We start from the raw sequence: 70,833 nt of genomic DNA, 5'->3' as shown, positions 1-70,833 counted from the left end.
CTGGATAAACAAGCAGGATACCGGACAGAGTCAAAACACAAGTCTTGCAAGTGCAGAGGTTCGTTGACGAACTGACAAGGAGTGAATGAGAGCACTGAGTTTAAATAGAAAGGAAGCCAATGAGGCAAATAGCCGAAGCTGGTGCCAAACGGGCGGGGCCAAGTGAGGGCAATGGGCAACTGTGACAAGGTCATGTGTGGTTCGCGTGTCAGGTATGGCTCTTTTCATGAGTACATCTGGCTCAGGGATCTAGTATAGGCTGTAATATCTGTATATTTCCAGTTTTGGCACATGCAACGTCGAAACAATACCGTTCCCTCAAGGTTCAGTCCAGAATATAAGGGCCAACGTTTCAACTACAGTTTATAACTAACAGTTTTCGCTGCACGTGTCAATGAAATCCTGTATACGGACGCTCATTTAACAAAGTATGTTCACTGTTTATGATGAAAACCTACAGAACAGACAAAACACCTGAAACGCCAGCCAAGCACCCAGAGTAATTTGAGAGGTAGGAGTGGGCGGATCTCTGCACACATAGTGCACTCGTTTGGAGTATTTTGTGACATTCTTCCAAAAGATCTCTGCTCGCACTTTATTTTGAAATAATTATTTAGACAAAAATGATGGTCAGAGTGAGCCCCAACGATCTTAAGTAACAGCGGGAAAGAGACAAGCGTGAATGTGAATATCTGGTACTGATTCTGTGTCTTATTTTAAGGTAGTATTGGTACTCATAAAAGAAGGTGGTACAGGTAGTGTCTGCCCTCCAGTGGCCATTTTACAAACTGGAACTACAAATTTGAATTTTTCCATTTGTTTTTAGCATTTACAATTGTATTTTCACCCCAACTAAAGGATTTCTGCTGAATTACTTAACTATTTATGTACCTCCTTGCATTATTGGCAAATTTACAGCAGTCTATTGTTCTTTGAGCTCTAATGGAGGCTGAACCGATAAGTGAAGGGACCATAGCACGTCATGGCTCATGTAGGCGGCAAAGACATGATCGTTTGAGTTCGGAAGATTTTTAAACCCCTGACCTCAATGTCATTAAAGAGATTTGAAGTGAAGAACAGCAAATAGCGTATCCCTTTTGGGTTGCCATTTTTGACCTCGCAATACTTGAGTCTAGGCCTTTTGTCCCACTGCCCTGCTCACACTCTAGACACGTTGTGTAAACAGTCACATTAGTTGTGTAAATACTGACTTCTCTTCTACGCTGCTACTAACGATAACGTACACCAGTAATATGAAACAATGTACAAGTTTTTTAAGTTTTGGATTTATCTAAATTTTAAAGGTGAATTAGGGTTTTCATAAGATTTCTAATAATGGGATTATTATTGATGTTCGATACGACAATTTTTCAGAAGGATACAGATATTTTAAGGCCTCAGCACTCAACGAGCTTGATCCTTGATCAAATTCTAGAAAACAGTTTGCCTTTGTTTTTGACCGAATTTCAGCTTTCAAACGGCCAAGCCAAGAGACCGTTCGGGCAAGTCTTGTGCCTCGCGGGTCTCGAGTCTTCGGACCAACGACCAGTGCCTGAGGAAATGGGCATTGCTTTGCGTACTTTTTGGGTTCTTAAAAGTCTTCATTTTCTCTCCCAAGATGCAATCTGAGAAAGGCAAAAGCAGCAACTCTATAAAAAAGAAATATAAGAAGAAAATAAAGAAGCATGTTAGAATAAGCAAATATTTAAAGGAGCCCAAGCCCAAGCCCAAAGTGCGAAAGAACAATAGTGCAATGAAAAGCATATCAAAATATATTTTTGGACTACTTGTGATAATGCTGGACTACTTGTGATTCCAAGAGCCAAGAAGAAATCCGCAGCCTTAAGAGTGTTTCTTAATCGGGCCCCGGTGTTGTGGAATGCTTTGCCTTTTAAATTAGATCTGTATCCTCAGTGGAAGTGTTTACATCAAGACAATCATATTTTCTATATCTTTTGATTGAGGTCAACCTCATACTATTGGTTTTTTTCCGTCCTTTCCTGCTGCCAGGCTGGTGACTTAGCAAGGGAGAAGAACGACGTTGCACAAGGCATGCATTCGGAGTCAGCAGACCAGCACCTGGACCAGCTGCATGTCATAATCTAGAGCAGGGGTCTCCAAGTGGCGCCTGCGGGCACCAGGGTACCCCTTAAGGGGGATGTTAGTCCTTCTTTTAAGAGACCTGTATACGTCTGTGAGAGGGTAGCATGTCAAAGCGGAAGTGACCGAGATGAGAGGATTTCTTGATAATGTTGTTGGCTGTCCTCCAGACAGAGAGCAGCTGATTTTCTGGGCTGTGTTGACGAGTCAAGGACAAGTACTATTTGGATTTTTTTTCTATTTTACATTTATAAATCAGTTTTATATACAGCTTCAGGGCTAAATAATTGGTTAGATATTTGTTTATTGGGGGAAAACTGGACTTTGCATATAGGCTTGAACAGAGTAATGAGTTTAACATTATTTTTTTATGGAAAAATAAATCAACTCAGACTGCTAACCTGAAACATATTAGTTTTAAAATAGAAGAGAATATACCTTTATTGTCATTGTTACAAAATGGGTTGAACATATTATGGCAACAAAATTGGACGTGGCACTCCAGAGTCACATTTAACAGTAAGGATAAAAGAAAACAATGAAGATAAAGGAACAAAGAAAATAAAGTTATAATCCACACAATATAAAGGAACAAAGAAGATAAAGGTTATAATTTACACAATATATACACAAGAAATGTGGGCATGTAGGATGTTATGTACAGTTTTAGAATTGTATTAGTGCAATATGCGGTAGTGCAAAAATCGTGCAAATTGAGCATAGGCATGAATACAATTTTACATCTGTATGAGTGTTTGCAAGAGTTTTAGTTTTTTGTGCGGTGTGTGTTAAGGGTGGTAATGTCTCCGGGGAAGAAACTGTCTCTGAGTCTGTTTGTTTTTGTTTTGTGTGACCTGTAGCGTCTGCCGGAAGGCAGCAGGTCAAAGAGGTGGTGGCCGGGGTGGGAAAAGTCCTTGATGATGTTTTCTGCTCTGCTGAGGTAACGAGAGCAGGCGATGTCCTCCAGACTGGGTAGAGAGCAACCAACGATTCTCTGGGCTGTGTTGATGACCCTCTGAAGTGTTTTCCTGTCTGCTGCCGTGCACCAAGCATGCCACACCGTAATGCAGTATGTCAGAATGCTATCCACTGTGGCTTTGTAAAAGGACACCAGCAGCTGCTGTTTCAGATGATTTTTCCTGAGCACTCTCAGGAAATGGAGTAGCTGCTAGGCCTTCCCTACCACCGCTCTGGTGTTTGCAGACCAGGAGAGGTCATCGGAGATGTGCACACCCTGGAATTTGAAAGAGTGGACTCTCGATACACAGTCCCCTTTTATAATGAGTGGTGCTGGTTCCTGCCTTTCCTCCTGAAGTCCAGTATGAGTTCTTTTGTTTTTGGGGTGTTCAGTAGGAGGTGGTTTTTCGAAAGCCACGTTGTCAGTGACTCCACCTCATCCCTGTACGCCGCCTCGTCCCCTTCAGAGATGAGCCCGACCAAGGTAGTATCATCGGCATACTTAACAATTGTGTTTGTGAGGTGGGTCGGTGAGCAGTCGGAGGTGTACAGGGTAAAAAGCAGGGGGCTCAGTACACATCCTTGGGGGGAGCCAGTGCTCAGTGTTATGGCGGGAGAGACGTGGTTGCAGAGTTTCACGGACTGTGGGGGGTTTGAAAGGAGGCCCCTTATCCAGTGGCAGATGGAGGAAGAGAGTCCTAGGTGAGAGAGTTTCTCTACCAGGATCTCTGGGATAATGGTATTGAAGGCTGAGCTGAAGTCCAGAAAGAGCATTCTGACGTAGCTCCCCCGGTGGTACAGGTGTCTCATATCAGTTTTCTATACAGCTTCAGGACTAAATAATTGGTTAGATATTTGTTTATTGGGGGGAAAACGGGACTTGCATATAGGCTTGAACAGAGTAATGGGTTTAACATTATTTTTTTATGGAAAAATAAATTCAGCCCTCAACTTAGACTGCTAACCTGAAACCTTTACAAACTGAGGCACCATTGTATTTTCAAGTTTTGCTAATTTTAGGCCTTTATATCAAACTGGAAGCCCTTCAAATGAATCCGTTCTCAAAAGAGTACCGTGTCGGTTTCCAAAAGGTCTGCGAGTCTTTCAGTAATGTGTGAAGTTTGTGTAAATTGTCAGCCAGTCAGGCAGGTCAGGGTGATCCACAAAGGTTGAATCATAGCCTCTAGCTGCGAATGTGAGTGCAAATGGTTGTTTGTCTATTAGTACCATGTGATTTAGCACAGACGATCCCTCACTGTACAAATTGTGTTTTCGCTTACTCAGTTGGATATTTTGACAGTTGAGATGCCCTTCTGTGCGGAAAGTCATTTATTGCATCGGCATTGTTTTGTTTTAATACGTTGAAAAGATTGTAGGCATTAAACGTTTTTTTGAGAATGTATTTAACGTGTTTGTATCCAGTTTAAGAGGTGGTAAACCCAATAATAATTTCTGAAAATATGTTTGATGGACTGGAAGCACGGCGCTTGGGTGGTTAGCGTGCTGCCCCAGGGTGTGGAGGTTCAAGGTTCAAGTCCAGCTGCCACAGCCTACCCGTGTGGAGTTTGCATGTTCTCCCTGTGCCTGCGTGGGTTTCTTCCAGGCACTCCGATTTGGGATAGGCTCCAGCGCCCCTGTGACCCTACTGAGGATAAGCGGTGCAGATAATGGATGGATGTTTTATGGACATCCGCTAGTCTTAATATCACATTTGGTTTTATATATAATATTACAAGGCTAAAACAAAAATCCTCTTTTTAATTAGTGGTGGGCAATACTGGGAATTTTTGTATCGATCTGATCCAAGTAAATACATGATCGTATCAATTGATACCAATCTGATTGCAATACCTTTTGCTTGGATTTGAAATGATCATTGAATAATTGAACCCATCCCCCTTGACTTACGATTAAGCGCAAATTTTTTACGCACCAAGAATTTTTTATTTTTTAATAAATAACTACAATGCTAAGTTATACAGTACAAAAACAAATACAATAAATAATCCAATTTCAACTGTTTTAGAAGAAAAGTCAATAGTCATACAAAAACAGTAATGTAACAAAAATATGAATACTGTACAAAAATGTCAACAATTCACCTCAAATATTTTCCATTGCGCAACATTTTGAAAATAAAGTTAGTAATATAAAATACAAATACAATTTCAATTGGATCAGCATTTGGCATTTTGCTCCGGGGAAGAAGCCCATTGGCTTTGTAGTCATAGTGACAACCGGTTAAAAGTTTTTCGTTCAGGAAAAGTAACATGTTTACATTTCTGATTTTTGCCCTCTGTATGGTGAGCTTTTTGTGTGTTTGCATAAATTTGTGGTGTGCCACAGTAACAGACTGTTATGTTATCACGCTGCACTTTTTGTTTGCCTCTGTCATTTTTAGCTTCTGGTCGGGATAGGGGGGGTCGGTCTAGCAGCATTTTCACTGTCCCGTGACACTCCTCTCTGTCTGGCAGGCAGAATGCAGCAGGCCAGCCTATCAGTCACTTACACAGTTATAGAGTGTAGCAGAAGGTGCTGGGAGAGAGATATTGAGATGGAGTGCACTATCTGTGTAGGGAAGCTTTAAGGAAATTGGTGGAGGAGCAAAGGATCGATACCAGATCAGTATTAACAATCCGATCCAAGTGCTTGCTTAGTATCGATGATATCGATATTCCGGGCGATCCGCCCACCCCTAGTTTAAGTCTATTTATAGGGACGGCCATATCAAGAATGCTGTCGAGAGAAGTCAGCTTCAATCAACGACCAATCAAGGTTTTCCGACTTTTTAAAGCAGAGCCATGATATGTCATTAGCTGAAGCCTGATGATACGTGAAGTCATCTTCACTGGACAACATTCTAAAAATGGTGCCGCACAGAGATTAACACAAAATGCCTTGTATAGATTAGTAGAGGCCCATACAACGAAATATTGATCGTAAATCCTTAGGGTTGACCAAACTAGAAGCAGCAATTGACATCTGTGCAAACGCTGTGGACGTTCATCAAGCATAAAAAAAAGTCAGTTCTGCAATAATAATAAAAGAATGACAGTTGTGTAACACGATTCTGTCTTCGTGATCAATCAACTATGAATACTTCATTAGATGGAGGCTGCAGATATAAACACATACGACAGGCTTCATTTATTAGCTGGGAGATAAAATTGCTCCACCTGACACATTGAATAACAACCTAGCATGCAAAGTTAACTGTCGTGCGTGTGATGGTTGACCCCTAGCGGACAGCTACAAAACTTGATTCATGCTTGCATACTGGTTCTCATCTCATTAGCTGTACCGCTTATCCTCATTAGGGTCGCGGGGGGGCTGGAGCCCATCCCAGCCATTTCCGGGCAGTGGGCAGGGGACACCCTGAAGTGGTTGCCAGCCAATCGCAGGGCACACAGGGACAGACAACTCATTCGCTCATTCACACCTAGGGACAATTTGGACCGGCCAATTCACTTGAAATGCATGTTTTTTTGGGAATGTGGGAGGAAACCGGAGTGCCCGGAGGAAACCCACTCAAGCACGGGGAGAACATACAAACTCCGCACAGGAAGTTTGGAGCTGGATTTGAACCCACGACAGGTTCCCATGACATGAACTGTGCCACACAAGCGCTAACTGTGCCGTGCTGCCCTAACGTTTAGATTTTAAACTGTAAAGTGTCATTTGGATTAATCTCAAGCAGGGGCAGTGTTGGGATTAACGCGTTACATAAGAATGTGATCCTGGGATGCAACTATTATTCTCTGTAACGTTTTATTAATAGAATTTTGTATCGACTGTCTTTACGACATGTTGCAAATATTCCACTCTGCTACTCTTAAAATTCAGAGCCCAATTTACAGTGTCTGGTTGCTGAGTCATTCTGCACCATTCACATTGTTACATTTGTGCTTTCATATTTAAGAATTTAACCAATCACATTTTAGCCATTTGTTGTTGCTAGGATCAGAAATCTACCCGGAGGCCTCCACAAAAAATCCTGAAGGCATGTACCGTGAAATCAGTCTTCAAGAAAGCTGTTTCTTTTCTCTAGGTGCTGCTTCCAGTTGCGTTTTCATAATTAGAAATTTAACCAATCTCATTTAATTCATATTTTCTCACCAGGGTCAGACATCTACTTGGAGGCCTTTACAATCATTTCTGCGGGCCCTGTAGCATGAAATAATTGTTGGTAAAACTGTTGCCTTAACCTATTGGATTTCAAGTTGGCATCACAGAGGCCTACTCGTAGGCATATGGAAACATCAGGGTTTTCTTAAAATATGATTGGCTAAGGGGCGGTAATCCACCAAAGTGATCATGCCAACGTCTGTTAAACTTGAAGAGACTGAGCTGCTAAAGACAAATATAGTGTTGTGTTTATTTGATCGTGAAAGGTCAGAAAGGTCAGAAAACTCAGAAGCGAGCAAGCCTTATGCAAGCAGGAAAAGGTTTCGTTCGCCACTTTCAGCCTAGAGGTAAGATATTAAGCCCAAGCTGACCAGATCTGAATTTAAGGCCGGTCGGACCTAAAATGTCAATTGTTATGTTCGGGTCAGGCTGAACTTCTACTTCCCCACCTTTTTTTCCACTCCTCATTGTTCTTCTTTGTTTCTGTTTTTACAGGCTCGTTTAACTTAGCTTTTCTTACAAATGGCAGACAGCCTTTTGCGTAATGAAGTTTTCTTCCCACTAGAAGGCGCTACCTAATACACAATGTCCCTTTAATAAGTGTTTTTCCTTAATGCCCCAATATGCAATACTTGACAAGTAGATGTCACTCTGTTGTCTGATACAGGCAAGGTTCACTGATACACGGCAGGGCATAGCAGCAGGATGCCAGAAGAACATGGTGCCAATCTAAGGGACTCCATGGTAAAAAGAAATACAAATTTCTCGACCTTTTTTATGCATATAAAAATTAACATTGGTATGATATTTTTGCCTTGTATTCAAATCACTATTTTGTTTTTTTACTGGATTAAAGTTTTTTTTTGTACACGGGGCACTAAATATTATACACTGCCCCCTTAACAAAGCGCCACTCCGTGCACACTCGTTTCGAGGTGTGCTGCTCCCATCTTGTGGTGATACTTACAATTATCTTATTGGCTGCTCCATGCCTGACGTCATAACCGCGTACAAGGAAATGAAGCAAAACAACTTCTATTGAAGACTTCCTGGACACTTACCGGTTTTTATATTTTGCTATTAACGTTTTTTTTTCCTACCACACATATTTTTTAATGTTGGTTATACATTTACTGAATAGATCAGAAGCGTGTACGGTTAATTTATCTTATTTTATTACAGCGCAGAAATGAGTGACTCACCTGTAAACCCGAAGGTTTTATTTGGAGCTGCTTCCAGTTTTGCCTGTTCGGGACTGTTCTATCATTTATACAAAGAGAAAAAAAGGGATTTGATTAAACTGAAGGTATGTGTGCCTTAAAACCTATTTTTTTTAAAAAGTCTATATTGTAGCGAGCAGAGACGGGAGTCGTAGGCGGAGTGTCAAACAAAGGTGCCAACGAAAGCTGCTTTAATGACATTTAAACTTGCAATGACAAAACAAACACGAGAGTGACTCGAGCCGGCCGAATTAAGAGTCCCCCTAGGAACTCGCTAACTAAACAATGGCTCCGTGGGTGAATTATGTAAAACCCACTACAATGTATTTATTTATTCATTTTAGGAGATACCAGTATTCCGACCAGATTCTCATTTGGCCTCAGTGCTGAAATCAGCTCCCCACAGACAGCTCCAATATGTCGCAATAGAAGGTATATTTATTTTTTGTATTCTACTTCTATACCTGTAACAAACTTTTATGTCCAAGGACGAGTTGAGGCAGATGGTAAACCTCTTCTCAGCCAATTTGTCCCAAGGTGCTATGGCGTAATTCAGAAGATAAAAGTCATGGAAAACGTAGTATACTGGAACACTCTTTCAAAAACATGGTAGGTTATTTACTTAGACATATGTCACTTCCACATTGTTTGATAACAACGGCATCAATTACCTCTAGGTGTCCTAGAACAACAAACCGGAAAGAAACCAACAACTCTGTGCCGTTTTCTCTCATTTGTCCCGACTCCTACATCTCCGACTTCCACGTGCAGGTGCAAGACATCTCTGAGGCTTCTGGTGTTTTCCTGGAGAGGATTTACCACAGAGAAAGACTGGCCGAAGGGGATTTGGTGAACATGGTCTTTCAGGGTATTAGCGGGGAGCGAGCTGTGTCGAAGGAAGAGAGTGAGGAGATACTTCGTGTGGGGAGCAGACTTACTGTGTTTGGCCAAGTTTCTCTGGAGGGGGATCACGGGAGGCTGCAAGCCCCAAAAGATGGCAGACAGTACCTCCTGATTCCCACTGACTATAAGAGCTTAATTGAGCGACACGAGCAATCAGCCAGCATGTGGAAGATGCTGACTGCACTTACTGGCATCGTCGGTGCATCGCTACTCGCTGGTGTGATATACGATGCGATGGGAAAAGATAATCGATCAAAATAGCATTGATAGACCAACAGGGCCAGCAAGGCCTTCTCTGCTGCCTAGAAATGTCTGAATCACTTGATGTTAGTTATACTTTGTCTAAGAATACTTATTAAAACATTTAAATTTGTCCATTAGATTCCTTTCATTGCTGCTTCCAGGTGTGTGTTTTCAAATGTAAGCATTCAACCAATCACATTTCAGCCAATGTTTGTTCAGAAATTTACCTGGATGCCTTCACTATAATAATAATTATAATAATTTCCTTTGTATTGTCATTCTTTGTAACAATGTACACAGAACGAAATGTCGATACACCTGACCCGTTGTAGCGAGTCGATGCAGCCGCAGCCAACAGAGAGCGCCGCCATTATACCAATTTTGTATGTCTCGGCCGAGGCTCGAACCAGCGACCTCCCAGTCTCAAAGCGGGCACACTACCATCTAGGCTACTGAGCTGGTAGCCTAGATGGTAGTGTGCCCGCTTTGAGATAAAATGAACTGAAATTATCTGCATTTATGCTGCGCTTTTCAAGTCAAGACTTCTCAAAGCGCATTACAATGTGCTTCACATTTCCCAATAGCAGTCGTGCAGCCATGTAAGGCGCTAACCTGCTTATTGGGGGCATTAGGGGTTCAGTGTCTTACCCAAGGACACTTTGACATGTAACACGGAGGAGCCGGGATTCGAACTGCGATCTCTTGATCCCAAGATGAGCGCTCTACCTTCTGAGCCACTGCCGCCCCACTATCAATTCTGTAGCATAGAACAACAAACTATGATTGGCTATATATTTAAATGGTAAATGGTCTGCATTTATATAGCACTTTCCAAATCAATTAAGACATCCCAAAGCGCTTTATAATGTGACACACACACACACACACACACAAATAGGGAGTCAGCCATGCAAGGCGCCTACCTGCTTATTGGGGGCATTAGGGATTCATTGTCTTGCCCAAGGATACTTCGACATTTAACATGGAGATGCTATAGGTGTTGAACCTGCGGCCTTGTGATCCCAAGATCAGCGCTCTACCTTTATTGTCATTATACAACAGTCGCCCCCTCTGTCAAGGGGGGCGTGTGAGACCTTTTTGCTGTCCAAGGATAAAGTGTAATTGCAAACCCACTACATTAGGGGTTAATAGCACTCACATTGCCGCTTGTGGCGAATACGCTTTGTTTCCAGTGAGCTTTAGCGCTCTGCACAGAGTGGCAGGTGTTGAAACTAAGTGTAGAAGACCCTCAAGTTACACAATTGAAACAATATCAAACAGGGATGAGAAAATAGGCTAACAGAAGCGGGGATGAAGACTCTTCTAGAAGCCAAGAAGAAATGTAACGGAGCGTGACAACGGACAAGGAAAATATCTGTGTGCTTACTGCGTCTGAAAATGTTGGCAGTGGAGAGCATTGATCCAAATAAATAAAGCAGTCACAAAGACTTTAGCCTTAAATCATGCTGATAAGCCCCTTGAGTGTTTTTTTTTTGTGCTGAACAATTGCGTATATTTGGCAAGAATGGATGTGATGTGTCCTATTTTTATACAGTATTGTAGTGCAGTGGTTAGCACATTTGCCGAACAGGCCAATGATCCCCGGTTCAAGACTGATTCTAAACATGTGTCGGCCTGGAAGGGGATGGGCGCCACCAGGCTGTACTTGCCCAAGACACACTGCGGAAAATGGTGCCTCTACGACCCTAGTAGTAAAGGGACTCGACCAACCAACGGTTTAACATGGTCAAAGATGTTTATAATTTGAGAATTTGTATTTTATTTTTGAATTTCAGAAGCACTTTATATATTTTTAGTTACAGTTAGTAAGGATAGGGATAGATGTGAATGGCGAAGGATGGTTAAGAATGTCTGATATTGACGCATATGATGCGGAGGGGGCAAACCTTTGTAAGCTGCCGGGCTTCTTTGCTGATGAAGGGTTGCATGACACAGCAGCTCAGCCCTTGTTGTACTGTGGGCTTAATGTTCAGTGTAAGGTTTTTTAAAAATTTCATCCATTAATTTATTCAATAAATCTCCCTTACTACCTCATGAGAAGATAATTAGAATATAAAAAATAAAAATAGTCTGCTGCCACCTACTGATAAGGATGGATGTCACTGTTAGTCAGCTGATGACAGGAAGAAAGCTTAGATACTCTACAATGGCATGCTTTTTTTTTTTTTTTTTTTTTTGCAAAGATAAAATTGGGTGATTCCCAGTGGCACACAAGACAAGGTCTCATGGCACACTGGTTTGAATGATTCCTCAATGAAAAAGGGACTACACAAAGGCAAATTTCTTTGCCGGGTTTTTACTTTTCTTGTCATATTCTATACAGAAAATGAAATTCATGATTAAATTATGTTTAACTATCAGTTCAGGAATCACTTAATAGCATTAAAATGGTATCAAACATCGTTAAGTGGGTTGCATTTCATGATCCATACACTTTTCAAAAACTTGATTTCTATTAGCGGAACAAGTAAATGACTCCACTTGTGGTCAAGTGATCCCAAGATCCACCTCCCTTCACAATAATTCATATACTAGCGTACACACGTATGAGGATGTCGGTTGTAAAGCTGCTATACAGGTCATGTCTTCAAGTTTGCCTCAACCGTTAAAAATGATTCATTATTCTTCGTCTTCCTCTGACGACTCCTCAGCCTCCTTCAGCCACTGGATGAACTTTTGAAGCTGTAGGAACAGTCAAGAAAAAGCAAAGTTGCATGTTTCAAATCAGGGGTGTTAAAAATATGACTTGTGGGCAGGTTCAGGTCAGCCTACAGATGTAATCCGGCCCGCAAGACAACACTGAGAGCAGTACGAGAAAAAAAAATGAGGAGCATTACGTCAAAAAGTGATCCGCAGTTGAAAGTGCTGACACTAAACCACTAGACCACCAGTGATATGGATGGCAGCCATAAAGGCTTTTGATTTATCTTATTGTTCACACTATTTCCACTTACTGTGCCAGAAACGAATGTTAGAGAATGGCAAAAACGGAAAGTCGTCTGAAAGATCCGAACGCAAAATTCGATCCATCACCAGATACACGAAATAGTTTTTTACCTGTTCATGCTTTTGCACGTACATTTACATCTTTCAACATGACGTTCTGTCTTCTCTATTCTATACCATTCGCTTCTGGAACCATGAGTAAATATAGCATGATAAGGAGACGAAATCGGATGCCTTTTAATGTTTCATCTGAATTACTAGTGATCAGTTTTCAGCTAACTCACGCCACAACTTGGGTTGTATTCCTGCTGCATACAATGTTTTGCGATTTTTGTCAATAACTGATTAATCATAGCACTAATACAGTATATACCATAAGTGTATAGACTGTAAATAGAAGGAGGCCAAGAGGAAGGCCGCGATTGACGTGGATGGATGGTGTTATGAGCACTGCAGGAAAGAGGTCTAAATATAGTGGAAGCTAGAGCTCTTGTTGGTGATAGGAATGAGTTGAGAGGTGTTATGAAAGGATAGTGGGATGTTTGGACGCGTTCTAAGGGATGGGCAGGGCACCTGTATGATGCAGCAGGGGTAAACCAGTGAAAGCTTTTGGGCCCTGCTGTTGAACAGAAGAGTGTGTTGTGTCACCAGGACCTGGGTGACATGGCCACTTTCTAGTGTCCCGTTTCATCTGGAGGGGCGAAAGCATGACCAACTTGGGTTGTTTGGGCGTTTGGGTTGGCCATGGTAAAAAATGTTGTGTTTTTTGCTACGTTATTTGTCATTTATTTTGTTTTGGTGTGTGTTTGTCTTGCTGTCGGTCACCCCTTCAAGGGATATGACCAGGGTAGATAGACAGATAGTATAGAATGTGAAACTGTTATACACAAAAACTACAGCAGCTCTTATTGTAGTTTTTATCCAATGTGCCTTATAGTCTAGTGCACCTTGCATATGAAAAATAAATCACAAAATAGTATTTTTTGAGGGTGTGCCTTATAGTGCAGCAAATACAGTACTATAGCTCCCCTCCTTGTTGAAATTGAGCAAGAACATGCACAATGTTCCACCTGTTTGAAGCCAAGCGCAGTAAATATGACGTGGTCACCTACCCCTTGATTCTTCCGGAGCTGTCTGCTTTCGTCAGACGTGACGTTGTGTGAAAACCAGCGTAAAATCGTCTCTTCCTCCAGGATCTCCAGTTGGTACATGGTCATGAGAATCTGCAACAATGGAAATTTGGCATCTCAGATGTAAGCCGATGACGCCCTTGTTACGAAAATACACCCCGCCCAAATTTCACACCACCCACACGCCTGTTCAAGATACAGACACTGTGGATTCAGAGTATTTCATTAATGGTGTGTTTGATGAAATCGGACCCATTTTGGTTTCTTAATAAGAACTTATAATAAAAGATCCATCAAATGCCCCGCCTTGAGGTTCGCTGATGTCACAGGGTCGCTTTTAAAAGCAGGCAGCAAGCAGCTAGCTCTTTTTCCAGGGACCCAGGACCACAAAGTACCCATGCGCCCCACAACCTCAAAACGACTCAAGACGCTCATGCGACGTGCATGAAAGAAGTCTCAAAGAAAAAATCCTGTCCCACGTGCCTCGCTCCCTTGACCGAAGCAACCCGAGGCAACTACATTTCCTTCTCTCTCCAAATGAGAGCGCCAGCGGACGACCAAATCCACTAGGTTTCTTTCCTGGTAGTTCAAATTACTTGAAACAACCAAAAAAACAAATTTGGTCTGACACTTCAATCTGCTGATTACTTTCACAAGCTATTTTCACTCTCCACAATATATGCCCCACTTTTTCAAATACTCCAGAAAAACTCTCATTATATTTTTATCTTGTCAAAATGTTTTGTTTATTGACTTTAGTTTGAAAACATTTAGTTGTGAGTTTTTTTTAAGTTCGAATTAGTAATTCATCGTCAAATTAATGAACTGCGAATGAATAAATACTGTAGATGTGAAGCTCCTTCAACAACTTTTAGGAGACTGATCGTTAATAAAACTTGGTTTGGAGGCAAGGTTGGTTGGCAATCGTTGCCAAACTCATTGAACCGTTTTCTGGTTTTTGAATTTTTCCTTCCCCGCATGAGGGTTTTAGATCAGGGGATGGTGTAATGATGGTCTGTGGCCTAGAATAGTCAGCAGCCCTTTGAGACTCCTTGTGATCAAGGGCTATACAAATAAACATGACTTGACTTGACTAATATTTTTGTTGACCTTTGGCGTCCTCTTCTGGGTAATCTGAGGTAACTGCAATTGGTACTCATCTTAAAATGTTTTACTTCTAAAGACAAGATAAAAACGCTATACTGATTAATGCCAACTTTGTGTAACTTGGTCATGCAAGTGATCCTTGCCTTGCACATGGCAGGCCAGTGACTGGCATGGTCCAGAAAGTGCTCCTCAAAGGCAGACAAGCAGTCTAGTTGGTCTTGCGATCTCTTCGCGTAATTTTTAAACACAGGTGCCCATTTCTCAAAAAGCTGACAGAAGAGAAAAACACATTATTTCATGAGGTTTGCAGTAACAATTTATCACAAAAAGGGAGGAGCCTTAATTCTGTGCGTCTAACCGGCAGCAGGCCAGCGACATATTGAGAGGCTGTGAGTTGGGGGTCATGATCCTGGAACGGCAGATCCAGCAGCACTCCGGTAAGAATCTGCATGACTTCCTTTAGAGTGATGTTGTAAGCATACCTGAAACACATGGAAGGCTGAGTCACACTTGTTGGCGGGTGAATACTTTGACTGGAATTGACCGCTTACTTGAGCGAGTTGATCTCAAGCACGAGATGGTCGCAGTTGATGTTCTCCTCCAAGCCTCTTTGCAGTGTGCCCAGAACCTCCTTCTGAAACACTGGAGGGGGGTTTACATACATCCAGTTGAGGTGTAATAGGAACACTCTGTAATGTTTGACGACCAAATGTCACTGTATTTTGTAGTGCAACCTAAGGAAGAACACAGACTACTGAGGTTACCATTTTGTCTCAGGAACTGTGGGTAGGATTTGTCTGATGAGCTATAATTGATTGCCTTTTCCTATGTTATCTACCTCTCAAGTGATCTACTGCAGTGGTCGGCAACCTTTTCTGTACCACAGCCACATTTAATGTCTGGCAATATTCACTAACATTAGTAATAACAATAATATTGAAAACAAGAATTATAAGCCTGAATTCACTATGTTATTAGACCACTAGGGATATAGATGACACGAGAAAAGGCATTCGATTTGATCTCATAATCAAAATATTTTTACTCACAGTACCACGTTGTCTCGCCTTTTTACAATGAAGGCTCTAATGGTTGAACAATCGTTATGCAAAGTTGTATTGCTTGGTTTTCCACCCATATTAGTTTTTTTATGAGTCACATCATTACTTTGATGATTACATGATTCATTTAATTGTTATAAATCATATTTATCCACACATTTTCATGAAGTATTTACTTGCTGGATATATAATTTTACATCAGTGTACTCTCTCACCAATGGACAGCCCTTTGAGACTCTTTGTGATTAGGGGCTATACAAATAAACATGACTTGACTTTTGGCCAGAACATAATGGAGCATTATGGGAAAGAGTTCAGTCAAAACATTAATGTACAACTGGCAATGTGAATAAGTGTAATGAGATAAAACCAACTACCTTTTGATTTGACATTTACATCCCATTGTAGCTAGGATTTGGTGCTCTCACAATTACTATCTGTGTTTAATTCCTGCTGCATCCATTGCTGGGCAAACGTAGGCTGAGATATTTCAGCCTACAAACGTAGGCTGAGATATTTGACAACTGATACATTATTGCTTAAATACAGTGATATACACCGTAAAACTTTGGTGTAACGTGCACATGAACTTAGATTTATTCTTTGGCTTTGTTCTTACTTCAATCACTGGTCTACTGGTAAGGATTTGGCACTCTCATCACTGCAATCCGGGTTCGATTCCTCTTGCATCCAATGTCTTGCAAAATGGTGTCAGCAATATTTTCCGACTGATTGCTTAGAGTACGGTAATATACTACTGTAAAACCTCTTGTATAACACGCACCCAAACTTTGAGTTCCTCAACCAAAGAAGTGCTTGTTAGACGGTATAAGCAAAAAGTGAGTGACTTTTGTTTCTTTCTATGCGGCCCCTACCAAAGTGCTGGTACGCGGCCGAGTGGTTGCCGAACACTTGTCTACAGCACGTCCCGACTCATTTCTTGGCCTTCGCTTTTTTTTTTGTCAGAGCCAAACACACCTCTCCAAGCTAAGGCTCTTTGAGCGATTGGTCCAAGTCACTTGTTTTACTGCAGTATGTGAATCCGCAAATACTGCTAAAATTTCAAGGACGATTTTATTACCATAATGAACCCAGGAAAAGTGGAGCTACTGGTTTTCATCTTGCTGTCCTTTAGTGTGCTCCTAAATGACGTTATTGAGGTTTTGAATAACAACTTGGCTTACCTTTGGCATCATCCATCTCGGGTGATGGAATCACCAGATCGTCGGGACCATCAGGCTCACTGTCATCGCTCTCACTCTCAAGATCAGCGTTTAACGTCAAACCTATTTGAGACAGTGACGTCATTTCATGCACCTGAAAGATGCCTACCGTATTTATTCTTGTATAGAGCGCACCTCTCATTTTTTTTTCGAAATGGTAATAAAAAATGTATTTTTCACTTTTTCTTAGTTGAAACAGGATTGGACATTGGTCACAGCAGTGAGCGCAATGAATTCTAACCACTGGACCACCAGTGGAACGTATAACATACGGAAAGGCAGTAGATTTGATCTTATTTACACACTATTTTCCGTCACGGTACCAGGAAAAAATGTTAATTTTGTTAAGCGTTTTACATGTTACTAGGACAATAGATTCTATTCTATTTGATTCTAAGCATTGTAACATTTTAACATGTGAAAATGCACAATGGAATTAATAATCGTCTCGGGTACAGTGAATTAGGATAGTGTGGTAATGAGATAAAACCTTATGTACGTCATCTAGATCACTGGTGGTCCAGTGAATAGAGGTCAGAGCTCTTACCACCGCGACCTGGGTTTGAATCCCGACTACTAATGTTTTGCGATACAACAACAGTGTACGCGCACTCAAACTTTGACTTCTTTTTTAGATTTAAAAAACGTGAGTTATAAAGTAAACCAAGAAAAGAACTTCCTTGTGAGCCTACCCCAGAGACAATGCGACATCTCTTCATCGTCTGTCTCGTCCGCACTGCTGGTTTTCCAGACGTAGCCTTTACCTTCTGTCCCGACCTCGGCGGGGTTAAATGCTGAAAATGAGTCAAATTATACCTTACTTCTATGAGAGTGGGAGTTTTATCTTTTTAAAAAGGACAAACCTTTCTGCTTGATTTTGTCCTTGCGCTGCCCCACCGTGTCATCGTCGCTGAGGAATTCATCGTCGTCTTCTTCTTCATCTGCTGGATAATGCATGGACACCACTGTGCCCTCGGGCACACATATGTTAGGTCCAATTACTACCTAAAAGAAATACATTACCATCAACATTATAATGTTACTAGGTTGACAACAATGTAATTTCAAAACGTTTTCTTAATACTATTGTTACGATGCACTAACAACATAGGCCAGTCTCCAAGAATTACGCTGTTGTTAGGTTTAAGTCCCCAACATTTTTAATAAAACGCTCTGAAATAAAAGAAGACATAGAGAATCGGTCATTGAGAATTGGTTATTTTATTTTTATCATTATAATGAGAGCGGCGGAGACCGGGCTGTTACAAATCTCCTCCTCACTCTGAAGAAATCTCCAAACCCTCCCTTCTAATTATTAAGGTTCTTGGTGAAAAACAACTTGAGTTATGGCATGCACAGGTCAGGGTGCACCCACTGGAATGTGAAACAGACTGAACAAAAAACAACTCATGGCCTTGAAGAACAGCTTACGGCTGAAAACTATACAAAAAGGGCTGAGAACACTTATAACATATTAATGTCAACTGTAGGATAAATATATGTATATAATTCCAACAGCTGTAAATATTTTTGCCCGTTTGTCCTGGCATTATTTTTCTTGTATTTTACGGTGTACTACCGCATTTATGCAACGGTTGATCAAACAGAGGTCACGGCAGTGAGAGCTTGCTGAATGCTGGCCACTATACCACCAGTGATATAGAGAATACAAGAAAAGGCATTATATTTGATCTCCGTATCACTTTATTCTTACTCACAGTACCAGAAACAAATGTTAGAGAATAGAAAAAAGAAAAAGTGATCCTGAAATATATAAACGCAAAGTTCGATTCATCATCAGATACACCAAAGAGTTGTTTCCCTTTTTATGTTTTTCCATTCATTTATATATTGCAAGACGACTTTCTGTTTGCTCCATTCTCTAACATTTGTTTCTGACAGCGTGAATAAAAATATGTGATGATGAAATAAAAGTGAATATCATCTGTATCACTGGTGGTCCAGTGATTAAGTGTTGCCGCTCTCACTGCCGCGACCCGGATTTGATGCCCGTTAAAAACAAAGCTTCGCGATTATGGAGAAGCAATGTTTTTCGGTTGAATAATCATTGCACAAACACGATACTTTTGTAACGCGCATTACTGTGCGCATTTCCAATCTTATCGGCTGTATTTTCTGGTATACGAGGAATACTTTCACATTTCTGGCCAATGTGGGGATTCAAGGTGCACCCTTTAATCTGGAAAATACAGTAATCACCATTTCGGTTTCAAACCGTTTGACAGTGCTAGATATTCACAACTCAGGATGGTCTATAGGTCTTACATTGTACGCCAAGACGCACTGTTTATTAAGCTTGACACCTTCCTTGACTTCAACGTTGTCACACACCACAGAATGACTGATTGCCACATTGTCACCAATCTCAACGTTGTTCCAGATGTAGGCGTGGTCCAGAATGACATTGTCCCCTGAGACACAAAAAGCTTTCAAACTTAATTATGTGTCACCTCCCTGTTGCCAATATCATCTTACCTTGAAAACTCACCTATGGTGCAGTTGTTACCAATGACACTGTTGGATATGTAACAGTTGGCCCCGACGCTTGTTTCACATGCAATAAGAACGTTTTCCTCCATCTGGCTGCCATGGCCGAGGGTGACCCCAGACCCACGGTAGACGTTGTGGCGTGAGTATGTGAAAGTCTGTCGTTCCTGGTCCGTGAAATTTGCCTCAGGGGTGAGAGGGTAGACCCAACGTCTCACCAAATCGGACGACACCGAATCGTACATGAGCAGGTTGGACACTCGGGCTCCGTAACCATCTCTGGTGACGTGCATGTGTATTTGATTCCCGAGGATCTGAAGGACAAAAAGACAAATGCTTGGATCTCTCGCATCAGAGACTAGGGCAGGGGTCTGGAGTTTGGCTCTCGGTCCAGTTGTGGCTCTTTTCAGAGTACATCTGTCTCTGAGACAAAATTAACTTTTTGTATAAAATGCATTTAGGCTGGGATTGCAGAAATGTCATTGTGATCTTTTCCTTGTCTATGTAAACTTTAAGAATTCTTATTCATTAATAAGTGTATAATAATGACAGACATTAAATCAGTAAGCTGTACAATAAAAGTTGCTGACCACTGATAGAACTTTCCAATTGTTTTTTTATCATTGAACGATATCTGCAGTCAAGCTGTTATATTGAAAGCAGTAAACAGCTTATGGTGTATTTTTTTAAAAATAACCATGTTTTTTATTTATCAGTTATTTTAACAGAAGAAGGCAGTAGGCTGACCTTCTCAGACCAATAGGATGGAGGATAAAGTCATGGGAAAAGATCGGTATATTTTTGAAGGAAATGGCCAATCACCAATAACAGAAATTTAAAAAATGGGGGCGGATATATCGGTGCACCAACACCAGATCTGAGATTTGAAACGCAGATGTGAAATGAGTGTACAATCTTGTAACTAGAAGCCTCTAAATACCCTAGACTGCTTCTTTAGATAAATCGGTTGTTGTTACCTCTTCATTGACCAAAATGCCCCTGACAAAGTCATTCCTGGTTTGATAGTCAAAATTGTCGGTGAAGAGCTCTGCGACCTAAAATATGAGGGAAAAAATGCCGTTTGTCTTTATTAAAGAAAAAAAAACACACAAAATAAAAAAAAACTCGCCAATAGAATAGATCTTTGGAAGCATCCATACCTGCGGTGAGCAGATACTAATGTGGCAATCGAGGAGATCATGTCTGATTTCAAACTCATCACTTGCACTGTGGAATATATTCTGGTGAGACAGAAGTAATTTGGTCAATATATACATTATAGAATATTTAATAATACATAAATTATGAAGAGAATACACGTGATAATCTTAAATTTAAGATGGTCGTGATGCTGTTTTAGTTGAGAAAGTCACTAACCTACACTTGTTTTTAAGTGCCCTGCAACACGTAGAGCTGTTAACTATGGAATTTTCACGACCATAAGGTGGCTTGCGAAACTGTTTGGCCTTCTTGAGCTTTGTGACCTTTTGCCACATTTCAGACTTCAAACAAAGATATAAAACTAATTTCTTGCAAAGCATCAACAATCAGTGGAACACAATCATGAAGTGGAACACACTATATTGGATATTTAAAACGAAAAAGTGGGTGTGCAAAATTATTCAGCCCCTTTACTTTCAGTGCAAGCAAACTGTCCAGAAGTCCAGTGAGGATCTCTGAATGATTCAATGTTGAATCTAAATGACTAACAATTATAAATAGAATCCACCTGTGTGTAATCAAGTCTCTGTATGAATGCACCTGCACTACGATAGTTCAGAGGTCTGTTTAAAGTGCAGAGAATATCATGAAGAACGAGGAACACACCAGGCAAGTCGGAGATACTGTTGTGGAGAAGTCTAAAGCTGGATTTGGATACAAAAATATTTCCCAAGCTTTAAACATCCCAAGGAGCACTAACAATAACATTGCGATGGAAGGAGTATCAGACCACTGCAAATCTATCAAGATCGGGCCGTTCCCCTAAACTTTCAGCACATACAAGGAGAAAACTGATCAGAGATGCAGCCAAGAGGCCTATGATCACTCTGGATGAACTGCAGAGGTCTCTTTTCTCTTTAATCAGCAGAAAACCTTTAGTAGGAATGTAAGATCACAAAAATACGCTACATAACCAATGTTGCTATCTTGAATCCTTACGTGATCCCAAGCACGCTGTAAACACAACTTGAAGCCTTTCTGAAAATGGGGTCTGGTGTGCGGGGTACAGAGCTCTCTACCAATGGCGCTGATTGCCAATGATATTTTGCAAGCACGTCTGCGGCCACTGATGTTTGAGATTTCTTAAAAGCGAGCATCGTTTCCCAGGACCCGCACAGAATATGATGAAAGCGAACCTGGCACATCTGTTAGTACTCTACATTGTCATCGATACTTTAATAAATAAAGTTACATTTAGAATAGTCTTTATTGTCATTGACGTGGTGAACATTGTTTACAATGAGGTTAGACATGACATTCCAAGGTAAACGAGTAAAATACTTAAAAGAAAGCACCACCAAAGTCAGTTTTGCCCCCTCTTTTTTTAAATGCAAACACACGTATGATGTGTTGTTGTTGTTGTAGGACAGATGTAGTCAAGAACACCATCAGAGCATCAAATGATAAAATGTGGGCGCACGCAAATTGTATGTAAAGCACGCACCTTATTATTAGTTGTGCCTCGTGTGTAAAAGAGAAATGGCCCACGTAATCAAGAATATGACTTTTAGTATGGTGCGGCTTATGCTTGTAAAAATATAGAACCCTTTTGTACTATAATGCTGAATAAAGCTTTGTTTTGTTATGTGTGTTCAAAACTAAATTTTAGGATAGTTAAAGCAGTTTTAATGCACACTTGCGGACACTGTTTTACGTTATGTTTGTAAAAGAAATGACTTATTTTACAAAGTGCGTCTTATTATTTGGTGGTCATTTGTTTTCATTGCATTTTTCTCCCCAATTTTTACAAATGCCGAATAAAGGCATTGCACGCTCACTGCACAAAAAGAGCCCGGTCTGTCTTTAGCAAAACACACTACAACTGATTAATTTTCACATCCCTCACTTCGGGTATAGTGTGTAACTTGGAAGTGAAAATATTACTTACCATTGGGAAATGAAGTTTTTTTAAGCTTTGTGTCTTTTGGTAGTGTAAAACTCGCTGACTCTTGCTGTCCATGGCGACAATCACATCATCTTCCGCACAGCGAGACTTGTGGCCTGGTGAAGATTCCTTTAATAGCATCGTCATCACTGATATATTCTTGTCAATCTTTCGCCGCTGCCTGAAAAACAAATTCATTCAATAATTAGAAACACTAACATAATATCATTTAGTTAAATCATTTGGATATTCATATTTATTCAACAACAATAGGAAACACATAGTTCTCATGTTTTTCATTGAAGGTGTTTACTGGTTGATAAACAGTAGAGTGAATTCAGTTTTACACCTGAACCAATTCACGACACTAAACAAACTCAAGTGGGAGGTTTGACAAATGTAAAAATGTTACCTTAATTGTTGTACTGGTCTGAAATGAATAAAAAGGAAATACATAATAAAAGTTTTAGCAGTGCATGGGCATTAAGAAGAGACTACACAAAATCAAACCACTAGGCTAGGCCTACTAAAGCTGAGAGTATATCCATTACTGCCCTTTAGCAGACCAAAGGAGTATTTGGTTCGCATTTATTTTAAAATCTGAAATTTTGATACAAATGACCCAGAGACTTATTATTTTTTGACATAATAAGAAATTTATGGCGTGCCAGATTTAATCATACAATGGGCTGGGTTCCGGCACGCAGGCTGTATGATTCACATGGCTGGTCTAATGTATTCTATCTTAAACACTTGTCATAAAAGCAATTTAGCAACACATGCTGACAATCTAGCTTCAGTTTAAAAGTAGATCTTTACTTACATTTATGTTATGGTCTTACCTGTGCTCTAACAGTGCCTGGCTGATGTCTATATTAGACACCACATCTCCATAGACTAGCAAAAAGTCTGAGCGAACAAGAGACTTTGCATCAACATCCCTGAGCACATCTCCCAAAGATCTGTACAGGTCTGAAGTGATGATGTGAACCGTGTTAGGGGAAGTCGATCGACACCATTTAGACTTCCTAAAAGAGATAAAAAAAAATCACAATCGCAATTATCACAGTCCACATTTCTCAGATCAAAATGCTGGTGTTCATTAAATGCCTCTTACTGCAAGTGCTCCTTTATCTTGGGTGCCATCGAACAACAAAACACAAATGTTTCCTGGACCCCAGTAGAAGTGAGGAACTCCACTGTGTAGTCGATCATAGCAACATTACCCAAAGGCAGCAACGCCTGTCATCAAAGTTTGAAAGTTTGGATCAGACAGCCCGCTAACATAAGGATGGTTAGTGTTATCGAACAAGAAGGAAAGTTGATGGAGAATTTCAAAACTGGGTATTAAAGAGAGTAAATATTTTTCACAACTGAATTAGAATGCACACGTCATGTTAGCTTTGGAATCATTATTAGCTGCTGGTATCATTCAAGCATGTTAGCTCAGCATGGTTGCTTACCCGCGGCTGATCTTTGGTGATAGGAAAAAACTTTCGGTTGAAGCTGTCAGCGACCAAAATGGCCTGCAGCTGGGGTTCTTCTTCATCTTGCTCACATCCACCCTTTCGACCAGAAATTCTTTGTTTGCCTCCTTTACTGGCCATGTTTGAGCTATTCGCGGATGGAAAAGGAAACAACTACGGCATCCGGGAGTGCTGTGTCGTTCGCGAGCAAAACGGCTCTGTAAGCTGGCTCTTAGAAGTGATCCACGGAAGTCGGCTCCATTCGAGGCGTTTTTTTTTGTCTTGGTCGATATGCTATTTTGCATAGATTCCGTGTTGTTGACTTTAAATTTGTTGAGTATATAAAAGTTTAAAACTGTTCTGAATTTTACAAGAAAGTTTGATCACATTATCCCAATTTTAGCTAACCTGCATTGGCTCCCTGTTAGCTTAAGATGTGGTTTTAAGGTTCTGTTGGGATTATACAAAATCATGCATGGACTTGCTCCCTCATATCTTTCAGATTAAATTTCCCCCTTTGCTCTGAAAATGCTGGTCTACTAATGATCCCAAGAGCCAAGTAGAGATCCGCCGTTTCGAGAGTGTCTCCATTCGGCCCCCGGTGCTGTGGAATGCTCTGCCCACTGAGATTCGATCTGCAACCCCAGTGGAACTGTTTAAATCTAGGCTTAAAACACACTTCTATTCTATACATTATGAATGACCTATATTTCTGTTGACAATATCTGTGTATTGAGTGTTATTGCAACATCTGTTGCAGCCTGGTCTTCCTGGAAGGGGGATTACCTCATGTGCGGTGGTTTCTTCATTTTCCTCATGTTGAGGTTTTTGAGTTTTTCCTTGCCCTCATGTAGGTTTTAGATTAGGGGATGGCATAAATAGTCTGTGGTTTGCAATAATCTGTGGTCTGTGCAGCCCTTAGAGACTCCTTGTGATTAAGGGCGTCACAAATAAACATGACTCGACTTGACTAAGTATCTCTTTTGTACTTATATGTTGCTTAGTATTAAAAGGTTCTTAGTGTAAACGAGTTTACTGTATAGTTAAAAAAATAATACTGTAATAATTTAGTAGGATAATAAATTATTTTTTTAAATCATGGATTCATTTTTGTGCATATTGTTATTAATGGCAATATACAGATTAAAGAGACCGTATTTAAGAGAGTCTTATTTATCTGTTCTTCTTGCTTTTTTTTGCATTTCATTTTATTTTTTTCTTCTTTGTCTTCCCAAACTTTTTACTTCTTTTTCATGCGGTTTCTCCCTTCCCTTGTTATTTTTTAGCTTTTCACTTCTTTTTTTTCCTTGCTTTTTATCTCCTTCCTTTATAACTTTTTTGTAGCTTTTTTTTCTTCTGTAGTTTCTCATTTCCCTTTTTCATATTTCTTTTCTTTTTCTTCTTAGCTTTTTATTTGTTTTCTTGCTTTTTTCCCTTTTTTATTGTTTTTCTCTCTTTTACTCTTTTCCTAGCCTTTTAAATCTTCTTTTGCTTTTATTGTTTGGCTCCCTGTTAGCCTAAGATGCCATTTTAAGGTTCTCCTATTACTATACAAAATCATACATGGACTTGCTCCCTCATATCTTTCAGATCTGATTTCCCCCTATGTCCCGGCCCGAAGCCTTCGTTCTGAGAGCGCCGGTCTTCTGGTGATCCCAAGAGCCAAGAAGTGTTCCGCTGGTTCGAGAGCGTTCTCCATCCGGGCACCGGTGTTGTGGAATGCTCTTCCCCCTGAGATCCGATCTGCTGCCTCAGTGGACATGTTTAAGTCTAAGCTTAAAACTCACTTCTACTCTATAGCATATGAATAACCTAAACTTTTTATATGTAATAACTTGTGAAGCCCTCTGAGACTATTTGTGATTAAGGGCTAAACAAATAAAAACGACTTGACTTGACTTCAGTTATTGCTTTTTTCATAGCTGTCTTTTCTTCTTCTTTTTAGCATTATTTCCGCCCCTTTCAAAGTCATTATCTGCACAATGTTGCGTAGAAATTGCTTATCTGTGGATCAAAGCGACCAAAACAATCGTTTGCGAGCCGCCTTCTAAGAAAGCCGAGCCAAAAAAGCCGGTTCTCTAAAATATAGACGGGATTCCCACCACTAAGTACTACGGTAGCCACAGTAGGGCAAATTGCTCCTAAAAAGTTGTATATCTACTGTACTTATACAGTGTGTAGATTAAGCCTAAACTACCGCCACCTACTGTACAAGAATTGTAATGGAACGACACGGCTAGAAGGAGAACACACACACACACACACACACACACACACACACACACACACACACACACACACGCTAAAGAACTGTAAAGCTTGTTTTACTTTCTGTGTGGCCTGGTACCAGCTCATCATATGAAGAAACAAATTGATTTTTAAAGTTAGTTCAGTCAACAGTCTATTTCCCCCTCTAGATCAATACACTTGAGTTTAAGTAGTGTATTTAGTATGTATTAAGGTCCCTGGTTTGAGACCGGGTGGAAACATGTTGGAATGGAGAGGGATGGGTGCCACAAGGCTGTACTTGCCCAAGACACTCCACAGGTAATGCTGCCGCTACGACTTGAGTGGTAAAATAATCCAACCACTAACCACTCACATATAAATCTACAAGTTTAAATCTGGAGAAAACCAATAACACAATTTCTACCCTTTATGTGATGAACTGATGTGACCCGAGCTCATGATGTGAACTACCGCGTCATTTCATTTTAGACCATATTTGAACCAGACAATGCAAAATGTTGTTTCAAGAAATATTGAAACAAGGGTCGCCAAACTTTTAAAAGATATCGTGCTCTTACAATGTTGTGACCATGTTACTAATATGTTACTAAAGGGTTGTAGTTATCAGAAGAGGAATTGAAATAGGATAAATTAAGTTAGGTGTCAAAATTCCAAGAAAATCACAATGACTGGTGAGCTATTTTCAGAACGGGGTACTCAGATGTTCAAGAGGTGACATAGTACCCACAGGACCACATTGGTGACCCCTGCACTATGTACATTGTTACCATCAATATATAAAAAAGAGAAACACACAATACGTGGTTTAAACATTTTAATTTTCTCAAGCCACGAAATCAATATTCAAAATCTCTATTTTTGGCAGACAATCGAGTGTGAAGAAAAACTGTGGAAACGAGCCCGACTCCCAGAAAAAAAAAAACCATCCAACTCTTGTCGACAATTTAGACAAGAACCTTCATTGAATTTTCTCCGAAAGATCAACTGTTTTCCAGAAATTTTCTTCATCAAGCTGGCCTGGAAACAAAAAATTACGAGTGTACAAGTTTTGTTATTTTCACGCTGTGCTGCAACACTGAGTTGTAACGATGAGTTTTTGATGTCCAGGAAGCTGGAATTCCCTCAGGCCCAAACTGAAAAAAAACAAAAATGACAGAAATAGATTGTAAATTCCATATTTTTCCGACCATTAGCCCCTAATTGGCCAGAATTTCGAAGTGCGCCTAGCCCGGTGCGCCTTATATACCGTAGAATACAGTGGATAAGATTGGAAATGTAAACGGTATTTATAGGTGTGTGTTCGGAATAGCCCAAGTCGTGGCGGTGAGGGCGGCAACGCTTTACCAGTAGATCACTAGTGGGTCAGATGACACGCTCAAAGGTATAAGAGCTTGTCTCATTATCACACTATCTTTACTCATGGGCCAGAAACACTGATTTGCATAGTACATAGTACAAGTTTAACAGTCCCTCCACTTCACCTGTGCCTAAATATTGTTGCGAAAAACAGAAACAGAAAGCCTTTCCTAAAAATACTATACAAGCTCTTTTACCTTTGCATACATATTAAAGCGAGAGGTTATTGACGCACAAGTGGTGAGGAAGTGGAGAAACAGTTTAACCTATAATAATGCACTATGCAAATTAGTGTTTCTGGCACTGTGAGTAAAAATAGTGTGATAATTACAAAGCCAAGAATAGTTCCACAGGTTTGAGAGCCTTCTCCATCCGGGCACCGGGGCTGTGAAATGCTCTTCCCCCTGAGATTCGATCTGAAACCTCAGTGGAAATGTTTAAATCCAAGCTTAAAACACACTTCTCCTCTAAAGCATATTATTAACCTATATTTTTTTGTTGACAATATCTGTGTATTATTTGTTATTGTAACATCCATCGAGCCTGGTCATCCTGAAAAGGGGATTACCACATGTGCGGTCCCTTCTCAAGGTTCCTTCATTTTCCTCATGTTGAGGTTTTGGAGTTTTTCCCTTGCTCTCATGTTGGTTTCAAATCAGGGGATGGTCTGTAATAATAGTCTGTGCAATAACCTGTGTAGCCCCTTGAGACTCTTTGTGATTAAGGGCTATACAAATAAAAATGACTTGACCTTTTTGTATTTCATCTGGTGGTCTAGTGGTAAATGTCAGTACCCTCAGTGCCGCGATCTAGCTACGTTTCCTGCTGTAAACAATGTTTACCGATTCAACCAGCGATATACAGGACTGTCTCAGAAAATTAGAATATTGTGATAAAGTTCTTTATTTTCTGTAATGCAATTAAAAAAACAAAAATGTCATACATTCTGGATTCATTACACATCAACTGAACTATTTCAAGCCTTTTATTTTAATATTGCTGAATTTGGCTTACAGCTTAAGAAAACTCAAAAATCCTATCTCAAAATATTAGAATATCATGAAAAAGTATACAAGTAGGCTATTCAACTAATCACCTGAATCATCTAATTAACTCGAAACACCTTGCGAGGGTTTCCTGAGCCTTAAAAACACTCAGCTTGGTTCAGTTAACTAAATCACAAGTATGGGGAAGACTGCTGATCTGACTGCTGTCCAGAGGACCATCATTGATACCCTCCATCAGGAGGGTAAGACACAAAAAGAAATTTCTCAAAGAGCAGGCTGTTCACAGAGTGCAGTTTCAAAGCATATCCACAAAAAGTCTGTTGGAAGGGCAAAAATGTGGCCGGAAACGCTGCACAACCAAGAGAGATGACCGCAGTCTTAACAAAATTGTGAACAAGAGCCGCTTCCAGAATTTGGGGGAGCTTCAAAGACAGTGGTCTGAAGCTGGAGTCCAGGTATCAAAAGCCACAGTTCACAGACGTGTCCGGGAAATGGGCTACAATAGCCGTATTCCCATGGTCAAGCCACTTCTGAACTCAAGACAACGGAAGAAGCGTCTGACTTGGGCTATGGAGAAGAAGCACTGGCTAGTTGCAGAGTGGTCCAAAGTCCTCTTTTCAGACGAAAGCAAGTTTTGCATTTCATTTGGAAGTCAAGGCGCCAGAGTCTGGAGAAAGGCTGGAGAGGAGCAAAATCCAAGTTGCTTGAAATCCAGTGTGAAGTTCCCACAGTCAGCAATGGTTTGGAGAGCCATGTCAGCTGCTGGTGTTGGTCCACTGTGTTTCATCAAGTCCAGAGTAAATGCAACTGTGTACCAAGAGATTTTAGAGCACTACATGCTTCCATCTGCTGAAAAGCTCTATGGAGATGAGGATTTCATTTTCCAGCATGATCTCGCACCTGCCCACAGTGCCAAAACCACCAGTAACTGGTGCACTGACCATGGCATCACTGTCCTTGATTGGCCTGCTAATTCCCCTGACCTGAACCCCATCGAGAATTTGTGGGCATAGTTAAGAAGAAGATGAAAGACACCAGACCTACAAATGCAAATGAGCTGAAGATAGATAGATAGATAGATAGACAGATAGATAGATAGATACTTTGTTCATCCCCGAAGGGAAATTCACATTTCCAGCAGCATAGGCCGCTATCGAAGCATCCTGGGCACCAATAACACCTCAGCAATGCCACAGGCTGATTGCCTCCATGCCACGCCGGATTGATGCAGTAATCCGTGCAAAAGGATTCCCAACCAAGTACTGAGTGCATCAATGGACATTTTTAAATGTTTGATTTAGTTTTGCTGTTATAAAATTATTTTTTTACTTGGTCTGAGGAAGTATTCTAATATTTTGAGATAGGATTTTTGAGTTGTTTTCAGCTGTAAGCCAAAATCAGCAATATTCAAATAATAAAAGGCTTGAAATAGTTCAGTTGATGTGTAATGAATCCAGAATGAATGACATTTTTGTTTTTTTAATTGCATTACAGAAAATAAATAACTTTATCACAATATTCTAATTTTCTGAGACAGTCCTGTATATATAAACTAATTAATAATTGCACTATTACCTGTACATGCCGTGAGGGTATACAGAGCACTAAACCCGGTGGCTCTTGCATTAGTTGGTGCGCCTTATGAAAATATATGCCAAAAGACTATTTCTGGGGAGTACGCCTTATAGCAAAGAAATATGGTACTATCACTATCTTATTTGTGGCTATCAGTCACAACATGTTGTCATATATGTTTTGAAATATAGCCCAAATGTATATGCCGCAAGACCACAAAAAAAAAAGATTCGACCTTGCCGCTCCCATACTTTAGGAGTTGACGGAAAATTTCTAGTTTACATTTATAGATCATTACATTTATTCTTATGACATTATAGACAAATGGTTGGTAAATTGATACCAAATAACTAAATTGTCCTACCTGCGCACCAAGGCAAGCCCCAATGAAAGAGCCTCTGCTACAGGTGCATCCCCCGCGGCGCATGGTGTCCCGGACAGCCTGCTCATAGTTCTTGGCTGTAAGGACTCCATGCAGTGCCGCTTGGAACGCACCGGGCAAACCTGGAGGAGGAAAAGGTCCATCAGCATTGATCAGGGCCAAATTCAAGCCCTCTTGAAAAACTATGAATTTCTCTAGAACTGGTGTGGATCAATCCATAGCCCTATTGTTTGAGGTCATTGAGAGCTTCTTGTGTTTAGTCATTTCAGATTCAGATTCAGATTCAGATTCAGATCTACTTTATTGTCATTCTAGTACACGTGTATACAGAACGAAATGTCGATGGATCTGACTCCCACAGTTTCCCTCAGTGTCCTTCAGTGTACAGATATAAATAAAGCTGTATTGTGTTATTTACCATAGTGCCGATAGTGCAAGAAGAGACGCTAACCAGATGTGCAAGATGGGCAGTCAGGTTAACAAGTCAGGTAGCTGTATTGTGTTATTTACCATAGTGCCGATAGTGCAAGAAGAGACGCTAACCAGATGTGCAAGATGGGCAGTCAGGTTAACAAGTCAGGTACACAGTACCATTATATTGTAAACAATAACACTGTAAGTAATAACACTGTAAGTAACAATAGTACTACAAAGAGATCAAAGAGATCAAACCCAGCAGAAAAAGCTAATGTTGTGACTCATCCATTTGCAGAACTGTAATAATAAAAACCTCATCATCCAGTCCAGCGTGAATGTGGATCTTTGGTGGGACACGTACAACGCGGTTACATTGGTGCCGTGACCCGTGACTTCTATCAAGCTCTCCGAACCGAGGACTGTCCTACCTGCCACATCATTTCATGAAGCCATCAGCTCACAGTATTTAAAACTGCTATACAGTGACGTGTTACGCAGGCGATTTTGACTTATTTACATCTTTGAAACATGTTTACTCAGAGCACAAGTGACGTTTCTGAGGGTGTAGCTGATCAGATGACAAATATTATTCAGGAGATAGGACATAAATTGGCTGATAGCATATTCACAAATATACAGTCACGTAATATAGTAGCTCCTAACGCTGCTGCCACACAAGATGTAGCAAACAGATTGAGTCAGGTGGTTACGCAGAGAAAGGTTAAGGAACCGCCGTCATTTATTGGGGATGGCTCAGACTCAATAACAATACATGAGTGGGAAGATCTAAGGAGGACATTTATAAAAAGGAGTGATGTGAGACTTGCAGAGCAAGCAGAGGAAATCCTTATACATTTGAGAGGAAAAGCTAAAGATGTAGTTAGGTTTAGCATTAGAAACAGTAATATAGACGTCTATACCCGCCCTGACATGATTTATAGTCTTCTCAGGAAATACTTTAGCTGTACCAAGTACTCTGCTGCCCCTTTAGCTGACTTTTATTCAACTTTGCCCAAAAACCAGGAAGACCCCTATGACTACTGGCTGAGACTAAACAGAGCAGCTGACCTTGCCTCTGAGTGCTTGAGAGAGCAGGGCAAAACATTTGACAACCCTGAAATAGAGGTTACTCGCATGTTTATTAGGAACTGCCCATGCAAGGAACTGGCACTCACTTACAGATCAAAAACCATCGAAAAGTGGTCAGCATGTGAGGTACTAGAGGTCCTGAATGAATACCACGCTGAGAAGAGCTACAAAGCAAATTCCCTACAACAACCTGCGAATAGAGCGGAAATTGCAGTACACAAAGCTGAGGTGAACCATGGTCCAACCCTCGTGCACGAGCCACCTCAGACTTCGAGCCCACAGTATGTCTCTCTAACGGACGTTATTAGTATGTTGGAGAAAGTTCTGATACGTGTTACCTCGAACCAGTTTCAAGAGAGAGGGGGAGCTCCAACCAGGCGACCTGGAGCCAGAATAAATGGTTTCACTGCCAAGCCATGTATCATTTGCAAAGAAGTCGAACACAGTGCTCTCTCTCATTGCCGAGACAAAAACCTTTGCTTTCACTGCCATGCCCCAGGGCATTCTCGACGTGATTGTCCAGTGACGAAAGTTGTCCCGCTGCCTCAGGGAAACTAACTGATCTGCGCTTAGGGGAGAACAGTGCAGATCAACTGAGTATACCTCCCACCACTAATGTGAAGCCTGACATGCAAGATAATAAATCAATTTATGAGATGTATAGCAACAAGATACCTCCATCGAAGAAGCTGATCTTTCAGGGGTTTCAGAGAATAGCGGAGACTGACGAACTGTTTTACACACCTGTACTTGTGCAAGAAGGCCCCACTTTCAGAGCGCTGTTGGACAGTGGGTCGATGGCTTGTACAGTAAGTGAGGACACGGCTAAGTCCCTCCTGCAGCAATTCCCTGATATGATGAGTTACACGGCCGAGGATTATGTCATTGTAGGCTGCGGTGGACACCAAGTTTCTCCCAGAGATATGTACGACATTCACGTCACAGTTTACGGGTGCCAAATGATAATACCAGTAATGGTGGCGCCAGGCCAGACAGAACAGATGATCCTTGGCAGCAACGCCATCAAATATATTTTGACTCAATTGAAAAGTACTGATGGCTATTGGAGATTAGTTTCCACTCCTGACAACGGTCTGTCCGATAACCACAGTCAATTCCTGTCAATGCTTTCCAACACAGAGAGATGGAGAGGTGATTGCATTCCAGACAAGGTAGGGACAGTAAAGATCAAGAGTTGCGTGACGCTGAATCCACGGACCGAGTACGTTATTTGGGGCAAGTTACCTGAGTTGGCCGGGGCATCAGCGGGCAGCACAGTGGTCGTTGAGCCAACCCAATCTAAGGCTGCGCCCAGACAAGTCCTTGTCGGACGAGTTGTTACTCCACCCTCAGGGACTTTGCAACAGCCCAGCAACATTTATGAGGATGATGATGTCAATATTTGGTGATCAGAATTTCATGAGCCTATTATGTTACCTCGACGATCTGATGGTGTTTGCCCCCACAGAGGAAGTTGCACTCCAACGCCTGCAGATGGTGTTTACTCGCCTTAAGGAACACAACCTCAAGCTCGCACCCAAAAAGTGTTTTTTCCTCAGACGGACTGTGAAATTTCTTGGGCATGTCATCAGTGAGGATGGAATTCGGACTGACCCCGAGAAAGTGAGAGCGATAAATGACGTACAAGTCGCTGATCTAATGGAGTCGGATGGCAAGACGCCATGCCCTAGTAAAATCAGATCTTTTCTAGGCATGGTGATGTATTTCCAAAGCTTCATTGAAGCATGTTCTGCGAAGGCAAAACCTCTGTTCAGGCTCACATCTGAATCTGGTGACAAGCATAAGCGCAAGAAAGCCCGCAAGAAAGGTCAAGTGAAGCTGACGCCTGCAGATTGGTCCGATGCATGCCAGAACGCCTTTGAAACACTGAAGCACGACCTCGTGACAGGTGTCACTCTGGCCCACCCAGATTTTGATGCGCCGTTTATTCTGGCTGTCGACGCATCCTTTGATGGGATTGGAGCAGTCCTGTCACAGCTGCTTTCCTTCTTAATTATTTATTTTATGGGTTGGTGCGACTTGCGTATGTTTTCTTCCTTCTTTATGATGCATTCTTGACTGGTGCGACTTATACTCCGAAGCAACTTCTAGTCCGAAAAATACGGTACATTGATCCATGTAGGAGGTGCTGACACTGCTGATTACGCTGAGGCGTTGGAGAACTTCCAGGCTCAAACTCTCTCAGGGTTGTCGTCCTTGGCCAGTTTGCGTCGAGGGAACAGCCTGCGTTTTAAGCGGATCAGCTGTTCAGCGAAGAACGATACCACGGTGAAGGCCACCAGGGTCACCAGTACGCAGTGTGTCCAGAACTTCAACTTGTCTCGGTAGGCTCGCCATTCATGGAGCTCGTCCATGTGCAGGAAGCGGTTGCGGTACTCTCTGGGCAGCTCAAACTGAGACGGCAGCGGGAACATGGAGTCGTAAAAGTCTCTCAGCACGGCCTTGACGGTGGCGGCGTCCTTGTGGGCATGATCGATGTTGTCATTGAGACAGATGAACTTCCTGGGATTCTTCCTGATGTCGTCCAGCTGGCCCACTACATGCGACACATTGGTGCGGACCATTTTAAAGGCGATGTCCTCTTCGCCTTTAATCTCAAACTTGTACTTGTTCTGGTCCACAAAGGCTTTGCGAATGCGTTCCGCGATGGGCAGGCAATTCACGATGAGGCCTTTAGTGACTGGCGGCATGCTGTGGTCATAGTAGGCCTCCTGCGTGGGGTTCACCAGGTGGACCTGGCTCAGGTTTCTTGGGATTGTTTTGGAGCAGTTGATCAACATCTGCTCCAAACTTGTAAGGTCCTGAAGGCTAAGCGGCAGTTCGTGAATCCTGGTTGCGAGAGTCCTTATCTCGCGATCGGAGAGAACTCCGGAGTGGTCAGTGTCTACGTCGTCGAACACCTCGGATACATTGAGCTGCTGCTGAGTGCTCATCAAGAAGTAGAAGTAAGAGAACGCGAACTGCATGTCGTCCGAGTGGCGCACACGATGGCCAGACGTCATGTCAAAGTGTTCTGGGAATGTGTCTTGCAGCTCTTGCATGACGAGCCTGTCGATCATATGCGGCATGTGTGCGGGGACTTTGCGAGACGCAAAGCCAAACTGGCGGTTGAGCAGCTTGTTAACATGGCGCAGCGAGTCAGCAAACGTGTCCTGTAGTTTGCGTCTGCTTGCCCGGCTGTCTGTGGCGTACATCAACGCTGTTTGCAGGCGCTCTTCCTCCTCCAGCAGGTCTTTGAAGTACTTCCTTTTCTCCCACGGCATAAAGCCTCTGTCAGCAGGGACAAAATGCTGGAGCTTCCTCTCCACTGGGACAAAGTGAGGACGCTCTACTTGCCACTCTGAGTATTTCCCTTCGGTGATGTGGTTCAGGAGCTTGGAAGTTTTGGGTCTTTCCACAACATTATCAACTTTGATTCTGTCACGTCCTTCAAGGAACGAAGTTAGCATTTGAGCCTTGGTGAGGTTGAAACCCTTCAGTGTGATGTCTCCACTTAGGAGTTTCTCATCCAGCTTCTGAAGCTCTCTGCGTACCGAAGCCGGCAAAAGTGACACATTGAAATGGGGAACCTCTACAACGGACTCCAGTTCGCCAGGCTTTCTTCTCTGAATTTTGGGGCCTAGCTTGTACTCGGGTATATCTGAGAATAAGAAGGGCGCTTCTGTCGTCATGGGAGTTCTCTTGCTGGAACTCTCCCTGCTGACCTGAGTCCTGTTGGATTTCGGAAGTTGCCGTGTGTCCACGGCCACATTGAAGATCTTAGTAAACGATGTGCCATCCTGTCTTTGGAAGGTGACATTGTAATGGAGCAGGGTGGCGTTGTGGCCGACATGGAGCAAAAGGTGGATGGTCTTCCACTTGTTGGCCACAGATGTGTGACGTACTGCTAGGTTGTCACTCACGTGGGCTTCTGTGGCTCTGTGAGCCAGCCTGTCAAAGCTGAAGTAAGGTCGAATTTCTCCAATTGGGAGGATGTACAAAGTCTGGTTACTCATCAAGGTCACACGGTACAGTGCAAAAGTCAAATTAGCAGCCGTTTAGATTTTAGTTAACTATATGTTAGATTGACCATTTAACAGTTTGTTTGTTTGTTGCTAAGAGTGTATGTGTAGGCGGTAGGAGAGAGATTTGTCTCAAAAATATTTACACGCCGGGTTTTTTCAGATCCCCCAATATATCAGCATGTTTTTCCAGTCCTCAAACAGGTCTGAAATCTTCACGCACGTATTTTCAGGTCAACAAATATACCCGTAATTTACACATACAGTTTTTTATCTTGAGTGTGCATTTATCGAGACGTATGATTTTTAGATCTTGACCATTTAGCAAACCTGTTTAGTGGATTTAAAAAAGGGGTGTGTAAATATTTTTGAGACAAATCTCTCCCCATATAGATAGGTAAGAATTACGGTAATATGTAGCTTACAGTTTCAGTTGGCAGGGAGTACCTTTCATTACAATTTACTAGGAAATGATAACTTAATTTTTACATGACCTATAAGAAATGTTCATAATTGATAACTGTCCATACATGTTACCTAGTGTTCTCTTTTATTGTTGTTTACTACATTTGTATATTGTTACCCAATGCTAAATCTATTCCACTCTGGTCATCCTGGAAGGGGGATTACCACTTGTGAGGCCCCTTCTCAAAGTTTCTTTTTTCCTCACGCTGAGGTTTTAAGTTTTTCCTTGCCAGCATGTTCTTTAAGATCAGGGGATGGTGTAATTGTAATCTGAGCAGTCCTTCGAGACATTTTGTGATTAAGGGCTATACAAATAAATGTGACTTGATATAATCCTTGCACTTATACACACTTTATAGTACCCTGTTTAGGTTTGGAATGTAGCAAACGGTTAGCAATAAAATCATGATTACAAAGTCATCTCTGTGAATTACCTTTCATATGACAGGAGCTGGCTCTCTCATAGTGAAGAGTTGGATCTCTTGTTTGCATACTTTGCAGCATGCTATGCATGGGTTTGTTCCTCATTTTAGCCATTCTTTTTATTTTCCGTTTTCTAGCAATCATTTATTACAACGGAAGCCTCCCAGCATCTTGGTCTGATACACCTGTCCTTTTGGGTGCAACGCATAGGGGACGATGACCCTCCACAAGCGAATGCTATACAAACTAACCCCAGCTGCCGTTAATCACGAGGGAAAAAGAAAAGTGATGGCAAAGCAAAGCCAGCAGTGAGCAGTGTCGGCCTCATTTTAAGCAGACTTGTTTAAATTTTCTTCATTTAATGCCTAGTCTAAATTCAAGCATTTTCAAGGATTGCAGGCACCCATAGGAACCCTGATTTATTTTGACAACATGAGAGCGTTATCATGGTCTCATTTTTTTCCATTTCAAAGTAAGATATGTAAAACACAATTAATACCTCAGGTGTTTGGGAAGATAGCTGGAATAAGTTCCTGTGGAGTTTTAGATAGATTCTCCTTCACTTGAAGGATATGCCCTGAAAATTGACCAATTCAATAAAGACATGAGTTAATAGAAATTGTAAATTATAAAAAAGAAAAAGAAAACAACAACTCTGAGCCCCGACATAATACCAATGACCGTGCTGTCCAAATCTTGTGGTTGGTTTCGGTTTGAGTCATTCAGCTGGCCAAGAACGGCATCCAGGGCCTTTGGATCGGGACCATTTAGGATGAAATGCTCCAAAAACCTGCGTAAAACATGACTATGTAATCTATCTATCTATCTTGGTCATATACCTCAAGAGGGGTGACCGACAGCAAGACAAACACATACAATAACTAGGAAAATAAAAGGGGTAAAAAAAGCAACAACAAAAAAACACACACAAAAATTTTTGGACCATGGCCAACCCAATTGCCCAAACACCCAAACAAGTTAGGCACCTCGGCACCTAAGTTGGTCATGCTTCGTCCCTCCAGATGAAACGGGACACCAGAAAGCGGCCATGTCACTCGACTATGTTGACTATGACTATGCTAACATGACATAACTTGCTAACATGACTATTAAAAAAAAACATCACACACAGATTAGGAACAATGTATATCAATATAGTCGTCGTAATGCAGCACTGATCTTAAAATACTGCCTAGGTTTACCTTCGGAAAAATATGACTATCTTACAGAATAGCATTTGAGTAATGACGAACGTCTTTACACTAGGGCTCAATCCCATTTTTTCCCCTTCAATTGTATTCCTTACTCTGGCAAAGTGCATTCAAGATGGGGTAAAGAAGTCAGGTATGGAGCAGCCAAGCTTCTTCTTAGCCGAGCCCACCGACAAGCAATCATGGGAGGAAATGATCCAGAGGGAGAGGAATGTGTTTGTTATGTTATGGAACGTAAATCCCTACAAAGGGCACTTTATAAAGATGGTTAAGGGAAAAGAAAGGCAAGAATTTAAAAAAAAAAAAAAAAAAAGAGTAAAGCATAGTATTCGTCTTGTGGCATACTTATTTCTTAAGGTTGAACAACGTAAGGCTCAATCCCATTCAATCCATTTCCACTTACCAACCGCTTCTTGTTTAACTTTCTTCTCACCCTTCCAATTCTTTGTTATGAGTTTCAGCTGCGTTTGTTGGGACTTAACTCATTCTTCAATTGTTCAATCCTTTTTTCCTTTTACTTTTAATTGTTCTCACTTCAAAGCAGTAACATTGGAACTGGTTACAATAATTAACTGTAGTGTTTAACTTGCATTGAAATAAAAATGTTGCTATGAGAGTACTGCGCTTCACTTTGTTTTATTGTTTTTCATGTTTTCCACAACCACCTATCCTGCGCGTCTGAGCTTTTCCTTGTCTCGTAGCGCCCTCTGTAGGAATTAACTTTACAAAAACAATACTGTAGAACATATACACAAAATTGGTTCAATCCCATTTGATTACTTCCAGCTTGTCGGACATGCCAGAGAAACGTGTCTAGGAAGAAAGTAGGGCATTCCCATGTTAACTTGATAAAACATGGCTTGTGTCACTCGCTCCCCAACCTTACTCTACCCTTTGTGGAGAATGCAATGTAATCTAAATCTGCATTTATATAGCGCTTTTCAAATCAATGAAGACATCCCAAAGCGCTTTACAATGTGCTTCACACTTTTCCCTTTTAAACACTAACTAATTGATAGGACTCTCCTACACTCATAGTGGACATGCTTTGCTAGATTGAGGAGTAAAATTGAAGGAAAGGGGGGGTAATGGGATTGAGCGTTCATCTCTACCTTCACTATTTATATTGGAGAAAAAAGATGGTCCATGACTTTAATTATTTTGCATCACATTTTAACTAAGTCTGGTTGTCAAGGACCCCAAACCAACATGTACATGTTTTAGATGTTTTCCAACCCAATCTCTCTTGATAGATATGTTCAGCCAAACAGCAAGCTCTCATTGTGATGTGTTTAAATTGGCATGGAGGAGAAGTTAATGTTCTCAAACTTGCCCTCAAAGAGCACATATGGCGAGTCAGTGTTTTAGAAGTTTTTAAATAACGATACCAACCTGGCAGCTGCCAAAGTCTCTGCCACACAAGCATCGTTGTTTTGAGTTACTCGGACAGCCAGCTCAACCTTTTCCAGCATGTCGGGTTTCCCTGCATAAAAAGCCACTATAGAGGCCAATTTAGCTATCCCATCAATTTGGTTATCAGTGTCACAACCTGTTGATGATATAAACCTGGTTAATTTTTTTTGTCTTTGTTTGGTCATAACATAATGAATCTTAGCCAGAGCTTTTTTTACCCGTTTCCTCTTTATGAGAATCCACATTTTTCAGGAAGCTTTTTAAGCTACCGTGTCTCCAGGGCCCTTCAATTGGTAGCTGGGGTCTTGGGCCTGGAAAAAAGAGCAGGGAATCAATCCCATTGTTCGTATTTGATGCTAACCTTAAATTTGAATATCTCTTACCACCTTTCTGCCTGTAAGGATCATTGACGGGTGTATCATATTCTGATCCCGGCCCAAAGAACTTTAGCGTGCGTTGTTTCAGATCATCAACATTTAGAACTGCTCATAAGAAGTTGACATATTAGAAGCAATATACACAAAACGTGTCTCATGGGAATACACAAAACCACACTGTTTTTTTTCATTCAGGCACCCCTTTGCCTAGACTCATTGCCCTCACTTGCGTAGCGTGAGAACTGAGCATAGTCTAGTTGACTCTGGATGACCATCAAATGAAACCCTGGAATGGTCACCAGACCAATCGCAGGGCACCTACTCTCTAAAACAGTGGTCGACAACCACTGGGCCGCGGCCCGTGGGTCGTTTGGTACCAGGACACACAGAAAGTAAAACAAAATGCCTTAGTGTGCACTTTTAACAAATTGTGTTTACAAGCATTATATTTTATAGCCAAATATAAGTCAAGGCGAAGCATTGTATCAAAGTTTGTGTGTGCACGTTTCATAGTATATATCACCGTAATTAAGCAATGATTAATCAGATTCAGATTCAGATCTACTTTATTGTCATTCTAGTACACGTGTATACAGAACGAAATGTCGATACATCTGACCCGCACAGTTTCCTTGAATGTACAGATATAAGTAAAAGTTGTATTGTATTATGGCTACGTATAGTATAGTCGTCAAATTCTACTGACCTCATTTAGTTAGCCTTGAACGCAGCGGGACTCGCACCCGGGAGGTGGCGGTGAGATCCTTGTATCCCAGCCCTGTTTACTAGGTTTGTAGATGTCAAAGTAAAAGGTAAAACGTTTTATCTCATTATCGACGTTGTTTTGACTGAACTCTCATCTCTCACCTCTCTCTTCTGCTGCACCGCTTATCCTCAGTAGGGTCGCGGGGGTGCTGGAGCCCATCCCAGCAGTCATCGGGCAGTGGGCAGGGGACACCCTGAACTGGTTGCCAGCCAATCGCAGGGCACACGGGGACAGTCACACCTAGGGACAATTTGGACCGGCCAATCCACCTGAAATGCATGTCTTTGGAATGTGGGAGGAAACCGGAGTGCCCGGAGGAAACCCACGCAAGCACGGGGAGAACATACAAACTCCACACATTAAGGCCGGGAGCTGGATTTGAACCCACGCAGGAGGTTCCCACGACCTCAGAACTGTGCCGCACACGCGCTAACCACTGCGCCGCCCGTTTTGACTGAACTCTTTCCCATAATTCACTATTAGGTTGTAATATGTTGTATAACGATTGAAAAATCATGTGCGCCTTTAAGATGAAAACGGCCAGACAATGTGGTACTGTGAGTAAAAATAGTCTTGATGATGAGAAAACCTAGTTCCTATTACAGTGGAACCTCGCTAGTTCGCAGTTCCACTTTTGCGGGTTCAGAGCTTCGCGGGTATAGAAAATATACCTTACGTTCTCAATAAAAGCATTTATTGACTTGACGCCATTGAGAGCGAGCTTATGTCAACTGAGGACACGGTGTGGACACTCTTATTGTGAAGGGGAGGCCCTGACACAATGCTTAGTCATTGCCGCTTCGCTCACTCCTCCCATCTCACCCCCTTCTTATATGGCGCTCAGTTTATCAAGGAGGGAACTCGGCGACGCAACGTAAGTATATTCTCTTCTGTCACATTTCATCTCAAGTTTGACTTTATTATACCAAAAGCGAGCGGTTGTTTGTACTATCCTAAGACGGCTAATTGTGTGTGGTTTCGTGTATTTGTTGTAAAAGCCGTTCGATGCCGCTAGCTAAAGTATGTTGTTATTGTCAGAAGGTAGCTTCTTTCACTTTCATTAAAATTAACACAGACCATTTTTAACTGTTTTTTCCCAAAACGCTTCACAAACACACATCAAATATCACATTTTCACTTTTTTTATTTTCAATATGTAACCGGTAGTGTTAACAAGTGAAATAAACTGTGATTGCTGCATGTGGTTGAGAGCAGTTAATACAATCATACTGAATGGTTCGTAGTTATTTTGCCGCCGTCCTAATCCGTGTACATACAACATATTTTACAGGTTGTTTTTTTTTTTGTTGTAACATGAATTTCACTCTCTCTCTCTACCCGTATTCTATATGGTTTTCTGTATACGGGGGGTATACTGCATACCTGTATTTGTTTTTTTTAAGCATTTTTGAAGGGGCGCCGCTACTTCGCGGATTTTTAGTTTTCGTGGGTGGTCTTGGTCCCCATTAACCGCGAATACCGAGGGATTACTGTATCATGTATTCGAGATCCCTAGTGGTCTGGTAATAACATAGTAGATTTAGGCTTATTATATATTGTTTTTGTTATTGTTATTATTACTTACGCTATTAGTAGGCCGGGCCGCAAGATTAATGTCAGACATTAAAGGTTGCCGACCACTGGTCTAAATATATAAATTACCATCTACACTTGCATTTTCATAACTACTTAATTATAGTACAAGCAAGAAAATACAGCATCGTACCAAAAAGGTATGAGCTCTTCTTACCAAGCAAATATGCAATGTTAGTTCCAAAATAAATCATTATAAGTTTTGATATTACCTCCACATTTGGACAAAGAATCAAGCAGGACAAATGCTTGGTCTCCATAGCAGCTTTGTTGGCCTGTTTGTCTCCTGTAGAAGGGGTTTGCTGGTTTTGAGTAAAATTCGGGATTCGGCTCTTGAGCCAGGATCTCTTGCAGCTTCTGGAGGTCATACACCCAGTGAAGAGGCTGCGCTGTGAGATGAAAACCATTCAATAGGGTTTTAATTATGTGTGTTTCTGATCAAAATGACCGAATGTGCATTTTCTGTTTTGGCTGGAAGAGGCTAATTATATTGAATTTTGCACACGAGAACTAAAGAGATGGAGGCCGCTGTCAAAACAGGAGCCCTGCCAAGTTTTTACCAAAAGACATTTTCCCAAAGGTTTGTGTATCCCTACCCTTTGCTCTCAAGTTTGGATTCGAGGCTATCTGGACTTTTGGCTAATGTTGACAAATTAACACTAAGGAACAACTTACTTCAGAGGAGCAGTTTTGATTCGTAAACGCATGAATTGTGTGTGACTTTCAGAGCGAGGTTTTTCAGGGCAGCAGCTACAAACTCATTTTCATTAAATAGAGCTACTTTACTCAAAGTACAATGAACATAAAATGCTGAAAATAAATATTTTCTGACTTGTTTGGGAATTGTTTTCTCGCTGCTAAATGTTATTGCACTATTTTTGCCATGCACTATTCATTCATTGCACTATTAATAGAACTTAGGCCAGCCTCTAAGGACTACTTATTAAATATGTTTGCCTAGTTACCCTGACAGCCTTTTATCTTATTTTTCTAAATAAACTCTTTGTAACATGTTTACCTTGCATTGCCATGTCGAATCTCGTGGCTTACAATGTTTTATTGACAATAACATAATTCAATTCATCAAATTGTTATTTGCATTGTAGGTCTGTCAACAAGTGTTCTCCTGGATCACTTTGTTGTCTGGAGGGACTTTTAAGCAGTTATATGGCTTTTCGTTGATTTATGAGAATTTGACAAACAAAACATTTGTGTTAGCGTTCAGGTAACACGCTCCCAGATGACCTGTTTACAGCCATACCGCCCTGAGAATGCCCGATCTTGGGAAGCAAAGCAGGGTTTGCTCTGGTTAGTCCTCAAATGGGATCCTGCTTAGGAATACCAGGTGCTGATAATAAGTCATTTGGCACACACTCTGCTGTGACAGCACTGACTGTACTCTTCTGGTAGAGTCCGTGAAAATGAAGTTCCCTAAAGGAACCAAATAAAGTGTATTATTATTATTATTATGTTAACAGTTCAATGACAACCCATGTCTTAAATCAGCTTTAAAATGCATACAAAAAACAATTATACACTGTTCAATATTTTTCAATTCTTGGTTAACTTGTTTGGCTTCTTTATCCATGAATTCTTTTTTTTTTTCCCTATTTTTGGTGTGGGTCTCAGCCTTTTTTCTGCCAGTATAACCCTCAATTTCTATTTGAAATTCATTTGAAATTACCCTCTAAATGAATCATCAAGGGATAATTCAACATATCTGCAAAATAATAGTTATATATATTTTTTTAATTTCAATGTAATAAACTATAATAATATCTATGGTGATGGGGTTGGTTTTTCACTCATACCCACTTACGGTCTGCGGTTAAAGGATCCCTCAACCGCATAGGTTGTTAAACCACCAATGAGGACGCAACTATAGACAGCCCTATCCACTGTTGACGGTTCCTGGCCTGTTCACGAGTTGTGGCAAAGTCGGCACCAGTCCATTCCTTAATGTTGTCAGCCCAGTTCTTTATCCGTCTTCTTCTCTTCCTGCCTTCATGGACTGTGCCCTGAAAAATTAACTTGGTCTGATCTGATGATCTCGTGACGTGACCATACCAATGAAGTTTCCGTGTGCGCACAGTTGACAACAGTTCTTCGTAGGGTCCAATGTGCCTTATGATGGTGTAGCGCACCGTTTCATTTCTCACATCGGTCAAGTAGCTGATGCCTTAAAGTTTCCTGTAACATCACATTTCCAAAGCCTGGACTTTCTTTTCCAGTTTTGCTGTGAGGGTTCATGTCTTGCAAGCGTCGAGGAAGATAAAAGTAACCAACAATTGCATGAGTCTGATCTTTGATTTCACTGCTATGTTCTTGTCCTTAAAGATACATTTAAGTCTGGAAAGTGTGGCTCGGGTTTGAGCTATAGTGGCCATGATTTCTGGTTCTTACCCTTCTTCTGATATGACAGTGTCAAAATATTAAAATTTGGTGAAAGGTTTTAGCCATCTGTGGTTGATGGTGGTACTTTGGGGGTTGTTGCTAATTTATTTAGATTGTTTTCTGTGTTCATTTCAATCCCATACTAGGTTGATAGTTTGTCCAGGCAATTGACAAGATCTCCAAGTTCCTGTTTGTCTCCTGCCAATCCGGCAAGATCAGATTTAGTGATTTTGTGTCCTCCAATACTTACTGCAACTTAATTTTGCTCTTACTCATTTGCTCCGGGAAGATGTTGACTAAAGTTGGAGAGAGAATGCAGCCTTGTCTCACACCGACTGTGGTTCAAAACATTTACTGCTAAAATCTCCTTTTTTGGCAATGGAACTTTAATACACAAATAAAATGAAAAGCAGAACCAGTCATAAAAACTATGCATCCTCTGCAAATTATCAGCTCTCTACTGAATTGACCACACATTTATCGAAATGTCTTGGTTTGTTTTTTTTGCAGAAAAGGGGAAACCAGTACTGTATCTGTTTCATGTGGGAAAGCAAACTCCTACCCAAAAAACAACCAGGAGAGGGATAGGCACCACCGGGCTGTACTTGCTTAAGACACAGCACAGGAATTGGTGCCTTTTCAGTTAAGGAATCTGTAAACCGTGAATCGTGGCAAAAGAAGAATGCTTTAAGCTCACGTGAGTAAGAAATTATGATGAGTTTTTAATGTAGTTAGTATTAAAATACTTTTTATAGCCAGTCAAATGTAAAAATTTCGATTAAAGCATTTTAAGATGAAGCTTCCTGACTAAGTCAAGAAGCCTTGATGCAAGAAACAATTGTGTTTTGTATGCTTTTAAAATCCCAAACATGTCAGTAGCGACCCCTACACAAGAGGATGGTGAAAATTTGCATTTAGTGATATGCCTGTCAGTTAATCACCATTCTATATTTAAGAAGTCAGTGCAAAATCGATATAAAAAATAGAATGGGCTTTACATCGTTGGTGCTTTTTAATCTAAAATCTCAATAATTAAAACACAAAATAATTCATTTAAAATATACCATAAATGTAAAAAAAATGTATTTGCAGTCAGCAAATGATTTATTACCTGCAGCATCTGCAACTGCTGATCCCACAATAGCTCCAATTGCTCTGTCGGACAGAGTCGCCATCTAAGAAAAAAGTTGCAACACGACATGTTGTTAACATTGACAATGAAGGTTCCATAGTCACTCGGGAATCGTATTAACGAACCAGACAAACGTATTAAACAGGTACTTGTAAATCAATTAAAGTAACGTATCTGATGTTGCGAATAGTAAAGACGCTATTGTTTTACCTTAGAAACTAAAGTTGAGAAGCAAAATCCAGTCTTAAACATTCAACGAGAGCACAAAATACACAAATAAACAAAACACGAGAAGAAGTAAAGCGAAAGTCCGCCGAGCAGCTTGTTAATATTTAGCGCCCCGTGTGGTATCATAAAGAATTGCACGTGTAAGATATAGCCAGCGAGCTTTTTCCAGGCAGTCACACGTTTCAAAAAAGAGGTCACAAAAGTAGTTCTATTTTGGGAAAATGATTACGATTTAATATAACTTGGAGACAAATTTAAGAGTACCTGTCAACCTCTGCAGATTGCTCCCCTTATCTAAGGGACAGTGTGTAATATTTGACCGCTAGAAGTGGCTGTATTGTGTCGTGCAATCGAAAACAAGTGCAAGGAAGAATACGAACTACGGGGATTCAAAGAGTCCAAAGGCACTCTTTTCTCTTTGATTTTTTACCCAGTTCTTTGCAAAGAAAGAAAAAGAGGGAGAGAAAACGGAAAGAAATAGCAGAATAGAAAACCATTAAAAATAAAGAAAGCAAAGGGATAAAAAGAAAAATAGCAAAAGGAAAAAAGACAGAAGAAAAGGGATAGAACAAAAGAACAAAAAAAGAGGAGAACAGAGAAAGAAAAAGAAAATGTCATAAGGGGGGGAAAAGAGAGGAAAAAAAGCAACCCAAAAAAAGATTAAAAGAAAAAACTCAGAAGGAAAGCATCACAAAGGCAAGGTTTGTTTTTTGGGATACCTGTAGCAGAAAGATGGCTGACAATTATCTCTGCTTCCTCTAGCCTCATCTTATATCAAATAAAAACACATTAGCCACGAACCAAACAGTTTTTGGCCAGGTTTTTTCTCCCTCTTAGTAATACTACTTTGATATTTCAGCTACCCAGACCACGAATCCAACAAAAATCTTACTCATCTTAGTACGCCACATCAAGGTTGCGGTAGGAATTGGATTACTCCATTGGTCTTAATGGAGTAGTTGCATACCTGTCAACCTGTACGTGTTTGCCGTACAAACTATGTTTATGATGCATTTTAAGATGTGTACGACGTACAAGAAAGTCTGTACGGAAAAACGCAAATTTGTCAATTATAGGTACTATCCGGCATACACCGACTATGTCGAAACGGCAAATCAATTGAGTCAAACGAGTTCACCGCTATCACGGTATAGGTTTTTTTTTTCGTTGCAAACAAGCGAGAAGCGAGCGGCTTGATGCTACTGTGCGCATGCGTCTGCCGCCTCAGATTTCATGTGGTAGTTATGTAGTGAAAGGAAGTCCGTCTCTTTTTAGAGAACCGGCTTTTTCAGCTCAACTCGTTAAAGAGAGCCGGCTCTCAAACGGCAAACTTGCTTTGATGCATTATATTATGAATCATTATTGTTGTATAAAGAAGTTAAGGAAAAAAAGGAAGTATAAAAGGAGGAAATGAAAAAAGACATTGCCATTCAGTTGAATTGTCATTGAAATTTGATGTGTATTATTGTGTGACTTTAAATTGTGACATGAAAAAAGTTTTAGGCTGATTCAAAAACCCTATCCGTGTGCATAAGAGTAAATTGAGTGACTGATAATGGCTTTCATCAACCAAAGTTAGAGCAAATGAGCTGTTATCAAACTGAAATAGAAATAAAACAGGTTTAGTAAACCAAGATTAACCAATTTAAGGATTTCCCATCTTGCACTTTTTTTTATAATTTTGGTCGAATGTTGTCTCCTGTCTTGTCCATCGTTTAATATATCGCTGTCTATTTTGACTATGTGTTTCCTCAAATAATCTTCAAACTCATCAAACCTAGAGCTTGTCCAGTGATTGTTCTTCTCTCTGCCTAATAGCAAAGGTCAGATTTATTATTGCTAAAGCCTCAGCTGATGAAAGTGACCATCGCCAATCCATTAGCTATCCTATTAAAACAGCTGATGACACATAGCCCATCTACATACAAAGTGTCAAGTCTTCTGAATGTTTGACTAGTAGATGCGGAACGACAGCTGCCGTGTAAATTACAAGTTGTAATGTAGCTAGCTTCACTGCACTATCCGGAGCACGTCATAGAAGGATATTCAAGAGTGCCGCCTTCTGGTATTGCTGCAAAATGTTCACAGTTAAAGCGAATTAGTTTGATTCCCTATTATTAATGACAACACACATTGCTAGCATTGGTTTGCACACGCACACACTTTGATGGCTTCTTCCAACTGTTTCCTTCAAACTCAGACCTTGTAGTACTGTGAACTTGCATGACTTGCAACAGATAAACGGCGCAGGTCGGTCGCCGACATGTATTTTTAGCTAAGGTCTTCCATTTCAATTTGTAAGGTAATATCACAGGTGACCATTTTCTGCATACACCGCAAAGGGCACATCCAGAAAAACAGTCTCCAGTCACTGATGAAAAGGTCTTTTTAGGAGTATGCTTAGTTTTTCCAATGGTTCCTCTTTACTCCAATTATTTTCATCCGCTGAGTAAGTGTAACATTAATCCATATCTGTGGGTGCCAGCAGATTACAATGATTTCTATACACCAATTATCTGTTCATGAGGTACTACATATAAGTGCATTTTGTTTGATGAAGTTGCTGTTTTTTGTTGATTTTAATTATATTTTCTTTGAAATAAAACTGAAAATAGTTGAAACATTAAACCTTCAAATATTAAAAAAAAGTTCCACTGGCAGATAATTTTTGCTCATTTTAAGTTTTACTTTTGTTTTGCTTTTTAGAAAAGAAAAGACAAAAATATAGCCAAACTTAAAAACAGGGTAAAAATATGGTAAAATTCAAAATTACAGCATAATAATTACCTCCTGAGCCATGAATTAAGGTAACACGATCATTTAAACTTTAGATTTTAAAGGGACAAGTGTGTATTATTTAGTGCCTCCTAGTGGCACTAAGTGCTTCTTAGTAATACACAATACAGCAACATCTAGTGGTCAAATAATACACACTGTCCCTTTCAGGTAAAAAAACAAACAAAAAAACTTGCATCAGGAACTACTTTTTTAAATGTTTAATGAGATTTTAAAAACAATTCAAGTGTGCCTTTAAAAAGGTTGGGAAACACTTACCTAGTCTAACATTTTAGTCACAAGCAGTTGCGAACTGCTGCAAATAAGACACCACAACCGCCTTCTAATTTGTTCTATGTACCTCATCTATTATTTTTAGCTTATTCTCTTAATATGGGAAAACTGTTCTGTATCTCTGAATAAATGTCTCTTACAGCAGTGTTTGGCAACCACTGGGCCAAAAGCCAGTACCAGGCCGTGGGTATTTTGGTACCGGCCCGCACGATAAAAAAATGGCTTCTACTGTATTTATTGTAGTATACATGCATTTTCACCCCCTAAAAAACTCTCAACAATTTGATGCCTATTGTACCACAACCTATCTCATTTTCTTAGCATTGGATGCAATGGAAATCGAATTTGGGTCACAATGGTAAGAGCATCTACTACTAGGCAACTAGAATTGTAGATGACAAAGGAAAATGCAAGAGATTTTATCTCATCACCACCTATTTTTGCACAGGGTGCAACATTGTACAATAATGTAACAGAACATTATTGGAAAGAGCTCAGCCATAACAATATTGTACAATGTAGTACCCAAAGTAAAAATAGTGTGATGATGAGATAAAATGAAATGCCATTTCCAATGTCATCTAGATCAGTTGTGGATTACTGATTACACGGTGGATTTGGGCTTGTTTTTCTTTTTCTTCTTCTTCTCATAATTATTATTATTTTCATCATTATTATTATTACCAATTTTACTATTTACCCAGGCTTCGAGTACATAGTCAGACATTAAACCAGTCATAAAAGTAAAGGTTTTGGACCAATGATTTAAAGTAAAAGATTTGGCTATTGCGATTTGCAAGGTTTTCCTTCACCTTCATTTCCCCTCTCAACACATTTCGGCAAGTATAAAGCATACACAAAGCCGTCTCCCGGCAACCACGCAGACCCACGCCTCATCTTACACCAACTTAGCTCAGCCCACCTTCCACCCTGTGCCCCAATACCAGCGGCCCGTGTGGGTTTTTTATTAAGGTGGATGTAGGAGTTGGTCTTGCTCTCCTCTGGGTGACGCGGGTTGGGAAGGGTTCCTCATACTCACACCCAAGTTCTTTTGCTTGTGTGTTGGGTGTACTTTCTGAAAACTGCGACCACGTCGAATCCACTCCATATAGGAGCCATGAAGAGGACCTGGGTGCTGGTGGCAGTTTTGCTGTCCTTTGCAGGCCTCTCGCTGTGCAAAGAAAGCTTGGATTTCCCTGAGTATGATGGCAAAGACAGAGTCCACGACCTCCACCTCAAGAACTATAAGTCTGTGATGAAGAAGTATGATGTGATGGTGGTGTACTACCACGATCATCCCGGATCCAGCCGCGTCGCCCAGAAACAGTTTGAGATCGAGGAGTTGTCCCTTGAGGTAAGTTGGGAATGATGAGAAGCAGTTTAGTGTGTATAATAAAGTATCAATTTCGTGGTTTTCATGATCAGGATTTTCTAAATGATCACTACTTTCATCGTGCTACTGTTACGATGCTCTCGATTTCGTTGCACTATTGTTATAACATGGGTTGGTCTCTACGCACTACTCCTTAAATATTCTTGCCTTTTTATCCAGACAGTCTTTAATTTTTCTCTTTATTGTATGTTTAATCTGGATTGCCATGTTTAATCTTGTTCAATTCAATTTAATTCAAACAAAAACAATGTTTTTTAAATTATTGCTGAAATTAAGGCACTGAATGTCGGTCAGTCAGGCTTCCTCTCTGTGAAATTTTTGACTTCTTGAAGACTCGTCTTTGCTGAATTTCAAATGTGCGTGAGCAGCTGCGTCACTGTCAGCACCATACTCAAATATTTCATCGCATTCCCAATGGATAACATTGAAACATCACTCTGCTTAAAGTCTCAGCATACAGCATGCACGTATCAGGTGGTACCAAAAGGGATTTGTACTTTATTTTTGAACATCTGTTGACTCTCAAGTGCATTCAAATGTCACAGTACGTTTGAGCTTGTGAAATTGGACACACATAACAGACTTTTGAGAACATTTGTAAAATTATTTCTCAAAACCTTTTGAAATGTTCATGTTATCTGGTCAAATACATCTAAAAATGCATTTATGTGTAAATACTTATGCTGTACGGACTATTTTTGGAACTAGATCTTCAGAACTTAAATAGAGATCACCTAATCATGAAGAGAAAGGTATTTTACTATAGCCAAGAGCTCAAAGCCACCCTACTCGAGCATATCACGTCCGACCGGGTTCGGGCTTCAAGCCAGCATCAGAGTTCCTGTCTCCGGTTGTGCCGGCTCAGCTCTGGGCCGTGATTGACACTTGCAGTACTGTACATGTCAGCGGATCTTGAAACGTTTATCATCAGTGCCAACTCACCAAAATAGTCCGTAAAGCTTGAGTGGCTCTCTAGATATATTTATCCTGAACTGCTTTTTTGGTTGAGTACACGAAGGAAGTGTTAGTGCTGGGGTCTCCAACCTTTTTTAAGCTGAGAGCTACTTTTGTTACTAATTAGCGCAACAGGAACCCAGTTCCATTTACATTTCTAAAATACCAACTTATCATGCTATTTCTAAGTTGTTATTATGTTATTACAAAGTTAACTATTTGAAGTAGGATCAAATAGACTCAATCAACCACAAAATAATTTTACTAGTAAATCACAATGACGCAGCACTAGTGAGCTATTTTCAAAACAGGTACCTCAGCTGTCCCTAGAGTTGCCCTTGTGCCCGCGGGTACCATGTTGGAGACCCTTGTCTTAGTGCATTCATGTTAAACTGAAAATATTGTACAATAAGTTACAGGTGGGCAGCACAGTTCAAGTCATGGGAACCTCCTGCGTGGGTTCAAATCCAGCTCCAGACTTCCTGTGCGGAGTTTGTATGTTCTCCCCGTGCTTACGTGGGTTTCCTCCGGGCACTCCGGTTTCCTCCCACATTCCAAAAACATGCATTTCAGGTGAATTGGCCGGTCCAAATTGTCCCTAGGTGTGAATGAGCGAGTGAGTCATCTGTCCCCGTGTGCCCCGCGATTGGCTGGCAACCATTTCAGGGTGTCCCCTGCCCACTGCCCGATGATTGCTGGGATGGGCTCCAGCACCCCCGCGACCCTACTGAGGATAAGCGGTGCAGCTAATGAGATGAGATGAGATGAGAAGTTACAGGTGAAGTTTACATTTAAGGGAACATTGCTCAATGATGTTTAAAGATGTCCCAATTGCAGTGACCATTTAATGCATCGCTCACTGAATGTGTACAAAAAGAATTGAAACTTTTTTTTTCTCAAAAAAAGAGTTAGTTAGTTTCGGGAGATAACATACTGTAAAATGTGAACAGTGTAAATATTGTCCAAAATCCTGTTGACGAGGAAAGCCCACTTAAGTTGACTTGTTTTTTTGGATTTCATCACATCACAACTATTGACATTCCAACATCTAATATGAAGTGGCGATACAATAAATCATATTATTGAATGCATAATTTTAACAGTTGCCATCAGGTGTCTGATTTGTTGATTGTCTAGTTTTAAGTTATCTTGACATGAAGCTAAATCTTGTTATTTACATATTCATTAATTCATTGAGCTGTTTCCATGTATCTATTCATTTTTTTGTGAATTTATGTATTTATATATTTCTTTGTTCATTCATTTACGTCCGATTATTTTGGTTCTTGTTTGTATTCATTTTCTTGTTTTATTTATTCATTCATTTATTTATTGGTTTCATTTTTTTCCAAAGCTCATTGGTTTTTCTGTTTTTAATGTGACAAGCAAAATGGCCCAGCGTTGCCAAGCCGATAGAAGATTGTGTTCGGCGGAGGGCATTAACGACAACACGAAAGCAGGCCACCCGAAAGCAGATTTTAATCAATTTTGTCGGTATTTTTTGCGGGTGCCTTGACATAAAACCTAGCTAAAGGCCCGGTCACACAGCCTTTCACGGGCGTATTGAGGCTGAATCACGGCCAGAAATTTCTGCCCGTGAAGCAGACGCTGTTGGACGCTTTTGAGATCGCGATACAGACGAGATTCAGCCGTGCTTTACACGCGGTAAGAAATTCACACGCGGTTGGCCGCGCGAAAAAGTTTTGCGCTGCTCAAAACTTTAGACCACGGGTAACCGCGGGCGGCACAGCGATGCAGCCGCAGTTACCAGCGATAAGGACGCGGAACAGTCACCGGAAGGACGCGGAACAGTCGCCGGCCAATTTTGCACATTTTCCACCGCGGGCAACCACGGGCAAAAAAAAGTCGCAAAATTTTACCCGCGTTACAGACGCAAAAGGCTGTGTGACCGGGCCTTTACTCAGGAGGCCTACAGTACAACTGTGTAAAGTCACGTACAAACACACACACGCACATGCACACAAATTGGGATTTACAAAATTGTGTGGATTAAATACATTAGATTTAGATGAGAATGAGCCCCAAACAAGTCCACTTCCTCAACACAGGCCACCATGAAATGGAGACCTCCTATTGGTGAAAGCAACTGTTTCAAGTTTCATACCGATTTAGAAAATGCATAAGCAGCGCTTGGATAAAGAAGTCTTTTATGGTAGTGAAACAAAACTGATTAATTAACTCTTAAAAAGAACAGAAAATGTGTAGTAACTGTTTGACATATTTGTCATGTTTTTGTTTTTTTATTAATAATTCTTATAGTTGTGAATCATTTTCTTGCTTACAGCTTGCAGCACAGGTCCTTGAGGAGTTTGATGATGAGGATATTGGAGTTGGTCTCATTGATGCAAAGATCGACAAAGCTTTAGCTAAAAAATTGGGTAATGTAATTCAAATTTTCTAAAACGCATGGACAAGACCTCACTTTAACTTTCTGTTTTGGTTCCCAGGCCTGGAAGAATCGGACAGCATCTTCATCTTCACCGATGATGAGGTCGTCGAATACGATGGCGAGCTGTCGGCAGACACTCTCGTGGAGTTCATCTTTGATGTTCGTGAGGATATAATAGCTCCCGATTTCTAGGAGGGAAAAAGCCTCTTAGTGTACTGTCGCTTTCTTTCAAGACAACCTCATATGCGGGTTGCCCTTTTCTCTCTCCACCATGACCTGACCTTTCCTTCACAGCTTCTTGAAGACCCCGTGGAAATTATTGACAACAGTAGGGAACTGAGGGGCTTTGAAAACATCGAAGAGGACATCAAACTGGTGGGCTACTTTAAGAGTCACAAGTCAGAACGTAAGAATCTGTACTGCAGTGGCATAACATTCTGCTTTTGTTTCGCTCTCTTTCAAGAAACATTACATACATTTAGAAATTGCTGCTTTGCAATGCGGTTGGAAAATGATGATAAGAACATATATTTGTACTTCAAACATTTTCTGATTGCCTTCAAAATGTTCATGGTGGTGTGTCCAATTTTAGACTTTGAGGCTTTTGCTGATGCTGCCGAAGAATTCCATCCTCACATCAAGTTCTATGCAACATTCAATGCCAAGGTGAGTCATGAAAAATGAGCATTTTGAACATTAACACAGTCGGAATCTTTTTTTTTTTTACAAATACTGGGATCTTTAAGACCCATTTTCAGGCCAAAATCCACATCAGAGCGCAACTCTTGAGTAGTCATCATGGTATAAAACCACTAGTACTACTACAAGGCCCCCAGCACACACCCCAAAATTGTGATTTTTAAGAAAGCCGGCCCTCTATTTGTAAAGCATCTGTCCATCCATCCATCCATTCATCCATCAATCCATCCATCTATCATCCATAACCCCTCCCCTATGTCCATCCATCCTTTACGCATCCAATGCATCCCTTACCAAAATGATGCACAGCGCAGTTTTACTTTGAAACTCCGTACAGTTTGTAATCTTCCTTTGCTTTGTAGCACTCATTTTTGTTTGCAATACACAATAAAGTGACATCTACTAGTCAAATATTACAGTTTCCCTTTGATGACTTCACTTAGGAATTCATTTTAACCTGCACCCAAATTAGACCCTAAAAATATCAGCTTTGCATGTATGTTTCATAATTGTAATGAAATGTCAACAACAGGTTGCCAAAGCTTTGGACCTCAAGCTTAATGAGGTGGACTTCTACGAGCCCTTCATGGACAATCCAGTTGTCATCCCTGGAAAGCCCTATACTGAAGAAGAACTGGTGAAATTCATTGAAGATAATGACAGGTGAGTCAAGTTTCTACTGAAAACGTATTCATACAGTCGGGACAAAAATACATGTGTTGTGTTCTTGACAAGGCCAACTCTAAGAAAGCTGCAGCCTCACAACATGTATGAAATCTGGGTAAGATTTTTTTTTTTCCGAAAAATGAAAATGTTTGAAAATATTTCTATCATTAAAAATTAATTGGAAAAGGTTTTTTTTCCGAATGTGCATCGTGCAATTCTTATCTCTTATTTCCACAGGATGACCATGTTGATGGCGAACACATTGTTGCTTTTGCTGAGGAGTCTGATCCAGGTTAAACTTTATTTAAATTTTGTGACTCTAAAGACAATTGGGATAACGCTTTCTTGGTTATGGTTTAGATGGTTTTGAGTTTTTGGAGATCCTGAAAGAAGTTGCAGAGGACAACACGGAACACCCTCACCTCAGTATTGTCTGGATTGACCCCGATGACTTCCCCTTGGTACGATTCTTTCCAGTTGTTAATCAAACGAAACGCTGATCAGAAAGTCTAATGGAAAAGGATGAATTGGCCTTTTCCAATGTGCGTTTTTAGTCCAAAAGCAATTGTGGTTGAAAGTCGTTCTTTGCAGCTTGTGCCTCACTGGGAGAAGATTTTCGGAATCGACCTGTCCAGTCCACAGATCGGAGTTGTGGAAGCTGATGATGTAAGTTGGCTCTTCAAAGAAAGAAAGAATCTTGAAAGTAAAATTCTGGGAAATGCTCAAATGCCCAAATTAATTCTACATTGGCATCCCTGTAGAACAGCAGTCCTCTATAAAGTTCTCAACATGTCCATGTCTTTTTGGCAATCAGTCTTAATATTGCATTTTCAAAATTTGACAAAGTTAGGGTGATAGGTGACACCCCTAAATCTCAATGGATATCCTCAAGGATTGGCAAAAACTGTTTTCATGTTGATAAAAAGGAGATACATTTTCCATTCAAGTTTGATACACCCTATTCTTCATCTTGTATTTGTGATTAGTGTGTGTGACATGCGGGGAGGTTCGCATACCTGCTAGCTCACAAATTTTCCTCATATTTTATACGTTTTTTTGATCATTTGAAAGTATGTTCGCCGTATAACAATCTTTATACTGTATCTTATATTCTCCCGGTAATCTGTATAGTCTGTCTTGCTGTGAGTAAACAGGTGCTACATTGAGTTTTTAAGGATTAATATTGCTTAATAATGCGAATTACAACCATGAATATGGGGACCAATTGGCTGCGGTTGACAGGTTGGTCAAGCAAAAGCAAGGGACCCCGTGACCCTGTATTTTGCAATTAAATATAGGTTAAACAAGTCTACATAAACACGGTGGATAAGAGAGAGAAGTTTGGCTTGACCCAAACGTAATGATTGACATTATAGGCGCGACCGGCCAAAATTTTGGATGGGTTTGAGGTTGCACATTCCCTCTAGGATGAAAAAAGGTGGACAAAACATTTTCCCATTTGCGAAAGGTTTGCTTGCTAGGGAGTTGTCCGACCTTTAGCCATTCTATCAACACAACACTATTATTTCCTTGTTTGACGACTGTTGGTGCCAACTCCTGATATGATTAGCTAAAGCAAAGCTTTCTCAAAGACTGATTTCCCGAGTTTATTGTGAAGGCTTTCAGGTAGATTTCTGAGCCTAGCAACAACTAATGGCTTAAATGTGATCGGTTAAACGCTTAAATATTAAAGCACACATCTGAAAGCAGCGCAACCAAGATGAAGCAATGAAAGGAGGCTGACAGACAATTTGGAATTATTTAATAAGTATTGATAAACAAAATATAATTGCATTATTAAAATATTTTTAGGCCAGTAGTGAAATTCTTGCAGGTCCTCACAGCCCACCACTGATATTTCTATTGTTTTGGGCTGAGTTGTGCCCTTGATCTCACTATCGCCCACTGCCATGAGGCAAGAGAATTGTGTGCCTCTCTTTGCATCTGCAAATGCTCAGCACAGTAATCCATATTACATACTACTTGTATCAATTATATTCCTAATAAAATGTGAAAATTGGGCGGTTTTGAAAGGAGCATGACAATTTTTTAAATGAATATTGTCAATATTGCTGTGCACAAAGGCCATGAACTACAAAGTGCAAAGAAGTGAGGGAATACAGTTGTATATTCTTCAATTTTGTGTTTGTTTTGTGTCAACTATTGACATGTTTGTGCACTCTAGGCTGACAGTGTGTGGATGGACATGGACGATGGTGACAACATGCCAACTGCCGATGAACTGGAGGACTGGATTGAGGACGTTCTGTCAGGAGAAATTGATCCTGATAATGATGATGATGATGATGATGACGATGATGATGACGATGATGACGATGACGATGATGACGATGACGACGATGATGATGATGATGACGATGACGACGATGACGACGATGATGACGATGATGACGACGATGATGACGATGATGACGATGATGATGATGACGATGAGGAGGATGATTAAAAAATTGAGACATCATTGATCCAAATCTGACCAATGCAGTTTAAAGTGCTAACATGAACAGCAAGTACATCACACTCATTTGTTTTCATCTCATCTCTTCATCATCCTACCTAAATTCCATTCTTTTATTCATTCATTTTCTTTCATAAAATGAATCTTACTAAGCCCTGGAGTGTATATGTTCACTCTGTGCATAAAAACAAACAAAACAAAAAAAAACAAAAAAAAAGTGAAATCAACTCCAAAGGTGCTAGCGGCTTTTTACAGATGGGTGTGCATCACCAGCATACTCTGCCTAATCATTGTGGAGCTGGACATCAATAGATGTTTTCTATGACAACAAGGTATAACAACAGCCATATTTTATTTTTGTAACAAGAGAAATTACTTACTGTGAAGTCTTAAATAAATTACTGATTTGGACAGAAACACCAACAGCTGTGTGGTTTTACACTTTTTTAAAAAAGAAAAGTTTCTATATGTATCAGCTACATAGCCAATGGGACAAACAAAACAGTACTCAACACCATCAGAGGGCACATTGGACCCTTCAAAGAACTGTTTTCAACTGTGCGCAGACAAAAACTGCACTGGTATGGTATGGCCACGTCACAAGATTATTCTCGTGGGCACAGTCCAAGGGGGCAGGAGGAGACAGAAAAAGAACTGGCCGACAACATCAAAGAATGGACTGGTGCCAACTTTGCCACAACCCCAAACGCAGGCCAGTAACTCACAGCGCAGGAAGCTGTCCAGAGTTGTGTACTCAGTGGTGCCCCGATGACCAGGGCAGCTAAGGGATCAGTAAACCGTGAACCATGTGTTTGTGTGTGTGTGTGTGTGTGTGTGTGTGTGTGTGTGTGTGTGTGTGTGTGTGTGTGTGTGTGTGTGTGTGTGTGTGTGTGTGTGTGTGTATGATTACTTGTGTATTAAAATAGAAAAACAGGTTAATTTCATAGCAAGTTAATTTGTAACATGGGAGTCTGAGAAATTTAGACAATAACTAAAAGTAACTTACTTTACATTTCCCCCCTGTTGTGAATTTCGAAGAATATCAATAAAAACAATACCAGAGGTTTCAAATTAAAACATAATTAAGAAACATAACAGATTGATAATTTCATAGAGAGGCAAAAACCCTCAAAAAGGAAAAAGAATTCCCCTCCTCCCACCCAGCCAGGGGTCGGGAATGTCTTTTTCTGGAAAAACAGTAAAACAAAAAAAACAAAAAAACTGGACACCTAAAACAAACAACAACAAAAAACGCTTATTTTTCAGTGTAGTTCATTCTTCTCAAAAATAAAAACAAACCTTTTGGAACACAAGGTAGTAGGCAATTGTTAACTATAAGGGTCACTGATATAGACCGCGAGAAATAAAACGAACAAAATAAAACAAAAAGAAAAGAACAGAAAATAATCCTCCTGCAAGGTGGTCTCCACATGGCCTAACCCGCGCCTGGGTGACTTGTTGGCAGTCTGCCGGCTGCGATGTAAGCAGGTGCCTGACTGGCCTTACCCGCTCGGATTTTCGTTTGTCAGTGGTGTGTACAGTGAGAGGGTTTCCCTTTGGGCTGTAGGGACAAGTCCATAAGACAACGCTGTCTAGGTCGATATCGTCATCAGAGTCTTGTGGGTCGGGATTTAGTTTGTAATGGTACATATGGGCAACAAACATTCTTGACACCATCCTGAGACCAGCTGCCAGAGTACAGCCAATCGAGCCATCCCTGTTGTACGCCTTTTTCTTGGGCCATGGTGTTCCTGAGGTTCATTATGGTGGCAAGGGCATCGACGATCGTCTCATTCTCATCCCTATGCAGTGGCCTTGGTGAATACAGGTATCTTTTTCAGCGATTTTGACAGCCGAGGAGGGCGATGAGCAGAAGCTTGTAAGGGCCATCCCAGCGTGGACTGGACTAGGTTTTTCGTTTTACCAGGATCAAATAACCAGGGGTCACCGTCTCCTGTGTGGATGAGAGAGAAAGAGAGAGAGACAAAGTCAAGTCAAGTCAAGTTTGAGCAAGAAACAAGAATTGTGCCTATGTGAGTACTTGAAACTACAGGAACAATGTTTTATATTTCAGAGATGTAACAGGCATCTTTGAGTCTGTGCTTAGTTAGGAGTTTGATCGCCTCCTTTCTTTTCACACTCCTTTTTGGGAGCGTTTTAGAACTGACATGCACTTCAGTTTGTTCCTTGTAATACTGTACACGATTTTTGTGTCCTTTTTTTTTATCAGTATTTGCACTTTTGCATGTGATTTGTTTCTGTTTAGTGTAGCACTCCCATATTTAACAGAATTTCAGGGGGGTGTATGTAAAGGGTGTAATAATAACTTTTGTTTTATTGAAATTCCTGCTGAAATATGTGTATAGTTTTTGGTAAGTGCCCTGCAATGATGAGTCCAACAGTGCCACCTGCTGGTATGGGGTAGGGTTTGTTTTGGCTTTTGACATGTGACCGGTAGGCTGGGTTTTGTTGGCAGTCTACTGGGCGAGCTGCCAACGGTAAGACACATCTTTTGGTGCTCCACAAAATAAGTTAATTTTAAACATAACCACAGCTGACAAATCTCTCAACATGCACAGTAATGTGATTGATGTTGTCAAGCTCTTTGGATTTATTTTCGTTTTGTTTCTGTTGTACTAAAATGTAAATTCCCCTTGTAGAGATCAAAGCCAGAAGAGAAGCCAATGTTGTGACTCATTTCATCTGCAGGTAAATTGTATCCATTTCTATACTCATTATTGGCTTTGATCTCTTTGATCTCGTTGGCAGCTTGCTCTGTAGACTCTGTAGGCTCAGAGGTGACTATGTTCTTGAGTGGTGCATGGTTCCATGCCATTCCAGAAGAATCGTTGCCTCACCAGAAACAAAGTACGGTTTTGGCCTTGATGACCTGCTGAGTCATGGAAACCGTGGAGGACTTTCTGTTTCAATGAGTCAGGCACCACAAACTGGAAGATCTTCTTGGCCATGCGAGGATCTTTCCTTATTAGAGGTGGCTCGTGCATGAGGGTTGGACTATGGCTCACCTCAACTTTGTGTACGGCAATTTCCGCCCTATTCGCAGGTTGTTGTGGGGAAGCTGCTTTGTAGCTCTTCTCAGCGTGGTATTCATTCAGCACCTCTAGTACTTCACATGCTGACCACTTATCGATGGTTTTGGATCTGAAAGTGAGTGCCAGTTCTTTGCAGGAGCATTTCCTAATAAACATGCGAGTTACCTCAATTTCAGGGTTGTCCAATGTTTTGCCTTGCTCTCTTAAGTCATTTAATTTGTATAGCCCTTAATCACAAAGAGTCTCAAAGGGCTTCACAGGTTATTACACAGACTATTTTTTCAGACTGTTATTACACCATCCCCTGATCTGGAACCTACATGAGGGCAAGGAAAAACTCAATAACTTCAACATGAGGAAAATGAAGAAGCCTTGAGAAGGGACCGCACATGTGGCATCCCCCTTTCAGACCGCAAATGTGGCATCCCCCTTTCAGGATTACCAGACTGCAAAGGATGTTGCAATCACAAATAATACAGAGATATTTTCCAAGAAAAGTATAGGTTGTTCATATGCTATAGAGTAGAAGTGTGTTTTAAGCTTAGATTTAAACATTTCCACTGAGGTTGAAGAACGGATCTCAGGGGGAAGAGCAATCCACAGCACTGGTGCCCGGATGGAGAACGCTCTTGAACCAGCGGAACACTTCTTGGCTCTTGGGATCACCAGAAGACCGGCGCTCTCAGAACGAAGGCTTCGGACCGGAACATAGGGGGAAATCAGATCCGAAAGATATGAGGGAGCAAGTCCATGTATGATTTTGTATAATACTAAGAGAACCTTGAAATCACATCTTAGGCTAACAGGGAGCCAATGCAGGTTAGCCAAAATCGGCGTGATGTGATCTGACTTTTTTGTCTTTGTTAATAGCCTTGCTGCAGCATTTTGTACCAGCTGAAGACTCTTAATTCTGGACTTCGGGAGACTGGAGAGTAGTGCATAACAGTAATCGAGACGGGAGGTAACGAACGCGTGAATTATAATCTACGCAGCCGACTGAGACAGTGTAGGACGAATTTTAGCAATGTTGCGAAGATGGAAGAAAGCGGTTCTAGTAATTTTCTTCACATGTGTTTGAAAGGACAGATCGGGGTCAAATATGACACCTACATTTTTAACTGAGTCACTCTGTGTGATGTGACATTTGTCAATGTTCACAGCAGTTTTTGAGAATAAGTCACGGCATTTAGATGGACCAATAACTAACATTTCGGTCTTTTCAGAGTTAAGGCGCAAGAAATTGAGTGACATCCACTCTTTTATCTCAGGGAGGCAGGCCTCCAAAATTCCACAATTTAGTGTGGCAGATTCCTCCAACAGAAGATATAGTTGAGTGTCATCTGCGTAGCAGTGGAAATTGATATTATACTTGCGAATAATATCACCTAATGGAAGCATGTAGATGCTGAAAAGAAGGGGGCCAAGGACTGAACCCTGCGGAACACAACAGGTAACACTAACACGCTCAGATGTTATTTCGCCATATTTAACACAGTGCGTCCTATCTGAGAGGTAGGATCTGAACCATAAGAGGACGGTTCCTGAGAGACCAATCCATTTTCCAGCCGTTCTAGTAGGATATTATGGTCCACTGTGTCAAAAGCAGCACTAAGGTCCAGCAGCAGCAAAAGTGATGAAGCGCCAGAGTCCATTGCCAGTAGGAGATCATTGGTTACCTTAATCAGAGCTGTCTCAGTAGAGTGGTTTGCCCTGAATCCTGATTGCATTGATTCAAAACGATTCTCGGATATGAAATTATTCAGCTGCTGTGCCACTACTTTTTCAAGTACTTTAGAGAGAAACGGTAGGTTTGACACAGGTCTATAATTACATAAGCTTTCTGGGTCAAGGTTGGGTCGTTTTAGTGTAGGTTTAATAACAGCGGACTTAAAAGCCGCTGGAACTACACCTGAGGAGATTGATATATTTATAATATTTAGAACTGAAGGTCCAAGGACCTCAAAAAGACCTTTAATAAGTGAACCTGGAAGCGGGTTGAACAGGCAAGTCGTTGGTTTGGCCGTATTCACCACCTGTTTAAGATTATTGAGTAACAGTTCACTAAAACTGGACAAATTCCCTGGACAGCCACCATGTCGTGCATCTATAGATTTCAGCCCTTTAGTATGTGTTGTATTAATACTGTCTTTAGCAATTTCTTCCTGTATGCATTGAATCTTCTTATTAAAGAAGACCATTAAGTCATGGGCTGAATGGGTGGAACTATCTGGGATAATCTGTTGCCTTGTAAGCGATGCTACAGTGTCGAAAAGGATGTTGGGATTGTTCTTTTGTGACGCAATCACCTTCGAAAGGTAGGCTGGTTTTGCAGAGGCAAGGGCCGCTTTATACTTTAACAAGCTGTCACACCAGGTTTGATGGAAGACCTCAAGCTTGGTAGCGCGCCATTTTCTTTCAGATTTCCTGCATTCTTGTTTAAGGGATTTAGTTTCATCAGTAAACCAAGGCATGCGTCTTCATTTTAGGTCGTGATTTAAGCCGTATGGGCGCTACTGAATCCAGGACACTAGTCAGGGTGGTATTGAACTCATTCATGAGTGAGTCGATAGAGCCTTTGTATGAAGGAAAGGACGCAACTGCTCCTGAAAGAAGATCGGAGAGCTCAGAAACTGTGCCAGTGCTTATATTGCGTCCGCTAAATCCTTCAGCTTTTTTAGCACTACATTTAGCTAGCACCTCGAATGTAACTAAATAATGGTCAGAGATAACGGTAGTACACGGAAACACCGTCATGTTTGAGGTTGAAACTCCTCGAGTCAGAACCAAATCTAGCAAGTTTCCATCTTTATGAGTTGGCAAATTAACCAATTGATTAAAACCAAATGCATCAATTAGAGACCGAAACGCAACAGTAAGTGAACTGAGTGGGGAGTTCATATGAATGTTAAAGTCCCCTATAATTATAATTTTGTCTGCATAGGTTACTAGTTCAGACAAAAGTTCCGCGAATTCGTCAAAGAAAGCAGTGTATGGCCCTGGTGCGCGATAAATAGTTACTACTACATAAATTGACAATGGAGAGGACCGCATAACAAGAGCCTCGAACGCCTTGTAATTATTAGAGGTACGAGGAGTAAATTTGAGCGTTTTTTCAGATATTAGCGCGACACCGCCACCCTTCTTCAAAGGGCGTGCTACATGGCTGCTCACGTAGTCTTGAGGAGAAGCCTCATTTAACGGTAAAACTCATCCGGTCTCAACCAAGTTTCACATAGACCAATCAAGTTAAGTTTGTAATCACGAATAATATTATCAACAAGTAAAGCTTTAGGAGCAAGCGATCTAATATTTAAAAGACCAAATTTTAGTTTTGCTGAATCGTTTAACTTAGCTGAAGTCTTTGTAGAGATCGTCACAAGATGTCGCCGTTCGGGTGCGTTGAGTTTCAGACGTCGGTTGACCCGCAAGATCGATGAAAAAATAATGGTTGAATTAGACACATCTTCGTGTCCTTCTTGCTCCTTCGACTTAGCACGCTTCACACACTTCCCCGCACGACAACCCCGCTTCTGCTTTCTGTTTTTACGGTGCTTCCGTCGCTTCGTAGGTGGAGTGGCTGACCACGGAGATCCCTGATCCCTTTGTAGCTTGTTCGGGATATCATAGGCGGTATAAAAAGTGCCCGAAAAGTCGAAGTGTAGACGCCCACCCAATCGAATAAGTTCCTCCCTACTATAAGTCTTATTGGCCGCGCATGTGTCAAAAAAAGAAAGCAAAAAATACAAGAGAACGGTAATAAATAGAAGACTAGCTGGAGAGCAACGAGCCGCAGCATCCATCAGATGCGTCGCCATCTTGCCATCGCCAACAAACGACAGAGACCTATATTTTTTTTTTAAATAGGCTGTACTAATTAGATATCCTTTATCCCCCCTGTTGAGACATATTATTTCCTTATGGCTCAATTTAACCCCCATTTTTTAATAAAAAAGAAATATGTGTTATGATGCTGGTCCGGATCTTCCCCTGGTAGATGTCTTTCCTTATCTTTTTGAGAGCCACGAGGCCCCCAATAGCTTTTGGTGTTGTGCCGCTAGGGATTAAAGTAGTCGTTAATTTTATCTACTCTAACCACAACCAGATGTCTGCTTCGCATCCCTCAGCTCCTGGAATTTACGACACATCATCTTGAATGCATATTTGACCTGAAAAACTAATTATTTGAGTCATTTTTCCCCATGGTGGTTAAACCCATAAAACTGTACAAGAATTTATTGATTTATTTTTTCGTATATTTTCTTAAATTATCTTTATATTTATTATTAGTGAAGGCAAAATCCCTCGCTTTAAGTTGCACTGAAACTCCTGACCACTAGATCCCTAGACTCAATCAAATAAACAATTTATTTTTCAAAATTGTTAGTTCTAAATCTCAAATTTGGCTTTGTACTAGTTTCAGTCACTGAATTTGTTTAACTTTTATCATCATCAGAATCACTCACCCTGATTTGAGTGACATGGTGTTTTCTCGTTTATGGATTGGCCATTGTCCAAAAATTCTGTGTGTGTTTCTATTTTCCCTTCTTATTTTTTATTTTCTTCTTTTGATTTTTTTGTATGTGCTATTTTGCTGTTGGTTATCCCTCTCAAGGCATACGACCAGGGTAGATAGATAGTTAAATCATCAACTAGCCAAATAAAACGCTTTTATTGTTCTGATTCACTCTTTGTTTAGCTTTTTGTAAAAATCATAACCGATGCATTATCCTCTCAGGCCAAAATAAGTCTGTTTAAGATAACAGTATTTTACAAAGAAGGCACGTAATTCACGCTCAAGGTGAATGACTCCGCCAAAATGAAAAATGCCACCCAAAAATGTTTTCAATGTGGGCGATACTCTAACGGTGCATGGTCACTCTAATTGATTATCGTTAAGCTATTTGACAAACATTTAGATTAAATTATAGCATATCCGGTCTTTTTGTATAATATTTTTTTTATCCGTCCAAACCTTCATAATTTGAATTTGAAACAAAAACAATTATATGGAGAACTTATTCAGAAGACAATTTTTCATCAATTGCAGACAAAACTAGTGTAAGATTTTAACCCTTATTATACTGAGGTCTGACCGAAGACATATCACGTGTCTCGTTCTAAAATCAGAATTTACCAGAAATTATTGAGCTAAGCACGCAGTCCTTGAAGTTTGGGAGAAGGGTGATAACTAATTTCCTTCCCGGGGGAATGGTATAACTCCCCTCTTCTCGACAAGGTGATAAATTCTTGTTATCTGTGTATAATGGGAGACAAGGTACATTCCGAAAAACACAGGCTTCCTAAAAACTTCCTCCCAACTGAGTTCAAACTCAGTTCAACTTTTATGAGTATAAGTGAAATAAAACAGCGTATATAATTTTGCAAGATAATTTTATCAACCTTCCTCATGTACGTATACATTTTTTATTAACAAGACTCTATTGTAACTTCAAGCAGACGTATTCTTGAATGTTCTTGTGTTCCAGGCCTTGAATTGCGTATCCCACAGTACATTCACCGCTTGAATGTTGCGCTTTGCCCATCAAAGTATTTTTCTAAAATGTGTCCATCTCAAAAATGAAATGACTCCATTGTCTTTTGTCAGTTCCACAGCAACTGGCTGACAATCAGTTCAGGGTACCCTGTCTCAAGATCAATTAATCTGTTCCTATGATCCTTCTTAGGATCGATCAATCTGTTTCTCATTGTCTTCTAAAAATGCTCTTTCCATAGAAATTGTTTCTTTTTAATCCAACCAAACTATAAGTCAGCATTTGTTACATATTTATTAATCATTTGTCGATCGTAACACGCTCATACTTAAAAAATTAAGTGTGGCATCAGTTGTCCTCCTAGGGGATCTTGTCCTTAGGGCTGAACATCAAAAATCTCAAAAATGCCAAATGGAACTCAATGTCAAAACTTTTTAATTGTCATTTGCTCTCTCTAAAATCATAATCAGCTATCTTTTCTCATTGATTCAATATAAAACAACGCATACTTGTCACTTATGAATTGTCTTGTTGACTCGCATTTCATTATTATATTATTATCATAGTCTTTGGTTTGCAATAGTCTTTGTTCTGTGCAGCCCCTCGAGATCCTTTGTGATTAAGGGCTATACAAATAAACATGACCTGGCCTGACTATTAATACTTGTGTGTCCTTTTTTTTCTTTTAAAAAGAAAGCACATTTCATTCAGTGCCTGAAACATATCAGCCACGTTATTAATGATTTCTAGTCTATTTATTTTCTGTGTTAATACATCGTAATTTTCAAACTTATTTCAAAATTTGGATTATTTGAAACGGTTTAGATCACCTGCTCGTTTGTGTGCAATATTCTATTGAGAGTAATCTGTTATTGAACATAGGTAAAATCTAAGGAAATAATAGATTTCCGTACTAAGCCTCTCTTGCATGTGCCACTGTCAATTAATGGTAGTGAGGTTAAACTAGTCCATTTATCAAACGACGATAAAATGGACACTAAAATTATGGATGTTCCCTGTCACCCTGCTCACAGGTACTTTGATTACCTGCTGTCCGGTCGCCGTCTTTGCTTTATTAGGAGCAAAACTACACGTCTTAAAGAGTTTTTACCTTTCCGCTATTAGCATGTTCAACGAGAAATGATTAGTCTTGTTATTTACATATTCTTTCTTTTTAAACTATTCTGTATAATTACCATGTATCATACACTACAATCTCTATTACTCCATTCTTTTACATCTATCATATTATCATTATTGAAAGTTCGGGTGTCAAATTATTTCTTATATATATATATATATATATATATATATATATATATATATATATATATATATATATATATATATATATATATATATATATATATATATCATGTTTATGGTTCATACTGGCTGAATACAAACACATTAAACATTAAACATTTTTTTGTTTTTCACCTATTAACACCCTTAGTCATTGTCATACTCATTTAATATTGTCCTCATTGATATTTACTTACCTGTGTTATTGTTACCTGATCATATCCTTCCTCTTTGTTCCATTTCCTGGTTCTCCTATCTTCTGTGATTCTGTTAATAACTTGATTATCTTCAAAATTGATATAGACTTTCTTACCTCCTACATCTTGTCTTTCTCTTTTCTGTACCTCCTTGGTCTGGCCATGGGGGGTCACCATGTGGAGTCCAAATGAGACAGGAGGGGCCCCATCTCATTATTATCTGGCTCTGCCTCTGGGACTTATAAGTAGTGTTAGTGAAGTAGTGTTATTGTAGTTGTATCTTTATAGAATAGTCTTAGTACTTTTATGTTTTAGTTTCACTGTGCTATATTTTTTGTAGTATTTTAAAGTATTTATGTAGTAGAATTTTTATTATTGTAATACTTTGCATTTCTTCTTCCTTTGTTATTAACTGCAAGTGAATGGCTGAATTAAGAGAAATTAAACCCGAGAGGCTTAACTCGGACCCAAGTGTGGAACAACTTATTTGATTATTTTGCTTACCTCTGTGCTCAGCATCTTCTCCCTATGATATTATTTGTGTATGAATTCTGTGGTATTTCTTTCTTCTTCTTCTAACGCAAAACAATATATTATGTCTATGTTTATTAGCATTTAATTAGAATTGGCTTTGAAAAACAGAATTAAATCAAAATATTGTATTGGGTCACCGTTTGAAGCACTTAAAATGATTTTTTTTTTTGCGATTTTTGTCGTGTTTTTGTAGTGTTACAGAAGGATTTTTGGAGTATTGCTGTTGTTTTTTAGTATTAATCCAGTTGTATCGTGTAGTATTTCTGTAGTAGTTTTTCCTGCAGTATTTTTGTAGTCGTATTTTTGTATTATAGTATTGCTGTACCTCTATTTTGTAGAATTTCTGTATCATTTCCTTTCTCTTTTATGGAATGAAAGCAAAACTATTATTTTGGGCAAAAGGATAGGCAAAAATGTCAGGAGAAACATCATTGTGTTTTGGTCACTTTGCGTTAAATCATATTCTTTTATGTGCTTTTTAGTACTCGTTTTCGGTTGTACAACACCATACACATTTAGTGGTCAAATATTACACACTTTACCTTTAATCTTCGTCAGCCTCGACTGCACATGCGCGAAAACGAAGAAGTTTGCTTGCTGTGGAGGCCACGTGCTTGCGGGTGTTTCGCTCATAGAAAACGTTTCGACTTTCGACTCGTGTTTTCTTGTCTTACTTTGTGTTTTTGATTGTTTTTTTACGCTCTGTATCGCTCGAAATGACAGGTACAATGCCAGCAGACGCCTCGAACATTCAGGCGCACATTGAGTCTGTGCTCAGTGCCTTGATCAAAGTAGCCACTTTGGAGCTGACCAAAGTGTTTGAGAGCAGATACAAAACTTCGGATGCTTTTGCAAAATTGGACCCCGGCAAGGAAAGTTTCTCCCCGGACAGTTTGTCATGTGCGGAGAGAACTCGCAGCATCGGAGTCCAGGTGGGCGAAGACATCCAGCAACCGACAAAACAATCCCGTAGGTTGATAATACTTCTCCCACGTTTGCTCTTTCGCCCGCAACCTGCATAAACTTACATTTTACGTAAAGGAATAGTGTTGATTCGTTTGCATGCATCAGAGGCAGTGTTTAACAGAAACGGGTTATTTTTTACAGTTACTAAATACTTCATTTAAAAAGTAACTGCGTTACCCCCCAGATTACTGACATCCAAAAGTAGCGCATTACACTGAAAGTAACTCGTTGCAAATCACCCTGTATAATCGCATAGAAGCAGACCCTCTAAAAAGGTTTAAAATAGCCTCACAAGGAAGGAAAGAAAAAAGATAACGTGTAAACCAAGCAGTGGAGTCGATGAAGCCTTCATGTTTCTTGAGCAATCTTGAGAGCTTGCGCTGGAACACTTCGCCAGGACACTCCATATCCATTTTGTTCATAGGCTTCAAACCAGCTTTGTAGTTTTATTTAGTTAATTTTTATTTTTTAAAGCTTTTCATAAAAGTTTTATGATAATGAGAACATCTAATACCCATTCCTGTATTATCTACATCCCTGGTGGTCTTGTGATTACACTGGATATAGCTCAAATTAAATATTTTTTGTTATCGCTATTATTACTTATGTTATTTTTAACTTTGGCGGGATATATTGTTCGACAATAGACTCGCCTGCGTTGCAGTAAAGGGTGCAGAACACTGATGTACATCAATGGTGGTCCAGCGCTACAACCCAGGTTCGATTACCATTGCATCCAATCACAGAATTTAGGATGAAAAAAAGGAAACTCCATTTTATACTGTTTTTTTTTTTTTTTTTTTTTTTTTTTTTTTCTCAAAAGTTAGGGATGCTCGTTTTACTCAAGTGTGTGCTATGCACGAATAAATACGGTATTAGTATTTTTACGATATTTCTTTTAAAAAAAAAACTACGTATAATTGAAACCGTCCATCTTTATTTTTATAGATAAGAAATGTGGACAAAAGGGAACAACGGCTCGACCTGGACCAAGTAATGAAATGCATTCAATCAAGCCTGGCAGTTCAGAAATTCCCATTGAGGCGGCGGAGCTACGCAAAACCTGTTCCAGCGCACCCAACGGCCAGGCTTTCAGCTCGTGTCTTGACCAAACAGCCGTGACCACGGCGCCAGTCAGCTGTTGGCATCATGTGCCCATAGCGAAGAACCTAAATAAAACCCTCCAAATGAAACTAAAACTCACTTCGCCGGACAAAAAGCTGAGAAGCGCGTGCGTTGTGCAGCTGGACGACATAAAAACAGCAGCAAAATCAAAGGCCAAGGTTGGGAAGGGCACGCATGTGCCCAAAGAACTGCGCTGCCACCAGGGAGCGCACACGGGCCACCGCCTCTGCTGCTTCATACCGTGTGCGAAAGGCGTGTGGCGGCTCCAAAAGGGG

At 40.4% G+C, this 70,833-nt stretch overlaps 5 protein-coding genes and 1 pseudogene across 6 annotated transcripts in view; 3 read left to right on the top strand and 3 right to left on the bottom strand.

Moving 5' to 3' along the window:
• The first annotated feature begins 8,173 nt into the window (after nt 1-8,173).
• mul3 (mitochondrial E3 ubiquitin protein ligase 3) lies at nt 8,174-9,813 on the top strand. The gene is made up of 5 exons (XM_088353118.1): nt 8,174-8,245; nt 8,365-8,488; nt 8,747-8,834; nt 8,891-9,011; nt 9,080-9,813. The coding sequence occupies exons 2-5, from the start codon at nt 8,372-8,374 to the stop codon at nt 9,564-9,566; spliced, it is 813 nt and encodes a 270-aa protein (XP_088209244.1). The 5' UTR covers nt 8,174-8,245; nt 8,365-8,371; the 3' UTR covers nt 9,567-9,813.
• Nucleotides 9,814-11,849: 2,036 nt separating this feature from the next.
• On the bottom strand, nt 11,850-24,336 carry eif2b5 (eukaryotic translation initiation factor 2B, subunit 5 epsilon). Its single transcript, XM_088352365.1, has 16 exons — nt 24,114-24,336; nt 23,768-23,892; nt 23,493-23,678; nt 22,654-22,831; nt 20,705-20,785; nt 20,522-20,599; nt 19,546-19,858; nt 19,323-19,468; nt 17,900-18,041; nt 17,729-17,830; nt 16,998-17,099; nt 15,304-15,394; nt 15,111-15,234; nt 14,896-15,021; nt 13,628-13,738; nt 11,850-12,251 (listed from the first exon to the last, which is right to left on the bottom strand). The coding sequence occupies exons 1-16, from the start codon at nt 24,255-24,257 to the stop codon at nt 12,189-12,191; spliced, it is 2,112 nt and encodes a 703-aa protein (XP_088208491.1). The 5' UTR covers nt 24,258-24,336; the 3' UTR covers nt 11,850-12,188.
• Nucleotides 24,337-27,165: 2,829 nt separating this feature from the next.
• LOC148373370 (crystallin J1A-like) lies at nt 27,166-46,323 on the bottom strand. The gene is made up of 10 exons (XM_088352249.1): nt 46,199-46,323; nt 45,968-46,031; nt 42,675-42,851; nt 40,110-40,208; nt 39,945-40,037; nt 39,706-39,862; nt 37,777-37,892; nt 37,602-37,679; nt 30,669-30,808; nt 27,166-27,499 (listed from the first exon to the last, which is right to left on the bottom strand). The coding sequence occupies exons 1-10, from the start codon at nt 46,238-46,240 to the stop codon at nt 27,398-27,400; spliced, it is 1,068 nt and encodes a 355-aa protein (XP_088208375.1). The 5' UTR covers nt 46,241-46,323; the 3' UTR covers nt 27,166-27,397.
• LOC148373371 (N-acetylglucosamine-1-phosphotransferase subunits alpha/beta pseudogene) lies at nt 34,215-36,220 on the bottom strand (annotated as a pseudogene).
• On the top strand, nt 45,411-58,235 carry casq1a (calsequestrin 1a). 2 transcript variants are annotated; one of them, XM_088352135.1, is made up of 12 exons: nt 45,411-45,553; nt 50,398-50,639; nt 53,938-54,031; nt 54,101-54,201; nt 54,337-54,448; nt 54,635-54,708; nt 55,274-55,404; nt 55,477-55,522; nt 55,645-55,699; nt 55,768-55,868; nt 55,999-56,073; nt 57,593-58,235. In XM_088352135.1, exons 2-12 carry the CDS (start codon nt 50,403-50,405, stop codon nt 57,872-57,874), a joined length of 1,308 nt encoding a protein of 435 aa, XP_088208261.1. In that variant the 5' UTR covers nt 45,411-45,553; nt 50,398-50,402; the 3' UTR covers nt 57,875-58,235. The 2 variants fall into 2 exon arrangements, with proteins under 2 accessions (XP_088208261.1, XP_088208255.1); XM_088352129.1 differs by lacking the exon at nt 45,411-45,553 and having other exon boundaries at nt 50,276-50,639.
• A 10,799-nt stretch (nt 58,236-69,034) lies between these two features.
• LOC148373368 (uncharacterized) overlaps nt 69,035-70,833 on the top strand; it is a 4,156-nt gene continuing 2,357 nt past the window's right edge. Inside the window, exons 1-2 of the mRNA XM_088352115.1 lie at nt 69,035-69,436; nt 70,382-70,833. The exon at nt 70,382-70,833 is cut by the window's right edge and continues 2,357 nt beyond it. Of these exons, the coding sequence (XP_088208241.1) occupies nt 69,184-69,436; nt 70,382-70,833 (705 nt within the window). The 5' untranslated portion in view covers nt 69,035-69,183. The remainder of the gene's footprint in view (nt 69,437-70,381) is intronic.

Source organism: Urocampus carinirostris, chromosome 1 (genome assembly GCF_059441175.1).
Source record: "Urocampus carinirostris isolate Australia breed hairy pipefish chromosome 1, RoL_Ucar_1.0, whole genome shotgun sequence".
In the NCBI taxonomy this organism is placed as follows: Eukaryota; Metazoa; Chordata; class Actinopteri; order Syngnathiformes; family Syngnathidae; genus Urocampus; species Urocampus carinirostris.
Note: the sequence above shows the minus strand (reverse complement) of the source record. Positions and strands in the feature narration are given on the sequence as shown.

What these genes read in the sequence shown, in the direction of transcription:
- casq1a (XM_088352135.1), top strand. Translation starts at nt 50,403, where the DNA reads ATGAAGAGGACCTGGGTGCTGGTGGCAGTTTTGCTGTCCTTTGCAGGC. An exon ending in TAAGAGTCACAAGTCAGAAC is followed by an intron (nt 54,449 to 54,634) that starts GTAAGAATCTGT and finishes GTCCAATTTTAG; the next exon opens with ACTTTGAGGCTTTTGCTGAT. An exon ending in TGCTGAGGAGTCTGATCCAG is followed by an intron (nt 55,700 to 55,767) that starts GTTAAACTTTAT and finishes GTTATGGTTTAG; the next exon opens with ATGGTTTTGAGTTTTTGGAG.
- eif2b5 (XM_088352365.1), bottom strand. Translation starts at nt 24,257, where the DNA reads ATGGCCAGTAAAGGAGGCAAACAAAGAATTTCTGGTCGAAAGGGTGGA. An exon ending in AAGATAAAGGAGCACTTGCA is followed by an intron (nt 23,679 to 23,767) that starts GTAAGAGGCATT and finishes TATCTCTTTTAG; the next exon opens with GAAGTCTAAATGGTGTCGAT. An exon ending in AGCTCCGGAAGAATCAAGGG is followed by an intron (nt 12,252 to 13,627) that starts GTAGGTGACCAC and finishes CTGTTCCTACAG; the next exon opens with CTTCAAAAGTTCATCCAGTG.
- mul3 (XM_088353118.1), top strand. Translation starts at nt 8,372, where the DNA reads ATGAGTGACTCACCTGTAAACCCGAAGGTTTTATTTGGAGCTGCTTCC. An exon ending in CCAATATGTCGCAATAGAAG is followed by an intron (nt 8,835 to 8,890) that starts GTATATTTATTT and finishes TTTATGTCCAAG; the next exon opens with GACGAGTTGAGGCAGATGGT. An exon ending in AACACTCTTTCAAAAACATG is followed by an intron (nt 9,012 to 9,079) that starts GTAGGTTATTTA and finishes AATTACCTCTAG; the next exon opens with GTGTCCTAGAACAACAAACC.